The 67,143-nt window shown below is 45.7% G+C and overlaps 1 protein-coding gene across 1 annotated transcript; it reads left to right on the top strand.

Annotated features, from left to right (window-relative positions):
- The first annotated feature begins 19,985 nt into the window (after positions 1–19,985).
- On the top strand, positions 19,986–34,000 carry LOC140131782 (vomeronasal type-2 receptor 26-like). Its single transcript, XM_072150926.1, has 4 exons — positions 19,986–20,033; positions 20,225–20,348; positions 33,136–33,854; positions 33,995–34,000. The coding sequence occupies exons 1-4, from the start codon at positions 19,986–19,988 to the stop codon at positions 33,998–34,000; spliced, it is 897 nt and encodes a 298-aa protein (XP_072007027.1).
- Positions 34,001–67,143: the final 33,143 nt, after the last annotated feature.

Genomic DNA, 67,143 nt, shown 5'->3' with positions numbered 1-67,143 from the left:
GGCACTCCCAAAAATAGTTTAAAACAGAGGAGCGGGTAGGTGGCCCTCCAGAAAAATTAAATAGATATAGTAGTGTAGCTAGAGCCAGTTAGCCCTGGCAAAAAATAGCCAGTTGCCTCTGCTTCAGTGTACAAAGAGGAGGAGAAGGAGGAAAATGAGGAGGAGGAGTGCATACATTATTCAGGTTGAGCTTCCTTCACCTGGTGGAGAATGGAAATCTTGAGAAATCCAGGCTTTATTCATCTTGATAACTGTCAGCCTGTCAGCGCTGTCAGTCGACAGGCGTGTACGCTTATCGGTGATGATGCCACCAGCTGCACTGAAAACCTGCTCTGACAACATGCTAGCGGCAGGGCAGGCAAGAACATCCAAGGCGTACAGTGCCAGTTCGGGCCAGATGTCCAGCTTTGAAACCCAGTAGTTGTAGGGAGCTGTGTGATCATTTAGGACGATGGTATGGTCAGCTACGTACTCCCTCACCATCTTTCTGTAAAGATCAGCCCTACTCTGCCGAGACTGGGGACAGGTGACAGTGTCTTGCTGGGGTGACATAAAACTGGCAAAGGCCTTGTAAAGCGTACCCCTGCCAGTGCTGGACAAGCGGCCTGCTCGCCTACTCTCCCTCGCTACTTGTCCCGCAGAAGTACGCACTCTGCCGCTAGCGCTGTCAGAAGGGAAATACTGTTTCAGCTTGTGCACCAGGGCCTGCTGGTATTCATGCATTCTCACACTCCTTTCCTCTCCAGGGATGAGAGTGGAAAGATTTTGCTTGTACCATGGGCCCAGGAGAGTGAATGCCCAGTAATCGGTGCTGGAAAAAATTCTTTGAACGCGAGGGTCACGGGATAGGCAGCCTAGCATGAAATCTGCCATATGCGCCAAAGTCCCAACGCGCAAGAATTCACTCCCCTCACTGGCCTGACTCTCCATTTCCTCCTCCTCCAACTCATCTTCATCTGCCCATACACGCTGAACAGTTAATAAGGACCGAGCAATGGTCCACTCTTCTGTCTCGCCTACATTCTCCTCCTCTTCCTCCTCATCCTCCTCCACCTCCTCCGATATGCGCTGAGAAACAGACCTGAGGGTGCTTTGGCTTTCAACAAGGGAATCTTCTTCCCCCGTCTCTTGTGACGAGCGCAAAGCTTCTGACTTTATGCTGACCAGAGAGTTTTTCAACAGGCCAAGCAGCGGGATGGTGAGGCTGATGATGGCGGCATCGCCACTGACCATCTGTGTTGACTCCTCAAAGTTACTCAGCACCTGACAGATATCAGACATCCACGTCCACTCCTCATTGTAGACTTGAGGAAGCTGACTGACCTGACTAGCAGTTCTGGTGGAAGTTGACATCTGGCAGTCTACAATCGCTCTGCGCTGCTGGTAAACTCTGGGTAACATGGTTAATGTGGAATTCCACCTCGTGGGCACGTCGCACAACAGTCGGTGAGCGGGCAGTTGGAGGTGGCGCTGCGAGTGGCAGCATCTGTGCTGGACTTCCTGAAATGTGCACAGATGCGGCGCACCTTCGTGAGCAAATCAGACAGATTGGGGTATGTCTTGAGGAACTGCTGAACTATGAGATTTAACATGCATGGCCCATGTGTCAGTCTGCCGAGTTGCTGAGCCGCCACCAGGTTACGGCCATTGTCACACACAACCATGCCTGGCTTCAGGTTCAGCGGTGCCAGCCACAGATCAGTCTGCGCCGTGATGCCCTGTAATAGCTCTTGGACGGTGTGCCTTTTATCGCCTAGGCTCAGCAGTTTGAGCACCGTCTGCTGTCGCTTAGCGACACCACTGCTGCTGTACCTAGAGTTACAGACTGCTGGCGCCATGCCCACGGATGGTAATTCGGAGGAGGTGGTGGAGGAGGGGTGGGAGGAGGCATAGTAGGCCTGAGAGACCTGGACCGAGGTAGGCACCGCAATCCTTGGCGTCGGCAGTATATGAGCGGCCCCAGGGTCAGACTCGGTCCCAGCCTCCACCAAGTTAACCCAATGTGCCGTCAGCGATATATAGTGGCCCTGCCTGGCACTCGTCCACAGGTCCGTGGTCAGGTGGGCCTTGTCAGAAACGGCGTTGGTCAGGGCACAGATGATGTTGTCTGACACGTGCTGGTGCAGGGCTGGGACTGCACATCGGGAAAAGTAGTGGCGGCTGGAGACCGAATACCGTGGGGCGGCCACCGCCGTGAGGTTGCGAAATGCCTTGGTCTCTACCAGACTATAGGGCAGCATCTCCAGGCTCAGTAATTTGGAGATGTGGACGTTGAGGGCTTGGGCGTGTGGGTGGAACTGTATTTCCTCTTGCGCTCCAGCGTCTTGGGTATGGAGAGCTGAACGCTGCGCATGGAGACATTGGTGGATGCTGTGGAGGAACGTGGAGGCGAAGGTGTGATTTTCGAGCGGGAGGTGTTTGTGCCGGGGTCCTGGGCAGGGAACTGACTAGCAGAGGCAGCAAATGACACAGGGGAAGGAAGAGTGGTGGGAGGTGAACGGCCTTGGTTCCATTGAGTGGGGTGTTTAGCATTCATATGCCTGTGCATACTGGTGGTGGTTAAGCTAGTAGTGGTGGAACCCCTGCTGATCCTGGTGTGGCACAGGTTGCACACCACAGTCTGTCGATCATCCGTTGTTTCTTTAAAGAACCTCCAGACTTCAGAAAATCTAGCCTTCGCCACTGGAGCTTCACTACGTGAAAAATTTGGCACTGATGCACCAACTCTGGCCCTGCCTCTCCTTCTGGCCCCACCACTGCCTCTTCCAACCTGTTCTCGTATAGGACTCGCCTCCGTCTCAGAAGCACTGTCTTCACCCGGCCTATCAACCCAGCTTGGGTCTGTCACCTCTTCATCCTCCGATCCCTCAGTCTGCTCCCCCCTCGGACTTCCTGCCCTGACAACAACTTCACCACTGTCTGACAACCATGTCTCCTCATCGTCCGACACCTCTTTACACACTTCTTCCACTACGTCAACAATGTCATCATCACCCACATACTGCGACCGGTGGAAAACCTGGGCATCGGGAAAGAGCTCAGCAGCAACCGGACAAGTGGTTTGTGACTGTGGGAAGGGTCCAGAAAACAGTTCCTCAGAGTATGTCGGCTCAAATGCCAAATTGTCCTGGGAGGGGGCAGATTGGGGGGAAGGAGGTTGAGGTGGAGGAGCTGGAGGAGTGCTCACTTGGGTAACATGGTTGGACTGCATGGAAGACTGACTGGTGGACAAATTACTTGAAGCATTGTCCGCAATCCACGATATCACCTGTTCGCACTGTTCTGGCCTCAATAGTGCTCTACCACGTGTCCCAGTAACTTGAGACATGAAGCTAGGGAGTGTAGCTCTGCGGCGTTTCCCTGCTCCCTCATCAGCAGGTGGTGTCTCACCCCGCCCAGGACCTCGGCCTCTGACCCCTGCAGTAATTAGATGCCCATGCCCTCGGCCTCTACCCTTAGCCCTCGGGTTCAATGTTTTTAAAATTAAAGTCTATTTTATAGACAAAACAGAAATATAAACTTTACAATTCCAAAAATTTTAAAATGAACTAAACTCTTCCTTCTCATTACAACAGTGGGAAGAAGCTAATCATTGGTTACATAAAGCCTCTAAAATGTACCAACCTCTCCGAAAGGCATCCCCACTAAGTGGTATTACACCTCGTACACCTAGTACACATGCCTGTTCCAGGAAGCATCAGATAAATGCTGGAGAAAATGTTGACATATCACTACAATCCTGCACATTTTTTGGACCTGTCCAGTGACAAAACTATTATGGAAAGATCTATCAAAAATAACAAATAGTATCACGAAATCCGACATCCCATTACCCCCTACACAGGCTCTTCTAGGGATAGGAATTGACCAATTCAATTTAGAGCATTAATTGGCCATGGCCTCCAAACAACTAAATTATTATTAGCCAGATCTTGGAGATCCATCCTACCATCCTTCAATCTCTGACTTTTATGTTACTATGATTTGCCACTGTCTATTGGACAAAATGTTTGCACTAAGAGTCTAAGACTAAGTCTCTTAACGAATTTCAACAAATTTGGGACCTATGGATCAGGAAGTCAGCAAATGCGAATTTAACCCACATCATGAACCCATTAGTACTGGACTAATCCATCCTGTCCACTTCATTTGATACTGGAGCTTTCACCCCTCTAATTTTATCCGCTTCCTGGTAAATGGCATATTTGCCTTTCCACTTGTTTTTTACTCTTTGTTAGAGTTTATCAGTAATGTTCTTTACCAAAATTCTTTGCTTAGTGTACGCTAAATATTCATAAATGTCCCCAAATCTTTTCCCAACTCTTATTTTGTCTTGTAGATCAGCTATGGATCCACCGACCCCTCGTTATCTGATAGACTCCTATATCCACATGTTTTCCGAACAGTCCAAAGTAGCCACACCCACAATATGGTGATCATTGAGCTGTTGAAGTATTTTGGTTGGACCTGGGTCGGGATTTTAGTATCAGATGATGATGATGGAGAGAAGGAACTTCAAATACTTACAAAATACATGAGAGAGAACGGGATCTGTGCCGCCTTCACCATAAAACTTACAGAGGATGATCCTAAATATGATCCCAATAATGCGATAACCAATCCTCAAGTCAGAATCATTATAATGTGTGGGACGTCTACTATGAATGCAATGGTATTTCTATTTGTCTATACATCTGAAATATTAAACAAAACTCTAATTTTCCCCCCGTCCTGGGCTTCAGGTTCTATCATTGTAGGTAATCAGTATTCAATATTTAATGGAAGTCTAGGAGTGGATTTTTCATCACCTCCTTTTCCAGGAATAGATGATTTAATAAAAAACTACAAGAAACTCCCCAATATTTACCTGGATGACTTATTCTGGACATTTCCTGTTGAAAGAGAAGCAAATCAGGATTTAGTTTCAGTAAGGCATGGATCTCTATGGGCTAACAGCAGTTATATGGTTACTCAGCCCAGTATGAGATATTATATCAAATCCGGAGTCTCTCCACGATTGTATGACGCAGTAGAAATCCTGGCAAAGTCTCTACATGAAATGTTCTTACATATAAAAGACAAATATAAAGAAAACCCAATAACTGGACTTGTACAATACACACGAAAGTTACAGCGCTACATACAGAGGATGAAGAATTCCCGGGACCCAATGTCTCCTTCATATTACTTTACTGACCAGGGGGAAGCCGTACATCCATATAAGATCATCAACTGGATATTTATAGAGGAGCCCAGATATAGGGACATGAAAATCGCTGAAGTAGGAAATTTTACCCCATGGCCTGTCAGTGGTGAGAAGCTTTACATAAATCCCCAGGCTATAATGTGGGGTGGCACAAAGGAGGTAAGTAACTTCTATTATACATGGGATTATATAACACTAAAGCTGCCCTTATATATAACTATTATGTTAAATAAATACATTAAGATCACATGTAGTAAAAATGCATACATCATGTCTCCATATAGTATAAAATGCATACAGCATGCCGCCATGTAGTACAAAATGCATAGAAAATGCAAAGAAAACAAGCCCTCATACAGTTGTGTAAGAGAGAACCGCCATGTAGTATAAAATGCATACAGTATACCGCCATGTAATATAAAATGCATACAGCGTGCCGACATTTAGTATAAAATGCATACAGAGTACCACCATGTAGTATAAAATAACTATAACTATCACAAATACTGCATATACATACAGCATATATACACATGTACAAACTGTATACACAGTATCAAATACACACACACACATATATACACACACCATATACAGAATATACATAAACACTCAAAATAAAGCAAATGCATATATATATATAGTTTCAGGAAAGGCAGCAGCACTCCCACGTAGAATCAAAGCAGGGTGATCTTTATTTCAAAAAGTGCAACGTTTCGGTGAGCATTTTCACATTTTTCAAGCATAAAACATAGTGACCAGCATGTGATATAAATAGACCAAACCACATTCTGATTGGTCAAAGCAAATTGGTGCAATGCAAGTAAATATACAACATAACATGAAAAGACTGCTGTGATACATTTTCCAAAGATATATTTAGCCAGAGTTGCAAAAATAAGTGTAATATAAACAGTGCAATTGTGGATTGAAACAATAGTAGAGCCTCCAGGTGAAGGACCGCCCCATCGTCAATTGGCAGTCATTCATAAAAAAGGTTAACCCATTAGATCTGCTACAAAAAAAACATACCATGCTGACGTAGGCTTCCGGGAGAGAGTGGTGTCACACACTAAGTAACCCGGATAAACCGGAAGTGAAGCGTGTACCAGATAAGTGGGGCCGATTGCTGACAAGAGAGGCATCCAAGCGCATGTGCGCTGAGCCGCCCAGAGTTGCGGCGGCCATATGGGAGTTGGGAGCCGGGACATCAACGGAGTACGGAGGGATGGCAAACAAGGTAAGATAACTGAGTATATGTCCAGGCTGGACGTCAGTGTCACACTATATTCACCCAATTGGGTGCGTGTGAACAGAAGGGACTAGCGTGGCACTGAGGGGCCGCTAATTAGCAGTCCCTCGTGCATCCGCTAATCGTCCCAGACGTTCATCATTTAGGACATTAAAAAGGAGAAGAATATATGGAAGACCCCATGGAGGGGTATCTTCAATTGTAGCAGACACGATTGTTGGATGACGAATGGGGTAAGCAGTCCCACCACAGAGGAATCTGAAAAAATGGAAAAAATGATAAACATTAGAAATATAGCTGGGAGGGGGATCTCCCCGAGATGAAAATATGCTTATTACTTTGAAAGATCAGAGAAACGGCAGAACAGAGTAAACATTTAGAGCAACAACTTTGGCACATCATATTAATTCATTCAAGTTGAACCCAATATTGAGCCCATGGGGCTGTAGTGCTCGGAGGCGATGAATCCATTATAGTTCTCTCTTTCTCAGCATAAGTTCTCTGTTCCCTCCTCTCCTGGGTACAGGAATGTAGTCAATAAGCTGAAATTTAAGCTGAGATTCCTTATGTCCCGTTTCTGTAAAGTGTCTGCTGACAGGCAGATCTAGTCTACGTTTGCGTATGGTGTATCTATGTTGCGTGAACCTGGTCTTGAAATCAAGCGTAGTTTCGCCAACATAGAGTAAATCACAAGGACAGGATAATTTGTAAATTACAAAGTTGCTGGTGCAGTCAAGATAATGTTTAATACGGTATAACCATATTGGCGTAGCTGGGAGCCATATTAGCTCCTATAGCGCTCCCTTTCAGCTGTACAAAAATCTTTGCCAAAGAGAAAATAATTGTTGTACAACACTAATTCCAATAGCTTCATGATGAGGATGAGTTCCTGTTCTTTGAAATCAGACTGTCGCAAGGATTTCTCAACAACCTGCATGCCGAATTGATGTCTAATGGAAGTGTAGAGTAATGTAACATCAAAAGAGGCTAAGATAAGGGTAGACATGTCATTAATCTTAGTATTGTGAAGTTTAATGAAAAAATCAGAGGTGTCTTGTATATATGATTGACCTTGTGTGGCATATTGTCGGAGTACACAATCAAGAAAAATGGCAATATGTGAAAAGATGGAGTCATTACCGGAGACAATTGGTCGTCCGGGGGGCTGTTGGAGATTTTTATGGATTTTGGGTAGGATGTATATTACTGGAGTAACAGGATTGTTGACAAATAAATATTTATACATATCCTCAATAATAGTCCCAGATTGTAATGCCATGTCAAGAATAAATTTAATTCTGCGCCCCAACTCAAATTTGGGGTCTTGTGCAACATGTTTGTAAGTGGATTCGTCGCTTAATTGGCGACGGATCTCGGACACATAATATGACTTGTCCATGACGACGACAGCACCACCCTTATCCGCGGGTTTGATGACGATGTCGTCGTCATGGGCAAGTCGGTCAAGTGCCATCACCTCTGCAGGAGTCATGTTATGATGCGATAGAACATTGTTATGTTGTTCCCACAAATATTGGATGTCATGTCTAACAGCCATAGCAAATGCCTCAATAGCAGGTACGTCTGCAGGTGGAGTAAAGTTACTTTTGTTGTACAGATAAAATTGTTTGGGGTCTAGACTACTAACAGCAGAAGGACCAACCAGGACCCTGTTATGAAACCAATGCTTACGTTTCAAATTGGGTACAAGTCTACAGATATCGACATCTAACTGAAACCAATTGGTGTGAGTCCAAGGACTGAAGGATAAACCTTTCTGTAATACACTAATTTCATGATCGCTTAAAGTCTTAGAAGATATATTTACCACAACCAACTCTGTCATTTCTTCTTGTTGGACGTGGCTCTCTGTGGAAGGATCCGACCTTTCGTGGGTCTGTCTTTTTCGATATCTGAAATGGCGTTTACCGCCCCGTCTGGTTCTCTTTCGGTGCTTGGGGACATTCCTAAAAAAGAATTATCTTGTGATTTGGGTAAAGATTCCTGACTTCCTGTATTGGTAGACGGTTTCTTGTTTGGGGTGCGCTTCTTCTTTTACTGTTGTCCTTGTTAAAGGTGCTGGTTGACTGATTGTATGTTCCTTGCCAGGAGTACATTTTTCCTGTGCGGTAATCTTCTTGGTCACGAGCCCATTTAATCCGTTTTGTTTCTTCCTGTTCAGACTTAGTTTGGGAAATCTTCAGAGCGATAGAGTCCATGAATGTTTTATAGTCATCACTTGTGAGGTCTCCTTTAAGGGATAGGTCCATCTGTGCCAGGTTGTCCTGTAGTTTACAAATCTCCTGTTGTAGAAATTCTATATTCAACATTATCAGGTCCAATGAATATTTGTTTGAAATCTGCATGAATTTCATGCAAAATGCATGATTGGGACATATATTGGATCGCACTCCTCTGGGAATTCTTTAGATTTTTAAATATTCCCCAAGAGTGGCTAAGTGTAGTTGTAGAGAGATGATTCATTTAGACAATAGTTCATAATTGCGTTTGAGTTCGGAGATAGATGGTGTGCTTGTAGGCTGTAGGCTCTGTAGTATCCATTCATGATCTTCCTCCGGGTAAGCAAAGGAATGAAAAAGATCGCCCGTAGTGAAATCCATGATGTGAAGGCAGGAGAATAGGGATCAGCAGGTGTGCACAGTCCTGAAAGCCGAACTATAGACAAGGAAAACCAAGGCAGCACAACCTGTATTTCTTTTGGGTGCAAAATCTGTATAATCCGTGGCAAAGGATCCAAATGTAGTTTCAGGAAAGGCAGCAGCACTCCCATGTAGAATCAAAGCAGGGTGATCTTTATTTCAAAAAGTGCGACGTTTCAGCATTCTCACCTTTTTCAAGCATAAAACATAGTGACCAGCATGTGATATAAATAGACCAAACCACATTCTGATTGGTCAAAGCAAATTGGTGCAATGCAAGTAAATATACAACATAACATGAAAAGACTGCTGTGATACATTTTCCAAAGATATATTTAGCCAGAGTTGCAAAAATAAGTGTAATATAAACAGTGCGATTGTGGACTAAAACAATAGTAGAGCCTCCAGGTGAAGGACCGCCCCATCGTCAATTGGCAGTCATTCATTATCTTGACTGCACCAGCGACTTTGTCGACAAATTATCCTGTCCTTGTGATTTACTCTATGTTGGCGAAACTACGCTTGATTTCAAGACCAGGTTCACGCAACATAGATACACCATACGCAAACGTAGACTAGATCTGCCTGTCAGCAGACACTTTACAGAAACGGGACATAAGGAATCTCAGCTTAAATTTCAGCTTATTGACTACATTCCTGTACCCAGGAGAGGAGGGAACAGAGAACTTATGCTGAGAAAGAGAGAACTATAATGGATTCATCGCCTCCGAGCACTACAGCCCCATGGGCTCAATATTGGGTTCAACTTGAATGAATTAATATGATGTGCCAAAGTTGCTGCTCTAAATGTTTACTCTGTTCTGCCGTTTCTCTGATCTTTCAAAGTAATAAGCATATTTTCATCTCGGGGAGATCCCCCTCCCAGCTATATTTCTAATGTTTATCATTTTTTCCATTTTTTCAGATTCCTCTGTGGTGGGACTGCTTACCCCATTCGTCATCCAACAATCGTACCTGCTACAATTGAAGATACCCCTCCATGGTCCGATGGCCTTCCATATATTCTTCTCCTTTTTAATGTCCTAAATGCTGAACGTTTGGGACGATTAACGGATGCACGAGGGACTGCTAATTAGCGGCCCCTCAGTGCCACGCTAGTCCCTTCTGTTCACACGCACCCAATTGGGTGAATATAGTGTGACACTGACGTCCAGCCTGGACATATATTCAGTTATCTTACCTTGTTTGCCATCCCTCCATGTTCCGTTAATGTCCCGGCTCCCAACTCCCATATGGCCGCCGCAACTCTGGACGGCTCAGTGCGCATGCGCTTGGATGCCTCTCTTGTCAGCAATCGGCCCCACTTATCTGGTACACGCTTCACTTCCGGTTTATCCGGGTTACTTAGTGTGTGACACCACTCTCTCCCGGAAGCCTACGTCAGCATGGTATGTTATTTTGTAGCAGATCTAATGGGTTAACCTTTTTTTATGAATGACTGCCAATTGACGATGGGGCGGTCCTTCACCTGGAGGCTTTACTATTGTTTTAATCCACAATCGCACTGTTTATATTACACTTATTTTTGCAACTCTGGCTAAATATATCTTTGGAAAATGTATCACAGCAGTCTTTTCATGTTATGTTGTATATTTACTTGAATTGCACCAATTTGCTTTGACCAATCAGAATGTGGTTTGGTCTATTTATATCACATGCTGGTCACTATGTTTTATGCTTAAAAAAGGTTAAAATGCTCACCGAAATGTCAAATTTTTTGAAATAAAGATCACCCTGCTTTGATTCTACATGGGAGTGCTGCTGCCTTTCCTGAAACTACATTTGGATCCTTTGCCACAAATTATACAGATTTTGCACCCAAAAGAAATACAGGTTGTGCTGCCTTGGTTTACCTTGTCTATATATATATATATATATATATATATATATATATATACACATATATGGGGGGGAGCTTGATGCCGGTCAGCATAGTGCACAGTGGGGTGGGGGGGCAGGAGCATGATGCTGTCCGGCAAGCCAGGTGCTGAGGGGGGGAGACACCTCGATGCCGACCGGAGTGTGGGTACTTGATGCCAACCGGTGGCAGAAGCATGGTGCCTCCCCCTCGTCCAGCAGGAGGCATGCCGCCTGAGGCGAGATTCTCAACTCGCCTCATGGCAGGTGCACCCCTGGGTAGGATAGTATAATGTTACAGTGGAGGATAGTGAAAGATTACAGAGGAGAATAGTATCATAATTTAGGGGAGGATTGTAAGGGTAGGACACGGACAAGGACATTGAGCCCTAATTTTGAGCCTCCTGTCACAAGACAGACAAACAAATATCACAAAGGGGAGGTCAACAATCCAAGTCACAACAAGATAGCAAGTAAAGTACAAAATTGAAAAGATGTGAGAATATTAAAATCAATTAATCAATCAAGAATAGCAAGAAATACAGAAAGACAGTTAGTAGACAATGGGGCACATTTACTCACCCGGTCCTGTTGCGATCCCCGAGATGCATTGTCCGACGTTCATGGACTCCGCCACGATTCACTAAGATCGTGTGCCCGATTTCCTGCTTGTGTCGCTTCCCCGCTCAGGTCCCCGGAGTTCACTTTCTTCTTCCTGGTGCATGTAAGTGCATTGTCTGTATATAATAAGCTGTGCGGGGAGTCACTAAGATCGTGCGCCCGATATCCTCCATGTGTCACTTCCCCGCTCAGGTCCCCGGAGTTCACCTTCTTCTTCCTGGTGCATGTAAGTGCATTGTCCGTGTATAATGCGCTGTGCAGGGAGTCACTAAGATCCTGCCCTGATATCCTGCATGTGTCGCTTCCCCGCTCAGGTCCCTGGAGTTCACCTTCTTCTTCCTGGTACATGTAAGTGCATTGTCCGTGTATAATGCGCTGTGCAGGGAGTCACTAAGATCCTGCCCTGATATCCTCCATGTGTCACTTCCCCGCTCAGGTCCCCGGAGTTCACCTTCTTCTTCCTGGTACATGTAAGTGCATTGTCCGTGTATAATGCGCTGTGCGGGGAGTCACTAAGATCCTGCGCCCGATATCCTGCATGTGTCGCTTCCCCGCTCAGGTCCCTGGAGTTCACCTTCTTCTTCCTGGTGCATGTAAGTGCATTGTCTGTGTATAATGCGCTGTGCGGGGAGTCACTAAGATCGTGCGCCCGATATCCTCCATGTGTCACTTCCCCGCTCAGGTCCCCGGAGTTCACCTTCTTCTTCCTGGTGCATGTAAGTGCTTTGTCCGTGTATAATGTGCGGTGCGGGGAGTCACTAAGATCCTGTGTCCAATATCCTGCATGTGTCGCTTCCCCACTCAGGTCCCCGGAGTTCACTTTCTTCTTCCCGGTGCATGTAAGTGCATTGTCCATGTATAATGTGCTGTAGGGGGAGTCACTAAGATCGCGTGCCCGATTTCCTGCATGTGTCACTTCCCCGCTCAGGTCCCCGGAGGTCACCTTCTTCTTCCTGGTGCATGTAAGTGCATTGTCCGTGTATAATGCGCTGTGCGGGGAGTCAGTTAGATTGTTCCTCCGAAACCCTCATGTGTCGCTTCCCCGCTCAGGTCCCCGGAATTCACCTTCTTCTTCCCGGTGCATGTAAGTGCATTGTCCGTGTATAATGCGCTGTGCGGGGAGTCACTAAGATCCTGCACCCGATATCCTGCATGTGTCGCTTCCCTGCTCAGGTCCCCAGAATTCACCTTCTTCTTCCTGGTGCATGCAAGTGCATTGTCTTGCAACACAATTTAAATGTTTAATCCTGCGCTCAGTCCGACGCCCGCCCCCCAATTTGTGTCGCATGAAAGTCAGTGCAATTGTACCAAAATCTGATCGCGTGCGCCACAATACCCTTTTAAATGCAACGTAAAATGTTAATTGTCGGAATAGCCGGTGTTTGTGCGCTCCTCGGACCCTTAGTAAATGAGCGCCGATCTGTTTGACCAGAAAAGAATGATGGTGCACATGGAGATTAGATCAGAGAGCTCCAGATGTAATTAAGGTAGAATTCAGCCGGTGCAAGTCTTAACCATTGCTGGACAGAGGAGGATAGTATGATATCACAGAGGAGGATAGTATGATATCACAGAGGAGAATAGTATGATATTACAGAGGAGGATAGTATGATATCACAGAGGAGGATAGTATGATATCACAGAGGAGGATAGTATGATATCACAGAGGAGGATAGTATGATATCACAGAGGAGGATAGTATGATATTACAGAGGAGGATAGTATGATATCACAGAGGAGGATAGTATGATATCACAGAGGAGGATAGTATGATATCACAGAGGAGGATAGTATGATATCACAGAGGAGGATAGTATGATATTACAGAGGAGGATAGTATGATATCACAGAGGAGGATAGTATGATATCACAGAAAAGGATAGTATGATATCACAGAGGAGAATAGTATAATATCACAGAGGAGGATAGTATGATATCACAGAGGAGGATAGTATGATATCACAGAGGAGGATAGTATGATATCACAGAGGAGAATAGTATAATATCACAGAGGAGGATAGTATGATATCACAGAGGAGGATAGTATAATATCACAGAGGAGGATAGGATGATATCACAGAGGAGAATAGTATAATATCACAGAGGAGGATAGTATGATATTACAGAGGAGGATAGTATGATATCACAGAGGAGGATAGTACGATATCACAGAGGAGGATAGTATAATATCACAGAGGAGAATAGTATGATATCACAGAGGAGGATAGTATGATATCACAGAGGAGGATAGTATAATATCACGGAGGAGGATAGTATGATATCACAGAGGAGAATAGTATGATATCACAGAGGAGAAAAGTATGATATCACAGAGGAGGATAGTATTATATCACAGAGGAGGATAGTATGATATCACAGAGGAGGATAGTATGATATCACAGAGGAGAATAGTAGGATATCACAGAGGAGGATAGTATGATATCACAGAGGAGGATAGTATGATATCACAGAGGAGGATAGTATGATATCACAGAGGAGGATAGTATGATATCACAGAGGAGGATAGTATGATATCACAGAGGAGAATAGTATGATATCACAGAGGAGGATAGTATGATATCACAGAGGAGGATAGTATGATATCACAGAGGAGAATAGTATGATATCACAGAGGAGAATAGTATGATATCACAGAGTAGAATAGTATGATATCAGAGGAGAAAAGTATGATATCACAGAGGAGGATAGTACGATATCAGAGAGGAGAATATTATGATATCACAGAGGAGGATAGTATGATATCACAGAGGAGGATAGTACGATATCAGAGAGGAGAATAGTAGGATATCACAGAGGAGGATAGTATGATATCACAGAGGAGGATAGTATGATATCACAGAGGAGAATAGTATGATATCACAGAGGAGGATAGTATAGTATCACAGAGGAGGATAGTATGATATCACAGAGGAGGATAGTATGATATCACAAAGGAGAATAGTATGATATCACAGAGGAGGATAGTATAATATCACAGAGGAGGATAGTATGATATCACAGAGGAGGATAGTATAATATCACAGAGGAGAATAGTATAATATCACAGAGGAGAATAGTAAGATATCACAGAGGAGAAAAGTATGATATCACCGAGGAGGATAGTACGATATCAGAGAGGAGAAAAGTATGATATCACAGAGGAGGATAGTACGATATCAGAGAGGAGAATATTATGATTTCACAGAGGAGGATATTATGATATCACAGAGGAAGATAGTATGATATCACAGAGGAGGATAGTATGATATCACAGAGGAGAATAGTAGGATATCACAGAGGAGGATAGTATGATATCACAGAGGAGGATAGTATGATATCACAGAGGAGGATAGTATGATATCACAGAGGAGGATAGTATAGTATCACAGAGGAGGATAGTATGATATCACAGAGGAGGATAGTATGATATCACAGAGGAGAATAGTATGATATCACAGAGGAGGATAGTATAATATCACAGAGGAGGATAGTATAATATCACAGAGGAGAATAGTATGATATCACAGAGGAGGATAGTATGATATTACAGAGGAGGATAGTATGATATCACAGAGGAGGATAGTATGATATCACAGAGGAGGATAGTATGATATCACAGAGGAGGATAGTATGATATTACAGAGGAGGATAGTATGATATCACAGAGGAGGATAGTATGATATCACAGAGGAGGATAGTATGATATCACAGAGGAGGATAGTATGATATCACAGAGGAGAATAGTATGATATCAAAGATGAGATTATTATGATTTCACAGAGGAGGATAGTATGATATCACAGAGGAGGATAGTATGATATCACAGAGGAGAATAGTAGGATATCACAGAGGAGGATAGTATGATATCACAGAGGAGGATAGTATGATATCACAGAGGAGGATAGTATGATATCACAGAGGAGAATAGTATGATATCACAGATGAGAATATTATGATTTCACAGAGGAGGATAGTATGATATCACAGAGGAGGATAGTATGATATCACAGAGGAGAATAGTAGGATATCACAGAGGAGGATAGTATGATATCACAGAGGAGGATAGTATGATATCACAGAGGAGGATAGTATGATATCACAGAGGAGGATAGTATGATATCACAGAGGAGGATAGTATGATATCACAGAGGAGAATAGTATGATATCACAGAGGAGGATAGTATAATATCACAGAGGAGAATAGTATGATATCACAGAGGAGGATAGTATGATATCGCAAAGGAGGATAGGATGATATCACAGAGGAGGATAGGATGATATTACAGAGGAGGATAGTATGATATCACAGAGGAGGATATGATGATATCACAGAGGGGGATAGGATGATATCACAGAGGAGGATAGTATAATATCAGAGAGGAGGATATTATGATATTACAGAGGAGGATAGTATGATATCACAGAGGAGGATAGTATGATATCACAGAGGAGGATAGTATGATATCACAGAGGAGAATAGTATGATATCACAGATGAGAATATTATGATTTCACAGAGGAGGATAGTATGATATCACAGAGGAGGATAGTATGATATCACAGAGGAGAATAGTAGGATATCACAGAGGAGGATAGTATGATATCACAGAGGAGGATAGTATGATATCACAGAGGAGGATAGTATGATATCACAGAGGAGGATAGTATGATATCACAGAGGAGAATAGTATGATATCACAGAGGAGGATAGTATGATATCACAGATGAGGATAGTATGATATCACAGAGGAGGATAGTATGATATCACAGAAGAGGATAGGATGATATCACAGATGAGGATAGGATGATATTACAGAGGAGGATAGTATGATATCACAGAGGAGGATATGATGATATCACAGAGGGGGATAGGATGATATCACAGAGGAGGATAGTATAATATCAGAGAGGAGGATATTATGATATTACAGAGGAGGATAGTATGATATCACAGAGGAGGATAGGATGATATCACAGAGGAGGATAGTATGATATCACAGAGGAGGATAGTATAATATCACAGAGGAGGATAGTATAATATCACAGAGGAGGCTATTATGATATCACAGAGGAGGATAGTATAATATCACAGAGGAGGATAGTATGATATGACAGAGGAGGATAGTATGATATCACAGAGGAGGATAGTATAATATCACAGAGGAGGATAGTATGATATCACAGAGGAGGATAGGATGATATCACAGAGGCGGATAGGATGATAACACAGAGGAGGATAGGATGATATCACAGAGGAGGATAGTATGATATCACAGAGGAGGATAGTATAATATCACAGAGGAGGATAGGATGATATCACAGAGGAGGATAGTATGATATCAAAGAGGAGGATAGTATGATATCACAGAGGAGGATAGTATGATATCACAGAGGAGGATATTATGATATTACAGAGGAGGATAGGATGATATCACAGAGGAGGATAGGATGATAACACAGAGGAGAATAGTATGATATCACAGAGGAGGATAGTATGATATCACAGAGGAGGATAGTATAATATCACAGAGGAGGATAGTATGATATCACAGAGGAGGATAATATGATATCACAGAGGAGAATAGTATAATATCACAGAGGAGAATAGTATGATATCACAGAGGAGGATAGTATGATATCACAGAGGAGGATAGTATAATATCACAGAGGAGGATAGTATGATATCACAGAGGAGGATAGTATGATATCACAGAGGAGGATAGTATGATATCACAGAGGAGGATAGTATAATATCACAGAGGAGAATAGTATGATATCACAGAGGAGGATAGTATAATATCACAGAGGAGGATAGTATGATATCACAGAGGAGAATAGTATAATATCACAGAGGAGTATAGTATGATATCACAGAGGAGGATAGTATGATATCACAGAGGAGGATAGTATAATATCACAGAGGAGGATAGTATGATATCACAGAGTAGGATAGTATGATATCACAGAGGAGGATAGTATGATATCACAGAGGAGAATAGTATGATATCACAGAGGAAAATAGTATGATATCACAGAGGAGGATAGTATAATATCCCAGAGGAGGATAGTATAATATCACAGAGGAGAATAGTATGATATCACAGAGGAGAATAGTATGATATCACAGAGGAGAATAGTATGATATCACAGAGGAGGATAGTATGATATCACAGAGGAGGATAGTATGATATCACAGAGGAGGATAGTATGATATCACAGAGGAGAATAGTATAATATCACAGAGGAGGATAGTATGATATCACAGAGGAGGATAGTATGATATCACAGAGGAGAATAGTATGATATCACAGAGGAGGATAGTATGATATCACAGAGGAGAATAGTATGATATCACAGAGGAGGATAGTATGATATCACAGAGGAGGATAGTATGATATCACAGAGGAGGATAGAACAATGTTAAGAAGGAAAGTTTAATATAAAATAGCAGGATAGTATGAGATTACAGAGGAAGATAGTATTAAATATAGAGAATAATAGTAGAATTGATTGAATGAAACTTGCCAAACCCGGATTCTTTCTGAACATCATCTTTTTTTTTTTTTTTTAATTGAAGTTTTAGTAAAAATACATAAACAAAAGTATGTTAATATACTTTACAGTCCAGTTCTAAGTACATTGAAAAGAAAGAACTAAAGTTATTTCCTCTTATAGTATTATATCACAATGTAGAAATAATACAGTAATTTATCTTAGTTCCCAAAGGATATTGGTGACGGGACTGATATGTAGTAAGAACTGAGTAACCGTAAACAACAGTTAGTAACAATTCAACAGTTAAACAAGGTTAACCTTGACCTGTACAATTCTTCACCAATGAATTTTGTGATATTAACCAATTGAAAGCTAACAAAACTCAGGAAGCAATACATGACAAACAGAAAGCCAATCAGCAGCTTTCCTCACCCTATGATGTCACAGATAACCCTTTGCCTTCCTGGCTGCCTGATGTAAGGACAGACTGTGAGCAGGGAATGAGAAGGCTGGGGGGACTGCAGAGATAGACGCCTGCAGAGAGGGGAAGTGAACAATGAAATCCATAAAATCAAAACCCAAATGAAAATGGGGGAATTTGGATGCATTTTTCCAGCTTCCAGGAGATTGGACTGGATCCTACCTACTGGAACTAGGAAGTACTATTTGTTACAAAGAAAACAAGCCCTCATACAGCTGTGTGGATGGATTTTAATAGAAGGGGAGCAAAATAATGGAAATAGAAAAATGGAAAACGGGGTTCATTACCAGCCCCCCAAGTTTGGTAGGAAGTGCCCCCTCTAGAAAGACCTCTTTTATGTGAAATCCTTCCTTCATATTAAGAGAAGCAAGTCCTTAGTTTTTTCTGCAAAGAAAAGATCTCATGTAACATTTGAGAATAAATGGATGCAGGGGTGCATCACCCATGAGGTAACTCGAATAAAACACCCAGTCCTGGGCCACGGCCAATAAATTTACATGTTAAATTAAAAAAACATGATATCCTCACCTTTGGCTTCTTCTTCCAGTGGCTCCGTCTTCTTTCTTGCCTCGGCACACTAATTATGATGTCACACAGTGTCTTGACGTGGTGATGTCATAGTTGCGCATTTGCGGCCCAGGAAGAAGATGCAGTCGCAGCTACGGGATAAGCATTAGAGAACAGACAGGAATCGGAGACTGAGGGGTTACAAAACACTTTACTGAAATACAGCGATAAACAGACCACTATGTCCCACAAAATCAATCACTTCCGGGGGCGCCACCCGGTAATCCAACGCCAGTCCGAATTCAGATCGCTTAAGTAATCTATTGACAATGGGAGTCCTGGATAGAACCTTCTTTCTGTGTTAGTCCCAAATAATCCTTAGTGGTACCGGGATCTGGCCCAGCATCAGATCCCAGCCCCTTCCATGCTGCAAGTCCACACACAACAACCCCCGGCCTGCATGGACTTCACCTATTGTCCTCCTCTGCGGCCCATCCTGTGGGCAGGTGGGGGAGTGAATAATTACCTCCCCTCCTCCTGGGAAATGAGCTGAATATCCACCCCTCCTCCGGCCCCTCCACAGAGGAGCGGCTCCATGTCTGTAGTTTGTTTATTCTCCAGCCCCTTAACAGAGAACAAGTCCAACTTTATAATCTCCTTCCCTCCTCCAATGTGTGAACAGGATGCAAACCCTTTACAGAGACACATCACATATCCATTGTTACAGGACCCTGCTACAGACATTACATTAAAGGGGGCTCTGCATGGGACATTACATTAAAGGGGGGCTCTGCATGGGACATTACATTAAAGGGGGGCTCTGGTGATGGGGTGATGTCTTTCTATAATTTGCCTCAGGCAGCAGAGAGGCTGGATACACCCCTAAATGGATGCGCGACCTGTTTCTCCACCAATTATGGTGAATGAGACCTCAGTAATGATTGCACAACTTATGTCTACAGACTGATTATCTGTCCACCCATCAGGGTTCTGTTTCCTCCATCCAGCTACTTCTTGTGAGGTCGGGAGAAAACTTCTTATAAATGGACACTTCTGTAGTCCATCCTCCTAGGTCTCCGCATTACTTTTATCATACTGTATGTTATATTTTGTCTTCTCCTTCAGGACCCAGTCTCCCGCTGCTCAGATCCGTGTTTACCTGGAAGCAGGAAAAAGCCAAGAGAAACCATTCACACCTGCTGCTATGACTGTGTCCCGTGTTCAGAGGGAGAGATCTCCAATATCACAGGTACATGGTGGTATGCTAGTAGTGTCTGACCTGCGCTGAGGAGGACAATGATGTCCTAGAGCAGTGGTGGCGAACCTATGGCACGGGTGCCAGAGGTGGCACTCGGAGCCATTTCTGTGGGCACTCAGACCATCACCCCAGGACAGAGCTCACTAAATAGGACCAAATCCACCAAGTCCCAGGCAACTTAAGAGATGCTGCTCTCAGCACTATTTTAAAGCACTTCATTGGCTGTTAGGAACTGCGGGAAAAATGAGAAGTGGTGACAGAACTGCAATATATATTGGTGGTGCTCCTGCTGGACCAACCAGTTTTCCTCTACAGAGAGACCCTGGAGAGAATCTACAGCGAGAGTCTGAATTTGCTAACCTTCTTTCAACTGTATTGGTGGCTTCAGGGGGCCGATACAATTGAAAGATTGGAAGAACAGGTAGCAATAAGTTACTGCTTAAAATGCCATGTTGGCACTTCACAGGAAAATAAGTGGATTTTGGTTGTAGTTTGAGCACTCTGTCTCCAAAAGGTTCGCCATCACTGTCCTAGAGTAGCTGCCATTAGGAATGCCCCAAACAGGAAACTTTTGGACCTCCTTACATCCAAACAAGCACAGAACAGATCATCATCATGAACTATGTTACATACACATCAATGTCAAGAATACTAGAAGGTTTATCCGTGGCCACAGTACTGATCTGACACAGGTAGCAGTGGCATCAACCAACCTACAGGGGATGTTGTTCTCTTTGAGGTAAAAAATGCATAGTCAGGACAAGGCATCTTGGTGCCCTATGTAGACTAAAAAATATTTCCCCTCTGTAAAATTGTAGCAAAAAAATATGGCAGAATCAAGTCCTGACGGGAAACATGAAATCACACAGCACATGCCCCCAGTATATATGTATCTCATCTCAGCACATGCCCCCAGTATATATGTATCCCAGCACATGCCCCCAGTATATATGTATCCCAGCACATGCCCCCAGTATATATGTATCTCATCTCAGCACATGCCCCCAGTATATATGTATCCCAGCACATGCCCCCAGTATATATGTATCCCAGCACATGCCCCCAGTATATATGTATCCCAGCACATGCCCCCAGTATATATGTATCTCAGCACATGCCCCCAGTATATATGTATCTCAGCACATGCCCCCAGTATATATGTATCCCAGCACATGCCCCCAGTATACCGTATATGTATCCCAGCACATGTCCCCAGAATATATGTATCCCAGCACATGCCCCCAGTATACATGTATCCCAGCACATGCCCCCAGTATATATGTATCCCAGCACATGCCCCCAGTATATATGTATCTCAGCACATGCCCCCAGTATATATGTATCTCAGCACATGCCCCCAGAATATATGTATCCCAGCACATGCCCCCAGTATATATGTATCCCAGCACATGCCCCCAGTATATATGTATCCCAGCACATGTCCCCAGAATATATGTATCCCAGCACATGCCCCCAGTATACATGTATCCCAGCACATGCCCCCAGTATATATGTATCCCAGCACATGCCCCCAGTATATATGTATCCCAGCACATGCCCCCAGTATATATGTATCTCAGCACATGCCCCCAGAATATATGTATCCCAGCACATGCCCCCAGTATATATGTATCCCAGCACATGCCCCCAGTATACCGTATATGTATCCCAGCACATGTCCCCAGAATATATGTATCCCAGCACATGCCCCCAGTATATATGTATCCCAGCACATGTCCCCAGTATATATGTATCCCAGCACATGTCCCCAGTATACATGTATCCCAGCACATGCCCCCAGTATATATGTATCCCAGCACATGCCCCCAGTATATATGTATCCCAGCACATGCCCCCAGTATATATGTATCCCAGCACATGCCCCCAGTATATATGTATCTCAGCACATGCCCCCAGTATATATGTATCCCAGCACATGCCCCCAGTATATATGTATCCCAGCACATGCCCCCAGTATATATGTATCCCAGCATATGTCCCCAGTATATATGTATCCCAACACATGTCCCCAGTATATATGTAGCTCAGCACGTGCACAAAGAATATATGTAACTCAGTAAATGCCCCCAGTATATATGTAGCTCAGCACATTCCCCCAGTATATGGGTAGCTCAGCACATTCCTCCAGTATACATGTAGCTCAGCACACACCCCCAGTATATATGTAGCCTAGAAAGTCCCAGCACATGCCTATATGTAGCCCAGTAGCCAGCACATGCCCCCAGCATATATGTAGCCTAGCATATGCCCCTAGTATGTATGGAGTACAGCACATGCCTCCAGTATATCGGTAACCTTGCACATGCTTTCAGTATTTATGTATAGCAGCACATGTCCCCGGAATATAGGTAGAAAAAAAATGTATAGTCACCTACCTGTGTTCCTGAACTCCTTCAGCATGATAATACTTCAACCTGCATCCTCCCTAATGACACAGACCGTGCCGATAAGGTCATTACTTAGTCAATGGTGTCACATCGAGGATGCAGGCAGCAGTAACATCATGCTGCCTGCATCCAGTTTTCAGCTGAATGTTTGTCTTAAAAATGCACATAACATTGATTGCTTTCCCTACAATCCCCTACCGTCAACTACCCCTTGTCCCAACCCTGCACAAGGCTACCATTTCTTAGCACTGCTGTAGCTGTCCACACATGTCTTCAGCTCTGTGCATTAATCTCCAACCTGCACCCCAAAAATTCAACAGTCACTTAAAGTTTATAAGCTACCTCTGGACAATAATAGACGCAGTGTAGGAGAAATAGTCAGCTCCAAACTTCAATAAAATGTTGACTTGCTTTATTGGACAGGTGGCGGCAGAGATACAAGTCTGCAAAGGATCTCCCGACAATTCCCACACTATGCTCCCGAATTAATATATTTATTACACCTAAATTGACTACACTGTGCCCCCACATATATAAAAAATATACTCGAAACAACTGCCCACATTCTGCCTCGACATATATGATATATACCCCTTACACCACAACTGACCACACTGTGCTCCCACATACATCATATATACCCCTGACACAACAACTGATGACACTGTACCCCTAATACATATTATATATACCTCTTACACCACAACTGACCACACTGTGCCCTCACATATATCATATATACCCCTCACACCTCAACTGACCACACTGTGCCCCCACATATATCATATATACCCCTCATACCACAACTGACCACACTGTGCCCTCACATATATCATATATACCCCTTACACCACAACTGACCACACTGTACCCCCATATTATTCATATATACCCCTCACACCACAACTGACCACACTGTACCCCCACATATATCATATATACCCCTCACACCACAACTGACCACACTGTGCTCCCACATACATCATATATACCCCTGACACAACAACTGATGACACTGTACCCCTAATATATATTATATATACCTCTTACACCACAACTGACCACACTGTGCCCTCACATATATCATATATACCCCTCACACCTCAACTGACCACACTGTGCCCCCACATATATGATATATACCCTTCACACCTCAACTGACCACACTGTGCCCTCACATATATCATATATACCCCTCACACCACAACTGACCACACTGTACCCCCATATATATTATATATAGCCCTCACACTACAACTGACCACACTGTGCCACCACATATATCATATATACCCCTCATACCACAACTAACCATGCTGTACCCCCACATATATCATATATACCCCTCATACCACAACTAACCATGCTGTACCCCCACATATATCATATATACCCCTCACACCACAACTGACCACACTGTACCCCCACATATATCATATATACCCCTCACACCACAACTGACCACACTGTACCCCCACATATATCATATATACCCCTCACACCACAACTGACCACACTGTACCCCCATATATATCATATATAACCCTCACACCACAACTGACTACACTGTGTCCCCCCCACATATATCATATATACCCCTCATACCACAACTGACCATACTGTGCCCCCACATATATCATATATTCCCCTCACACTACAACTGACCACACTGTGACCTCACGTATATCATATATACCCCTCACACCACAGCTGACCACACTGTGCTCCCCACATATATCATATATACCCTCACACCACAACTGTCCACACAGTGCCCCCACATATATCATATATACCCCTCATACCACAACTGACCACACTGTGCCCCCACATATATCATATATTCCCCTTACACTACAACTGACCACACTGTGCCCTCACGTATATCATGTATACCCCTCACACCACAACTGACTACACTGTGTCCCCCCCACATATATCATATATACCCCTCACACTACAACTGACCACACTGTGCCCTCACATATATCATATATACCCCTCATACCACAACTGACCACACTGTGCCCCCACATATATCATATATACCCCTCACACCACAACTGACCACACTGTGCCCTCACATATATCATAAATACCCCTCACACCTCAACTGACCACACTGTGCCCCCACATATATCATATATACCCCTTACACTACAACTGACCACACTGTGCCCTCACATATATCATATATACCCCTCACACCTCAACTGACCACACTGTGCCCTCACATATATCATATATACCCCTCACACCACAACTGACTACACTGTGCCCCCACATATATCATATATACCCCTTACACCACAATTAAACATAGTGTGCTCCCTACATATATAATAATTTCCTCACATCAAAATTGACCAAACTTTGACCCGCATAGTAGCCCCACATATGGCATACATACCTCAAAGACTGTTTTAAGTGCCATGTTCCCCTCTTTCTCACATGATGAGCACCTTGGCGTCTCTTCTCAAATCCAGCACCCATGTCACCCTTCACCTTCCTAAACAGCTAGCACCCATATCTCCTTCTCTTCAAAAACCAGCACTCACATTCCCCTTCTTCTCCTCCTCACACTACCTGGTGGCCCATGTGATAATCTGTACATGTAAGATCTTCCTCTAACTGTGGGACCTGGCTGGATGGTGGAGAAGGTGTTAAAGAAGCATTTGTGTAACAATGCCCCAGGCTGGTGGGAAATGTGTGAGGGTAGAGCGACTGCTGCCGTCTGCCACCGGGTAATGCACTGTAGAGACCGGCATTTAAACCATTAGAGATGCCCAGTGGGCTGGAATGAGAGTGCAGTGTGTAAACTTCGCTCCTATGTGGATTCCTGTACATGTGTAGAGGGGCTGGGGAGAAGACGTGTCTCGGGTCACATGAGGGAGCAGCTGCAGGTATTGAGGTGCATGCATAGAAGGGTTCGGGAGCCGCCACATCCATAGTATATGGGGAGATGTGCACCGGCTAGATAGAGGTTGTGCTGGCGTAGGGTAAAGCAAAAGGATGGTAAGTGATCCTGATATGTGCCTATGGAAGTATTTATTACCATGTATAAAGCGAGGGAGAAGGGAGTAATGGAGTGGAGCATTCTGCATGAGGAAGAGAATAGGCAGACATTATAACGGGGAAGGGTAAAGTAATAGTCGTTATCTATATTCCTGCTTATTCATAAAAAATGGAGAAAAAGATATTTAAAAAAAAAGAGATGATGATAATAAGGGATACAATAAGCCTTTAGTATGAAGTCCATCAGGAAGAAAGATGTGTAATGGAAGGATCTCCTGTGGGATGAATACACAACATAGGAACTTATTTACTAAGTATCCCACGGTTGCATTTCTGTCGGGTTTTCCGACTTTTCGGGGATTGTGCCATCAGAAAAGGGATTTAAAAGGGCATTGTGTTGGTGCTTTCAAATCGGGGGGCGGGCTCTCGGACAATCCAATTGATTCAGACAAACCGCGGCAAGATCAAGCACTTACATGCACCGAGAAGAAGAAGGAGAACTCCGGCAAACCTGATCGGGGAAGCGACACATGCAGGATATCGGATGCATGATCTACGTGAATTCTCGTTGGACACTCCGGATCGTGGATCGCACAGGACCAGGTAAGTAAATGTGCCGCATAGAGTCAAATTACAAAAGACTCTCGTCAGATGACATTAGTACATAGGAATAGTCATCATGTGAAAGACGCCATTTTTACAATATTTTGCATACATTTAGCAAAACGCTTTAGTGACAAACTCTAACAAAGAGTAAAAAAAAGAGCAAGGGGGGGGGGTGGATATGGTATTTACCAGGAACATACACTCACCGGCCACTTTATTAGGTACACCTGTCCAACTGCTCGTTAACACTTCATTTCTAATCAGCCAATCACATGGCGGCAACTCAGTGCATTTAGGCATGTAGACATGGTCAAGACAATCTCCTGCAGTTCAACCCGAGCATCAGTATGGGGAAGAAAGGTGATTTGAGGCCTTTGTTGGTGCCAGAAGGGCTGGTCTGAGTATTTCAGAAACTGCTGATCTACTGGGATTTTCACGCACAACCATCTCTAGGGTTTACAGAGAATGGTCCGAAAAAGAAAAATCATCCAGTGAGCGGCAGTTCTGTGGGCGGAAATGCCTTGTTGATGCCAGAGGTCAGAGGAGAATGGGCAGACTGGTTCGAGCTGATAGAAAGGCAACAGTGACTCAAATCGCCACCCGTTACAACCAAGGTAGGCAGAAGAGCATCTCTGAACGCACAGTACGTCACACTTTGAGGCAGATGGGCTACAGCAGCAGAAGACCACACCGGGTGCCACTCCTTTCAGCTAAGAACAGGAAACTGAGGCTACAATTTGCACAAGCTCATCGAAATTGGACAGTAGAAGATTGGAAAAATGTTGCCTGGTCTGATGAGTCTCGATTTCTGCTGCGACATTCGGATGGTAGGGTCAGAATTTGGCGTCGACAGCATGAAAGCATGGATCCATCCTGCCTTGTATCAACGGTTCAGGCTGGTGGTGGTGGTGTCATGGTGTGGGGAATATTTTCTTGGCACTCTTTGGGCCCCTTGGTACAACGCCACAGCCTACCTGAGTATTGTTGCTGACCATGTCCATCCCTTTATGAGCACAATGTACCCTGTAACATCTGATGGCTACTTTCAGCAGGATAATGCGACATGTCATAAAGCTGGAAGCATCTCAGACTGGTTTCTTGAACATGACAATGAGGTCACTGGACTCAAATGGCCTCCATAGTCACCAGATCTCAATCCAATAGAGCATCTTTGGGATGTGGTGGAACGGGAGATTCGCATCATGGATGTGCAGCCGACAAATCTGCGGCAACTGTGTGATGCCATCATGTCAATATGGACCAAAATCTCTGAGGAATGCTTCCAGCACCTTGTTGAATCTATGCCACGAATAATTGAGGCAGTTCTTAAGGCAAAAGGGGGTCCAACCCGTTACTAGCATGGTGGCCGGTGAGTGTATAGTATTTTAGGGGTGAAGTTTCGAGTATGGAATGAGGTGGACAGGATGGGTTAATGATGTGGGTACAGTCACATTTGCTGACCCATGGGTCCCACATCTTATGAAATCGCTTGAGAGAGACTTTTGTCTCGGTGCAAACATTTTCGCCAATAGACAGTAGCGATTCATAGTAACAAAAACTTCATGGAGGAAGTGAAGTTGATCTCCAAGATCTGGCTAATTATTTAGTAAGTTAAGTTTGATTTAATTTAGTTTAGGAGGCCATGGACAGTTAATACTGAAATTCGAATTGGCCAATTCCTATCCCTAGAAGGGCAGGGGTTATGGGATGTCGGCTTTCGTGATTCTATTTGTATTCTTTATATTTCTCTCCATAATAGTTTTGATACTGGACAGGCCCAAAAATTGGTCCACATTGTCTCGAGCATCTATGTGATTCTTCTGGGAACATGCGTGAAAGATGGGTGATTTTCAGGGAGGTTGCCACATTTTAGAGGCTTTATGTGACCAATGATTAGGAAAAGAAAGAGTGCAGATCATTTTCCCATCATCTTGGATGATCTCCACTCAATAACATGTCGTACAGAGCTGTAGTCAAACGTAATTCACATTTTCTTAGATTAAATATGGGGTTGAATAGAGGAGTAGGGTGGCTGAAATGTAACACATTTGGGGAGGAAAGGAAATCTTGCCGGTGAGACTTGTGGGTCTAAAGAGTCAGGAAGGGGAAATGATTCTTCAATTCTGGAAGCTAGTAGTGTCACAGGTGCCCCTGCGACCCGTGTACCTCCGTGTGCCCCAGCTAGGAACTTACCTTTCCCGGCTCCAGCGACGGTCTCCATGATGCCTGCGCTCCGGCGCGCGCGTCTCTGTCTTCCCTGTTGTGTAGTAATGATTGGATATGACAGGTTCTACTGAAGATCTTGAGGAAAATCGGGATTAATAACATCCGGGATTTGAAGGGGTTTTTGTTTGATGGGTTTGCAATTAAGGCCATTAGAGGCAGAGAGTGGTGACTTCCAAGCCGAAATAGAAGCGCGGAGGGATGGATGGACAGGTGGTAAGAGGAGGTTTAGTCAGATAGAAGAATAGCCATAGAAGTAGGCTTTTAAACAATTATTAGGCATGAAATGTGTCTCTTGGAGAAGAAATTCTCGTAAAGGGTGAGACCTTTGGTATTGCGAGAAATAATATAACAGGCAGGTTGACTGGAGGTTTACTTTAGTCTTGTTCCAGGTGAGGTTAGGAGAAAAAACAAAATTACAAAGAAGGCAAAGCAGTAAGTGACACCGAGGGGTAACTGGTTGAAACCATGGGATATAGGCGAAGGGCTATAACTTGAACATATCCATATCCAGATTTTTTTCTCGTCACACATTGTGATGATATCCTTTGTGTTTAGTTATGAAAAAATTGGAATTTGGAAAAAATTTTCTAAGAATTATTCATTTTCAAAGTCCTAAACTTTCTGTTTTCAGGCAGATAGTGATAGCACCCAAGTAACTTCATTACTAACATTTCCCAAATCTCTGCTTTATATCAGCACAGGGTTTTATGCCTCCTCTCTCTTTTTTAAGTTGTTAGGAGGTTCCGAATTTTGGGTGTAAATTTTCTCATATTTATGAAAATCGACAAAACTCTTATTTAGAGGCACCTGCTTAGCTTTAAGTGACTTTGAGAGGCCTAAACAACAGTAAAACTACACCCCTCATATCTGAAAACTACAACTTTAAGAAGTGTATTAACTCTTTGTATGTTATACAGGGGTTAAAACAAAATGGAGGTGTAATTAACAAGCTGTAATTTTTTTTAGACAATACATTAATTTTTGCCAAAAATTAAACAGTCACAAAGTACTAAATGATGGGAGCTCACTTAAAGCTTGTTTTATGAAATTTTGCTTCTAAACCAAGTTGGAATTTCTGTAAAATACAAGCTTGTCTTGTAATACACCTGCAGAGCCGGCGACTTGTAATCTAAGGACTGTGTAAATTTATATATAACTAGCTGTAGCTATCCTTTCCTAATTGCCCTACCTACCCTAGCTGGTAAGTGACCAGTGGTCAACATTCAGTGACTGGCTGAAAGGAAGAGAGTGAACAGGGTGAAGTAGCAGATGGAAGGGAATAAATGGAGTTAGTGGATTGTGAAATTATTTCCTGGCGAATGCAGTCAATTTTACTGTATCTTTTAACCCCTTCCCGAAGTGTGCCGTACTATTACGGGTCCCGGTCCCGGTGCATGGACCCTCTCCATAGCCGGTAAGTCTTTGTTGCATATTTGGTGATAGCATCAGTAACAGGTGCTTGCACCGATCTTACAGTACTATGGCAGTATATGGTAGGATCAATCAGACAACCCAGGGTTAAGTACTCTAGGTGGTCTGAAAATAGAAGAACCAAACTGTTAAATCAACATGATAAAAATGTAGATAACATAGGGTAAACAATCAATTAATGAATTTAATCGGGGTAAGGGTATGACTGAGGTGGGAGAGGGGGTGGGGGAAAAAAGGAGAGGATTGGAGAGGGCAGGAGAGGACAGGAGCGAGTTACGAGTCGGTCAGGAATGCGATCCCAGATTATTGAGTGAGTCGCGGCTTTATTATGAGACATTGCTGAGGCTTCTTCAAGCCGGTGCAGAAATGAGATTTCTCCAAACCAATCTGTTAGTTGGGGTGTCCTTGTGGTTTTCCACAACCTGGGTATTAGGGTATGCGCTGCTATCAGCATAGAACCCTTAGAGATCTTTTTGCTTTCGATGCCGAGATAGGTAATAAGGACAGCAATCGTACTGCAGGCTCGTTTTCCAGATCGTGCCCTGTCAGAGCTAGTATCAGTTTGCGTACCTGTTGCCAGAACGGCTGTAGCTTCTGACATCCCCACCAAATATGACTCATGGTGCCCGGAGCACCTAGGCATCGCCAGCATCTATCTGAACAAGATGGAATATCATGTGGAGTCTAGTAGGGACCCAATACCACCTTGAAAGCGACATAAAATTGGTTTCTTGTGCCTTAGACTGAGAATTTATGACACAATTCGAAGGCTTTAAGCCAATCGTCTGTGGTGAAGGTCTTATTCCATTCGCTCTCCCAGATTGCTTTGTATGGGGGGGGGTCTGAAAAGCCCCACTTATTTAGCAAGAGACTGTATATTGCTGATATGGCATGAGGAGTTGCCGTGTCAGAGAGGCATAGGGATTCAAATTGAGTCATACTACGGTGTAAATCTGCCCTGGCTTTGATCGTATGATAAAAATGTGCTAGTAAATTATACTCCCAGTGTAGTCTAGGTGTGCGGTCGGGCACTGGAAGGTTGTCTTCGAGAGATATGAGGGTTTTGGGTTCGAGTAGGGTCTGAAAGCGGAGTGAAGCTAGCCTTCTAAGGGGGAGCAGGAAGTCATTGGAGATTCCTGGAGGGAAATCGGGATTCCCTGTTTTAGGGACGAGTGGACCGTCAGGGGAGAAGAGTTGTGTATGGCTGGAGAATAGCCGCATTGTTTTAATTAAAACATACTTTATAAAAATATTTTAATGAGCCGGAGGGGCTCCGGTCTATGTAACCGAAACGCCTCCCTTCCTTCACTTCCTGCTAATATATGCCACCACCTTAACCCCTTAAGGACCAGGCCCTTTTTCGTTTTTGCATTTTTATTTTTCACTCCCCACCTTCAAAAATCTATAACTTTTTTAATTTTCCATGTACAGAGCTGTGTGATGTCTTATTTTCTGCGTAACAAATTGTACTTCGTAGTGATGGTATTAAATATTCCATGCCGTGTACTGGGAAGTGGGAAAAAAATTCTAAATGCAGTGAAAATTATGAAAAAACACATTTGCGCCATTTCTTGTGGGCTTGGTTTTTACAGCTTTCAATGTGTGCCCCAAATGACAGATCTACTTCATTCATTGGGTCAATGCGATCACAGGGATACCAAATTTGTATAGGTTTTATAATCTTTTCATACATTTACAAAAATTAAAACCTCCTGTACAGAAAAAAAATTCTTCATTTTACAGTGTTCTTGCGCTAATAACTTTTTCATACTTTAGTGTGCAGAGCTGTGGGTGGTGTCATTTTTTGTGACTTCTGATGACGTTTTCAAAACTTATATATTTAGTGACCTTTTGATCACTTTTTATAGAATTTTTTCTATTTTTCAAAATGGCTAAAAAATGCAATTTGCGACTTCGGGCGCTATTTTCCGCTACGGGGTAAAACGCAGTGAAAAACGCTTATTATATTTTAATAGATCGGGCATTTTCAGACACGGCGATACCTAATGTGTTTAGGATTTTTACTGTTTATTTATATTTATATCAGTTCTAGGGAAAGGGGGGTGATTTGAATTTTTATGTTTTTTTAATATAATTTTTTTTTTTTACTTTTTTTTTTTTTTTTACTATTTTTCAGACACCCTAGGGTACTTTAACCCTAGGTTGTCTTATTGATCCTACCATACACTGCCATACTACAGTATGGCAGTATATGGGGATTTTGCATACCATCTATTACAATGTGCAGATCGCACATTGTAATAGATAGCCTCGATCATGACAGCCTCGGATCTTTGTGTGTTCCGAGGCTGTCATGACAACGGATCGCCCTCATGGGGAGTGACGATCGGAGCCAAGATGGCACTAATCACGGGTGTTAGCGGCGGGCGTTTGCTTCATTATAAAGCAAATGCCCGGTGAGTATGAAGAGGGCTCAGCCCGTTAGCCCTCTTCGTACTCCCCCATGCGCAGCAAGATGTAAGGGTACGTCTTATTGCGCTATGGGGTTAATATTCATGGCAGTCTGGTCCCATCTATGAAGTCAGAGAATCCAATCATATGAATATACCAGCTAAGCTGAGATGGACAGATGACTCGCAGCGTTCAAGCAGTAGAAAATGGCTCCTTTTCTGGCTCTATCTTATTAATCGACCTAAAGGTAAAGATCACAACATAGAATAGCATGGGATAATATGAACATCTAGGGACCCTACGCCTCAGCTCCATGATCTGTAGATAGGAGCAGAGTCTACATAAATCCATGGCGTATCCTGATCTGATATACAACTAGACCAGATGTTATTTATAAGTAATGCTACATCAGAAATTTAATAAAGCAAGTGCTGTATCCAAAACCATAGCTCAAAAATTCACGATATTGGTGAATATACTGCCAGTAAAAGGGGAAGCATCACAATTTCACTGAATAGTTGATAACTATTCATAATTCTATATAGAACATGCAGAGGCAATAAGAGCCATAAGGAAGCCTAGAGGGATAATGTACTGCAAAACCTGGCCTGACCCGGCCTATCAGTGCATATCGCAAGGAAATAAAGTAACATGTAATATATTATTTCATATTTCTGCAGATGCTGACAACTGTATACAATGTGAAAGTGATGAATGGCCGAATGAGGGGAGAGACCGATGTCTACCCAAAGCGATAGAATTCATCTCTTACCAGAATGACCCATTGGCTTCTGTCTTCTCCGGTCTCTCGCTCTTCGGATGTCTTGTGACCGGCTCCATATTCACAATATTTATTTTCTACCAGGACACTCCTATTGTTAAAGCTAATAACCGGAACCTGAGTTACCTCCTCCTGGTCTCCATCTTCCTCAGCTTCCTCTCTGTCTTCTTGTTTCTTGGTCGTCCCAGTGATGTCACTTGTAGATTACGTGAAACCAGTTTTGGAGTTTTCTTCTCAGTTGCCGTCTCTTCACTTCTCGCCAAGACTGTGATGGTTTGTGTTGCTTTTAAGTCCACCAAGCCTGGAAGCCCCTGGAGAAGATGGCTGAGTGTGAAGGTGCCCTACACCATAGTGTTGTTGTGTTCTTCCATACAAGTTGTCATCTGTGTCATCTGGTTGTCTATTTCTCCCCCATTCCAGGACCTGGACACTCAGTCTTCTCCTGGGAAGATCATCATTCAGTGTAATGAGGGGTCAGATATCTGCTTCTACTCCATGTTGGGTTATATGGGGCTCCTGGCAGCGGGCAGCTTTCTTCTGGCTTTTATGGTGAGGACATTACCGGACAGTTTTAATGAGGCCAAGTACATCACCTTCAGCATGCTGCTGTTCTGCAGTGTCTGGATCTCCATGATCCCGGCTTATCTGAGCACCAGAGGGAAATACATGGTGGCTGTGGAGATATTTGCAGTAATGGCTTCCAGTGCTGGACTCTTAGGTTGTGTGTTTTTCCCAAAATGTTTTGTAATTTTATTTAGACCTGAAATGAATAGAAAAACGGATCTTCTCGGAAGAAGAAAGGAATAAATAGAAACCATTATAACCTCCATGAATGCTAAAAAAAACAACTATTGAACTATAGATGATGGGTGGCTCTCACATACAACTCAGGCCACTGGCCCATAAGTCCCATCAACGAAAATGTCTCTGTGCACAGGAGGGATTTCCCAGACAGAGCCTTGTGTCACCGGATTGAATTGATGTGTTGAGTTCAGTCTAGTGATACAATGGACCATCTGAGGAATCCCTCCAGCGTCATCAGAGGGTTCTTTATAATCCTTTATCAGTTTATAGACCCTGCACAATCGTATAACCAAGCTCTAAATGAACTGATAATCACTGATCAATATATAATCCAGGTATCTGTGGACCGTGACAAATAGCATGGTGGTGCAGGTATAGTAAGGATTCCCAGAGGTGTAAATCCATTTATTGAAGAAAACTAAATATACAGAACAGACACCACGTTCACAAAGAGGAAACTGTGTTTCTATTCATCCCTTTTCCCACTGTGCCCTTTTTTCTTCCTACCAATGATCCATGAAGATAACAAAAACCCATCTGGTAGACCCATCACCTCAGGGATTGGTTTACCTACTTTTCATATCTCTTTCAAGATTTGTATTTGCAAAGCTATGTAACCAACCTACTAAGCTATGTCACCAACCTACTAAGCTATGTCACCAACCTACTAAGCTACGTCACCAACCTACTAAGCTACGTCACCAACCTACTAAGCTATTTCACCAACCTACTAAGCTTTGTCTCCAACCTACTTGGCTATGTCACCAACCTACTAAGCTATGTCACCAACCTACTAAGCTATGTCACCAGCCTACTAACCTATATCACCAACCTACTAAGCCATGTCACCAACCTACTAAGACATGTCACCAACCTACTAAGCTATGTCACCAACCTACTAGGCTATGTCACCAACCTAATAAGCCATGTCACCAACCTACTAAGCCATGTCACCAACCTACTAAGCTATGTCACCAACCTACTAAGCCATGTCACCAACCTACTAGGCTATGTCACCAACCTACGAGGCTATGTCACCAACCTACTAAGCCATTACACCAACCTACTAAGCCATGTCACCAACCTACTAGGCTATGCCACCAACCTACTAAGCCATGTCACCAACCTACTAGGCTATGTCAGCAACCTACTAAGCCATGTCACCAACCTACTAGGCTATGTCAGCAACCTACTAAGCCATGTCACCAACCTACTAAGCCATGTCACCAACCTACTAGGCTATGTCACCAACCTACTAAGCTATGTCACCAATCTACTCAGCTATGTCACCAACCTACTAAGCCATGTCACCATCTTACTATACTACGTATTTCGAGCATTAGCGTACTCGAAACTGCTCGTTGCTCGGACGAGTATTTCGCCAGCTCGAGAAAATTGCATCTCCCGCCGTTTTGCTTTTTGGCGGCCAGAAACAGAGCCAATCACAAGCCAGGAGACTCTGCACTCCACCCAGCATGACGTGGTACCCTTACACGTCGATAGCAGTGGTTGGCTGGCCTGATCAGGTGACCCTGGAATAGACTAGCCCATGCCCGCGCTGCTCGCGTCATTCTCTGTCTGGATGCCGCAAGGGAGAGAGCTGCTGCTGGTCAGGGAAAGCGTTAGGGTGTTCTATTAGAATAGTGTTAGGCAGAAGTGAGTCTACAAGAACCCAACAGCCCTTGTTAGGGCTAGAATAGCGTTATATATTTTATTTTTTTTTTGATTGCTTGTGGCTGGGCTTGCTGGCGCTAGTACTGCAGCTAGTACCATATTGTGAGTAATTTGCAGGGAGACTTGCGACCGTTCTGTTTAGCTCTTAGTGACACACATATCCACCTCAAACACCAAAGTGGGACAATTGATTAGGGGTTTGATTTGAATTAGGCAGAGTCTGCTGATTTATTTTTTTTACGTTTATTTTTTTATAACTCAACGTCAGCTGGCATAGCAGTGTGCTTTCAGTGTAGGCTAGAAAAGAGCCATAGCAATAGGATAGCATCGTTTTGTTTTAAAAGCAAAAAAAAAAACAAAAAAAACACAAAAAAAAAAACAAAAGAAATTTACAGTTTACACTTTAATTTTGAAAATGTTTAACCCAAGGGCTAGGGGTAGAGGACAAGGGCGTGGACGTGGGCGTCCAACTACTGCAGGGGTCAGAGGCCGTGGTCCTGGGCGGGGTGAGACACCACCTGCTGATGAGGGAGCAGGGGAACGCCGCAGAGCTACACTCCCTAGGTTCATGTCTCAAGTTACTGGGACTCGTGGTAGAGCAGTGTTGAGGCCAGAACAGTGCGAACAGGTGATGTCGTGGATTGCAGACAATGCTTCTAGCCATTTGTCCACCAGTCAGTCTTCCACGCAGTCCACCCATGTCACCGAAATCGGCACTCCTCCAGCTCCTCCACCTCAGCCTCCTCCCCCCCAGTCTGCCCCCTCCCAGGAAAATTTGGCATTTGAACCGGCATACTCTGAAGAACTTTTTTATGGACCCTTCCCAGAGTCACAAACCACTTGTCCGGCTGCTGCTGAGCTCTTTTCCGATGCCCAGGTTTTCCACCGGTCGCAGTCTGTGGGTGATGATGACATTGTTGACGTAGTGGAAGAAGTGTGTAAAGAGGTGTCGGGCGATGAGCAGACACGGTTGTCAGACAGTGGTGAAGTTGTTGTCAGGGCAGGAAGTCCGAGGGGGGAGCAGACTGAGGGATCGGAGGATGATGAGGTGACAGACCCAAGCTGGGTTGATAGGCCGGATGAACACAGTGCTTCTGAGACAGAGGCGAGTCCTATACCAGAACAGGTTGGAAGAGGCAGTGGTGGGGCCAGACGGAGAGGCAGGGCCAGAGCTGGTGCATCAGCGCCAAATGTTTCCCGTAGTCAAGCTCCTGTGGCGAGGGCTAGATTTTCAGAAGTCTGGAGGTTCTTTAAAGAAACACCGGATGACCGACGGACTGTGGTGTGCAACCTGTGCCAAACCAGGATCAGCAGGGGTTCCACCAGTACTAGCTTAACTACCACCAGTATGCGCAGGTATATGAGTGCTAAACACCCCACTCAATGGCACCAAGCCCCTTCACCTCTGGCCGGGCACACCACTGCTCCTTCCCCTGTGTCATCTGCTAGTCAGCCCCCTGCCCAGGACCCCGGCCCAAACACCTCCCGTGCGAAAACCCCATCTTCGCCTCCACGATCCTCCACAGCATCCACCAGCGTTCAGCTCTCCATACGCTGGAGCGCAAAAGGAAGTATAGTGCAACCCACCCACACGCCCAAGCCCTCAACGTCCACATCTCCAAACTTCTTATCCTGGAGATGCTGCCCTATAGGCTGGTAGAGACCAAGGCCTTTCGAAACCTCATGGCGGCGGCCGCCCCTTGGTATTCGGTCCCCAGCCGCCACTACTTTTCCCGATGTGCCGTCCCAGCCCTGCACCAGCACGTGTAAGACAACATCATCCGTGCCCTGACCAACGCCGTTTCTGACAAGGTCCACCTGACCACGGACACGTGGACGAGTGCTGCCGGGCAGGGCCACTATATATCGCTGACGGCACATTGGGTTAACTTGGTGGAGGCTGGGACTGAGTCTGACCCATGGGATGGTCATATACTGCCGACGCTGAGGATTGCGGGGCCTACCTCGGTCCAGGTTTCTCAGGCCTACTATGCCTCCTCCTCCGAATTACCATTCGTGGGCATGGCGCCATCAGTCGGTAGCTCTACGCACAGCAGCAGTACCGTCGCTAAGCGACAGCAGGCGGTGCTCAAACTGCTGAGCCTAGGCGATAAAAGGCACACCGCCCAAGAGCTATTACAGGGCATCATGCCGCAGACTGATCTGTGGCTGGCACCGATGAACCTGAAGCCAGGCATGGTTGTGTGTGACAACGGCCGTAACCTGGTGGCGGCTCTGCAACTCGGCAGACTGACACATGTGCCATGCCTGGCCCATGTGTTAAATCTGATAGTTCAGCGGTTCCTCAAGACATACCCCAATCTGTCTGATTTGCTCACGAAGGTGCGCCGCATCTGTGCGCATTTCAGAAAGTCCAGCACAGATGCTGCCACTTTCAGGGCAGCGCAGCACCGCCTCCAACTGCCCGCTCACCGACTGTTGTGCGACGTGCCCACGAGGTGGAATTCAACATTAACCATTGTGGGAGATTTGGCCCAGTAGAGACCGTGGTAGCGGGGTGCTGTGATGCAGTTCAAGACAGTGACACCAAAGTACAGTCCAAAACAGGTCTAGCCTGTGTTTATTTCAGCAGGAACTAAATAAAACAGCCTTCACATTCAGGCATCAAAACAAAATAATATCCTACCCGTCAGGGTGCTAACTAAACAATGGTTCTCTGACTCACCACTAACAAAAACACTTTTGCTGCTCCAGGCACAGAGGTCAGGGCTGCGTGCTCTCCAGCCTCCTTTCAGAGAGAGACAACACTCTGAGCTCTGCTGAGCGGCTTTATTAGGCTGATTGGGGCTGTTCCCACCACCTGTGTCCAAGGTGCTGGACAACACAACCTCAGCACTAAGGCCTTGCATAATAGCAAAACCTAGGGGAAACATACCGCCCATCGACAGTTAACCCCTTCAGTGTCTCACATAATGTTATCCAGAGTTTACCAGCAGCGCAGAGCGATTTTAGACTGCCAGATGTCAACTTCCACCAGAACTGGTAGTCAGGTCAGTCAGCTTCCTCAAGTCTACAATGAGGAGTGGACGTGGATGTCTGATATCTGTCAGGTGCTGAGTAACTTTGAGGAGTCAACACAGATGGTCAGTGGTCAGCCTCACCATCCCGCTGCTTGGCCTGTTGAAAAACTCTCTGGTCAGCATGAAGTCGGAAGCTTTGCGCTCGTCACAAGAGACGGGGGAAGAAGATTCCCTTGTTGAAAGCCAAAGCACCCTCAGGTCTGTTTCTCAGCGCATATCGTAGGAGGTGGAGGAGGAAGAGGAGGAGAATGTTGGCGAGACCATTGTTCAGTCCTTCACTGTTCAGCGTGTATGGGCAGAAGAAGAGGAGTTGGAGGAATTGGAGGAGGAGGAAATGGAGAGTCAGGCCAGTGAGGGGAGTGAATTCTTGCGCGTTGGTACTCTGGCGCATATGGCAGATTTCATGCTAGGCTGCCTATCCCGTGACCCTCGCATTCAAAGAATTTATTCCAGCACCGATTACTGGGTATTCACTCTCCTGGACCCGCGGTGCAAGCAAAATCTTTCCACTCTCATCCCTGGAGAGGAAAGGAATGTGAGAATGCATAAATACCAGCAGGCCCTGGTGCACAAGCTGAAACAGTATTTCCCTTCTGACAGCGCTAGAGGCAGAGGGCGTACTTCTGCGGGACAAGTAGCGAGGGAGAGTAGGCGAGCAGGCAGCTTTTCCAGCACTGGCAGGGGTGCGCTTTACAAGGCCTTTGCCAGTTTTATGTCACCCCAGCAAGACACTGTCACCTGTCCCCAGTCTCGGCAGAGTAGGGCTGATCTTTAAAGAAAGATGGTGAGGGAGTACGTAGCTGACCATACCATCGTCCTAAATGATCACACAGCTCCCTACAACTACTGGGTTTCAAAGCTGGACATGTGGCACGAACTGGTGCTGTACGCCTTGGAGGTTCTTGCCTGCCCTGCCGCTAGCGTGTTGTCCGAGCGGGTTTTTAGTGCAGCTGGTGGCATCATCACCGATAAGCGTACACGCCTGTCGACTGACAGCGCTGACAGGCTGACGCTTATTAAGATGAATAAAGCCTGGATTTCTCATAATTTCCAAGCTCAACCTGAATAATTTATGCACTCCTCCTCCTCATTTTCCTCCTTCTCCTCCTCTTTGTACACTAAAGCAGAGGAAACTGGCTATTTTTTGCCAGGGCTAACTGGCTCTAGCTATAGTACTCTATGTATTTAATTTTTCTGGAGGGCCACCTACCCGGTCCTCTGTTTTAAACAATTTTTGGGAGTGCCACATACAGGCACTCAATCTATTTAATTTTTCTGGAGGACCACCTACCTGCTCCTCTGGTTTGAAAACTTTTTTGCACTGCCACATACAGGCACTCAATCTATTTAATTTTTCTGGCGGACCACCTACCTGCTCCTCTGGTTTGAAAACTTTTTTGGACTGCCACATACAGGCACTCAATCTATTGAATTTTTCTGGAGGACCACCTACCTGCTCCTCTGATTTGAAAACTTTTTTGGACTGCCACATACAGGCACTATCCAAATTAAATTGTCTTCATAGCAGCCTCCACCCTGTCGCCACCCTGCTGTGTTATCCACAAAATATACTGGCAAACTTTTATCATTTACCGATATTATTTCAGCGCTTCTTGCGCATCTGTTTACATTTCCCTCACCCGCCATAACCCAAACTTATAAGAACACTACTACACTTGATCTTATAGAAAAGGTTCTTAGAAGTGCTGTTTGGGGAGTAGCCGAGAGACAGGGGCTTGGACAGGCGAAAGCTCGCCTGGCAGCGGACCGCCAGCTCCATCCCAAGATTAGGCAGCCTCAGAGGTATCCATGCATGCTGCCCCTGCTGTTTCCTGTCCATTTTGCCTCCACGATCCTCCACAGCGTCCACCAATGTCTCCATGCGCAACTTTCAACTCTCTATACCCCAGACGCTGGAGCACGAGAGGATATGCAGCACATCATCCCCTTATCAAACGAGCTGTGTCAGGCAGAATTTTCAGGTGTTCCACCAGATACATAGTGGAACTCGGCCCATCTGTCACCATGCTGGAGACCTGAAGTTGCAATCATAGCAGCGCAATATGGATGCCCCATACTGTCGCTCTTAATCATGGAAGTCGTCTCCATGGCTGACTCCACATGTCGTCCCCTTATCAAACGAGCTGTGTCATGCTCATTTTTCGGGTGTTTCACCAGATACGTTATGGAACTTGGTCACTATGTCGCCACCATACTGTGTTATTGACTAAATATACCGTCAACCTTTTGTTGACATAGGAAATCATTTCAGCGCTTCTTGCTCACCTCCTTTGGTTCCTTTCTGCCGCCTTAACCAGGCAAAATACTGATACATACAGTGCTACACGTTATCCTCGCCAAAAGGAATTTTTTTAATTGGTTTGAAGCCTGAGTCCATTTAGGGTATGTCGCCATGCCACTCTCTAGCCTGCCGCTGCTGTCGCTGCCTCTGCATGCCATCCCCTATAGTGTCAGGGTCAATTATTGGATGTCCCCCCCCCCAACCTACTCCTCCTACCTCACCCTCCCCTCTCTTACCTGGATATCTCTCCTCCCCCCCTATTCCCAGGTTTTATGTTTGACCCCTTCTTAATTTCTTGTATTTCACGGGACAAGCCCATATACCGGGCATTCATACAAGCTTCGGTTGGACACCATAAGCATGTATAAAGAGCGATCTGAAGAGAAGGTGGTGGACTCAGGTTGCTTATGATGTAATATGGCTCCTTCCACCATAAGAGCCTAGGTGGATAAGTGGCTCCAATTGGAGAGGTCCTCCCACAGAACACTGAGCTTCCGGTTCACTACCAAATTGTTACCTTTTATGTACAAAAGCATATGTCCTGTAATCTACTGTTTGTATTATTTGGAAAAGAAAAAAGTTTAATAAAAAAGTTTTAAAACAATTATTGGATGTTTTAGATGCTATCTAGCTATCTAGCCTCATTCGGTCACTCTGTCATGGCCGTGCTGTTGCCCATAATTTTGGCATAATGGCAGCCTCAGAGGCATCCATGCATGCTGCCCCTGCTGTTTCCTGTCCATTTCCATGGTGTTTCCATCTTTTTCTGAGGTTCCCAGGTGTTTGGCCAAGCTTCCCTGTGCAGAGCCTTGGTCCCCCTGAAAAATGCTCGAGTCTCCCATTGACTATAATGGGGCTCATTATTCGAGATGAGCACTCGAGCATTGGGAAAAGTTTGTCTCGAATAACGAGCACCAGAGCATTTTAGTGCTTGCTCATCTCTATATGTCACCAACCTACTAGGCTTTGTCACCAACCTACTAAGCCATGTCACCAACCTACTAAGCTATGTCACCAATCTACTAGGCTACGTCAACAACCTACTGGGCTATGTCACCAACCTACTAAGCCATGTCACTAACCTACTAAGCCATGTCACCAATCTACTAGGCCATGTCACCAACCTACTAGGCTATGTCACCAACCTACTAAGCCATGTCACCAACCTACTAAGCTATGTCACCAACCTACTAAGCCATGTCACCAATCTACTAGGCCATGTCACCAACCTACTAGGCTATGTCACCAACCTACTAAGCCATGTCACCAACCTATTAGGCTATGTCACCAACCTACTAAGCCATGTCACCAACCTACTAAGCCATGTCACCAACCTACTAGGCCATGTCACCAACCTACTAGGCTATGTCACCAACCTAATAAGCCATGTCACCAACCTACTAAGCTATGTCACCAACCTACTAAGCTATGTCACCAACCTACTAAGCCATGTCACCAATCTACTAGGCCATGTCACCAACCTACTAGGCTATGTCACCAACCTGCTAAGCCATGTCACCAACCTACTAGGCTATATCACCAACCTACTAAGCCATGTCACCAACCTACTAAGCCATGTCACCAACCTACTAAGCTATGTCACCAATCTACTAAACTATGTCACCAACCTACTAAGCCATGTCACCAACCTACTAGGCTATGTCACCAACCTACTAGGCTATGTCACCAACCTAATAGGCAATGTCACCAATCTACTAAACTATGTCACCAACCTACTAAGCCATGTCACCAACCTACTAGGCCATGTCACCAACCTACTAAGCTATGTCACCAACCTACTAAGCCATGTCACCAACCTACTAGGCTACGTCACCAACCTACTAAGCCATTTCACCAACCTACTAAGCTATGTCACAAACCTTCTAAGCTATGTCACCAACCTACTAAGCTATGTCACCAACCTACTAGGCCATGTCACCAACCTACTAAGACATGTCACCAACCTACTAAGCCATGTCACCAACCTACTAAGCCATTTCACCAACCTACTAGGCTTTGTCACCAACCTACTAAGCTATGTCACCAACCTTCTAAGCTATGTCACCAACCTACTAAGCTATGAAAACACGACGTGAGTGGCCGCCAGGCACTTCTTTATTTACTGTTCTCCCCTCATATCTGCTGTGGAGCAGGTCAACGAGGCAGAGGTCTGCAAATACATGTGTCACATGTAGGGGGACACAACTCTGGCAGCTACAAACCTCTCTTCTGCTGCCATGATCTGATGCCAAACTCCCTCCTCCCTGCAGCTCAACTACTAGGGAGAAACCAGTCTCCCCTATACCAGCTGCTCTCCTGGTTCTGTGCCCCGTAGTGATGTGTTGTTCGTAAATGATGGGAGCTCACTTAACCCACCCCTAACCGTCTCTCCATGCACCCTTTATCCCGATACAATCGGATAAAAAGTGGAGTGGTGTGGGGTGATTGACTGGCCTGCGGCTCCCTTTTATAAATTTATTAGGGAGCCATTCAGGAGCCAAAAGAGACAGCTCTTCTAAGTGAGCTGAGCCTAATGAGCCAGTTCACTAAGAAGACCCGGAATTCCCATCTCTAGTTCCCCGTGGTGATCTTCTCCTCTTCTGCCTGGGAAACACCACAGCATGTGAGCTGAGCCTAATGAGCCAGTTCACTAAGAAGACCTGGAATTCCCATCTCTAGTGACCCGTGGTGATCTTCTCCTCTTCTGCCTGGGAAACACCACAGCATGTGCTGGGGGCGTGGACAGTCACACACTGGGGGGCGGGCCCAGGAACACATTGGGTGGCAGGGCAAGGCTCGGGGAGGTGGGTCCTCTGCTAACTGCTGCCCTGTATGAGGAGACTGCAGCAGCCTTCTGTTCTCGACTCCTGGTTTCATAAAGGCCGGTCAGTGAGTGTGTCCCGGGAACAGGAGGCAGGAGAATACGTGCCAGAGCGAGACAATCTCCCAACCGCCTGGGACAGCGGGACAGAGGTAAAAAAACGGGACTGTCCCGCAGAATCCGGGAAGGTGGGTGCACTATTGCTCATTCCTGAAAAATTTCCACATTTTGGGGCATAATTATCATACGCTGGTGACTTTTCACATATGAAAAGTTGCTGACAGCAGCGAGTGCACCGGTGTGGGGACAGTAATGCCAGCCCACTCCCGGCCAGCCGTGCCCTCCACTCGACCAGCCTTAACCAAACCCATCACACCCTTTCTTGCCCCACTGGCGTGAAGGTGGCGGAGAGGGCAAAATAATCGCAAATGCTAGCAATAAGCTAGCACTTGCGATTATTTCAGTACCTCTGCATCACTGACGTGGTGCAGAGGTCCTCATAAATATGCCCCTGTGGCTCTATGTAGGATTCAGAAACCAGGCCACAAGCCGTTCAAAGTTTATTCCAATATACTCTGCTGATACATTGTGCGTCCATAGTGTACACTGATGCTTAGACTTGCCATACTGTGCACTATTCTGAGACCCCCCTGAGGTGACACAGCCTCAACTGACAACAGAACTAAGTGAATAGAACACAGCTCCATTTACCCGACTCTCAGTGTCTGTACAGAGACTAAGGGGCATATTTATCAGGACCTCTGCGCACCGCCAGTGGCGCAGAGGCCCTGAAATAATCGCAAATGCTAGCTTATTGCTAGCTTTTGCGATTATTTTCCCCAATCCGCCACCTTCACGCCAGTGGGGCGTGAAGGGGCGTGAAGGGGGGGCGCGGCCGGCCGAGCGGGGGGCGCGGCCGGACGGGAGTGGGCCGGCGCGGGGCGTTACTGTCCCCGCGCCTGCGCACTCGCTGCTGCCGGCGACTTTTCATACGTGAAAAGTCGCCGGTTGCGTTTTTTTCTACGCCAGGCCCTGCCTGGCGTAGGAAAAACGCTGCGCAGCTGGCAGCCCGATACATGAAGAGGCAGAAGCCTCATCATGAATTGGGCTGCGAATTTGCAGCGGCGGGGCTATCATACGCTGGCGCACGACCGCCAGCGTATGATAAATATCCCCCTAAGTGACTATTCACACCTTGTTGTTTACAAATGGACTATTTGAAGACACAAGAAGGTGCGGATTGTAATGGCTGAGAACAAATAATAGAGTTTAGAGATTACTCAGTTTTTCAAGGGTTATTCTCATCTTGGCATTCACTTCAATTTCATGAATCTTCCATATATACACATTTCTTCATTTAGCTGTTATTAAAAATTTTTCACCTGTGATAGGGTTATTGATAGGGTTAGGGCCAGTACAGGTTTGGGCTGAATATAGTCCTTAGACATAGATAAGGTTAGGACTAGAGATGAGCGAACACTAAAATGCTCGGGTACTCGTTATTCGAGACGAACTTTTCCCGATGCTCGAGTGCTCGTCTCGAATAACGAACCCCATTGAAGTCAATGGGAGACTCGAGCATTTTTCAAGGGGACCAAGGCTCTGCACAGGGAAGCTTGGCCAAACACCTGGGAACCTCAGAAAAGGATGGAAACACCACGGAAATGGACAGGAAACAGCAGGGGCAGCATGCATGGATGCCTCTGAGGCTGCCTAATCGCACCATTATGCCAAAATTATGGGCAACAGCATGGCCATGACAGAGTGACAGAATGAAGCTAGATAGCATCTAAAACATCCAATAATTGACCCTGACACTATAGGGGACGGCATGCAGAGGCAGCAGCAGCAGGCTAGAGAGTGGCATGGCGACATACCCTAATTGGACTCAGGCTTCAAACCAATGGGTGTCAGAGAGGAACCAAAGGAGGTGAGCAAGAAGCGCTCAAATAATATCGGTACATGATAAAAGTTTGCCAGTATATTTTGTGGATTACACAGCAGGGTGGCGACAAAGTTAACATGGAAGCCATGAAAACAACCCAAAATTCTGCCTGACACAGCTCGTTTGATAAGGGGACCATGTATGCTTACAGTTCATGCCAGTCGCTGCACTGGCTGCCAGTCTCCTTTCGAATACAGTTTAAAATAATAATAACCCTCATCCATAAAGCTCTGTATAATGCTGCACCCCCCTACCTCTCCTCTCTTATCTCAGTCTATCGCCCAACCCGTGCTCTTAGATCCGCCAGTGATCTTAGATTAACCTCTACCCTAGTGCGGACCTCCCACTCGCGTCTCCAAGACTTCTCTAGAGCTGCACCAATTCTATGGAATGCTCTGCCCCGGACTATCAGACTAATACCTAACCTCCAAAGTTTCAAACGTGCTCTTAAAACCCATTTCTTTAGGCAAGCCTATAACACTCATTAACTGCATGAAGTTTTAACTCTTCTACTAACCCGTCCTGTGTCGTCCTCCCATCTGTTATCCAGCAACCAACAGGCACCAGACTTCTCTGCAGTCCCATTCACCCTGGACCTGGTATATAAGATGACGGCTGAGTGGTTCAAGCGACAGCAATTCCATTTATTATATTTTTTTCTATTCCCTAAGAAGAATGGCTTGACCATTAAATATTCTTTTACCTCGTGTTACCCCATCATCTTCATAAACCGTAAGCTCTGGCGAGCAGGGACCTCACTCCTGTTGTTCCATACAAATGTTGTGCTCTGTTACATTACATTTGTATTTGTTTCCTATGATTTGTAAAGCGCTACAGAATATGATGACGCTATATAAATAAAGATTATTATTATTATTATTATGGAGGCAGTGAACTAGTAGTAGATTAAAGGTGCTGCAACTATGTTAGTTGGATCTTGGGATGGAGCTGGCGCTCTGCAGCCAGGCGAGCTTTCGCCAATCCAAGCCCCTGTCTCTAGGCTACTCCCCAAACAGCACTTCTAAGAACCTTTTGTATAAGATCAAGTGTAGTAGCGTTCTTATAAGTTTAGGATATGGCGGGTGAGGGGAATGTAAACAGATGCGCAAGAAGCGCTGAAATAATATCCCTAAATGGTAAAAGTTTGCAAGTATATTTTGTGGATTACACAGCAGGGTGGCGACAAAGTTAACAACTTTGATGTGGAATGCCCTGTAATAGCTCTTTTATGTGCCTTTTATCGCCTAGGCTCAGCAGTTTCAGCACCGCCTGCTGTCGCTTAGCGACGGCACTGCTGCTGTGCCTAGAGCTACCGACTGATGGCGCCATGCCCACGGATGGTAATTCGGAGGAGGAGGAGGTGGAGGAGGGGTGGGAGGAGGTATAGTAGGCCTTTGAGACCTGGACCGAGGTAGGCCCCGCAATTCTCTGCGTCGGCAGTATATGACCAGCCCCAGGGTCAGACTCGGTCCCAGCCTGCACCAAGTTAAGTGTAGTAGCGTTCTTATAAGTTTGGGATATGGCGGGTGAGGGGAATGTAAACAGATGCGCAAGAAGCGCATGATGCGCATGGAGCTGGCGCTCCGCTGCCAGGCGAGCTTTCGCCAATCCAAGCCCCTGTCTCTAGGCTACTCCCCAAAAAGCACTTCTAAGAACCTTTTGTATAAGATCAAGTGTAGTAGCGTTCTTATAAGTTTAGGATATGCCGGGTGAGGGGAATGTAAACAGATGCGCAAGAAGCGCTGAAATAATATCCCTAAATGGTAAAAGTTTGCCAGTATATTTTGTGGATAACACAGCAGGGTGGCGACAAAGTTAACAACTTTGATGTGGAATCCATGAAAACAACCCAAATTTCTGCCTGACACACCTCGTTTGATAAAGGGACGATGTATGGAGGCAGCTATATGGACGACTTTTGGAGGTAGCAATGGAGACAACGTGTGGAGGCTGCTATGGAGACAATTTAATTTGGATAGTGCCTGTATGTGGCAGTCCCAAACATTTTTCAAACCAGAGGAGCAGGTAGGTGGCCCTCCAGTAAAATGGAATAGATTGAGTGCCTGTATGTGGCAGTCCCAAAAATTTTTCAAACCAGAGGAGCAGGTAGGTGGCCCTCCAGTAAAATGGAATAGATTGAGTGCCTGTATGTGGCAGTCCCAAAAATTTTTTAAAACAGAGGACCGGGTAGGTGGCCCTCCAGAAAAATGGAATAGATTGAGTGCCTGTATGTGGCAGTCCCAAAAATTTTTCAAACCAGAGGAGCAGGTAGGTGGCCCTCCAGTAAAATGGAATAGATTGAGTGCCTGTATGTGGCAGTCCCAAAAATGTTTCAAACCAGAGGAGCAGGTAGGTGGCCCTGCAGTAAAATGGAATAGATTGAGTGCCTGTATGTGGCAGTCCCAAAAATTTTTCAAACCAGAGGAGCAGGTAGGTGGCCCTCCAGTAAAATGGAATAGATTGAGTGCCTGTATGTGGCAGTCCCAAAAATGTTTCAAACCAGAGGAGCAGGTAGGTGGCCCTGCAGTAAAATGGAATAGATTGAGTGCCTGTATGTGGCACTCACAAAAATTGTTTCAAACAGAGGACCGGGTAGGTGGCCCTCCAGAAAAATTAAATGCATGAAGTACTATAGCAAGAGCCAGTGGGCCCTGTCAAAAAATAGCCATTTTCCTCTGCTTTACTGTACAAAGAGGAGGAGAAGGAGGAAAATGAGGAGGAGGAGGAGTGGATCAATTATTCAGGTTGAGCTTCCTTCACCTGGTGGAGATTGGAAATTCTGAGAAATCCAGCCTTTATTCATTTTAATAAGCGTCAGCCTGTCAGCGCTGTCAGTCGACAGGCGTGTACGCTTATCGGTGATGATGCCACCAGCTGCACTGAAAACCCGCTCGGACAAGACGCTAGCGGCAGGGCAGGCAAGAACCTCCAAGGCGTACAGCGCCAGTTCGTGCCACATGTCCAGCTTTGAAACCCAGTAGTTGTAGGGAGCTGTGTGATCATTTAGGACGATGGTATGGTCAGCTACGTACTCCCTCACCATCTTTCTGTAAAGATCAGCCCTACTCTGCCGAGACTGGGGACAGGTGACAGTGTCTTGCTGGGGTGACATAAAGCTGGCAAAAGCCTTGTAAAGCGTACCCTTGCCAGTGCTGGACAAGCTGCCTGCTCGCCTACTCTCCCTCGCTACTTGTCCCGCAGAACTACGCACTCTGCCGCTAGCGCTGTCAGAAGGGAAATACTGTTTCAGCTTGTGCACCAGGGCCTGCTGGTATTCATGCATTCTCACACTCCTTTCCTCTGCAGGGATGAGAGTGGGAAGATTTTGCTTGTACCGTGGGTCCAGGAGAGTGAACACCCAGTAATCGGTGCTGGAATAAATTCTTTGAACGCGAGGGTCACGGGATAGGCAGCCTAGCATGAAATCTGCCATATGCGCCAGAGTACCAACGCGCAAGAATTCACTCCCCTCACTGGCCTGACTGTCCATTTCCTCCTCCTCCAACTCCTCCAACTCCTCTTCTTCTGCCCATACACGCTGAACAGTGAAGGACTCAACAATGGTCCCCTCTTGTGTCTCGCCAACATTCTCCTCCTCTTCCTCCTCATCCTCCTCCACCTCCACCTCCTCCGATATGCGCTGAGAAACAGACCTGAGGGTGCTTTGGCTATCAACAAGGGAATCTTCTTCCCCTGTCTCTTGTGACGAGCGCAAAGCTTCCGACTTCATGCTGACCAGAGAGTTTTTCAACAGGCCAAGCAGCGGGATGGTGAGGCTGATGATGGCGGCATCGCCACTGACCATCTGTGTTGACTACTCAAAGTTACTCAGCACCTGACAGATATCAGACATCCACGTCCACTCCTCATTGTAGACTTGAGGAAGCTGACTGACCTGACTACCAGTTCTGGTGGAAGTTGACATCTGGCAGTCTACAATCGCTCTGCGCTGCTGGTAAACTCTGGATAACATGGTCAGTGTTGAATTCCACCTCGTGGGCACGTCGCACAACAGTCGGTGAGCGGGCAGTTGGAGGCGGCGCTGCGCTGCCCTGAGAGTGGCAGCATCTGGGCTGGACTTCCTGAAATGCGCACAGATGCGGCGCACCTTCGTGAGCAAATCAGACAGATTGGGGTATGTCTTGAGGAAACGCTGAACTATCAGATTTAACACATGGGCCAGGCATGGCACATGTGTCAGTCTGCCGAGTTGCAGAGCCGCCACCAGGTTACGGCCGTTGTCACACACAACCATTCCCGGCTTGAGGTTCAGCGGTGCCAGCCACAGATCAGTCTGCGCCGTGATGCCCTGTAATAGCTCTTGGGCGGTGTGCCTTTTGTCGCCTAGGCTCAGCAGTTTGAGCACCGCCTGCTGTCGCTTAGCGACGGCACTGCTGCTGTGCCTAGGGCTACCGACTGATGGCGCCGTGCCCACGGATGGTAGTTCGGAGGAAGAGGTGGAGGAGGGGTGGGAGGAGGAGGAGGCATAGTAGGCCTGAAACACCTGGACCGAGGTAGGCCCCGCAATCCTCGGCGTCGGCAGTATATGAGCAGCCCCAGGGTCAGACTCGGTCCCAGCCTCCACCAAGTTAACCCAATGTGCCGTCAGCGATATATAGTGGCCCTGCCCGGCAGCACTCGTCCACGTGTCCGTGGTCAGGTGGACCTTGTCAGAAACGGCGTTGGTCAGGGCACGGATGATGCTGTCTGACACGTGCTGGTGCAGGGCTGGGACGGCACATCGGGAAAAGTAGTGGCGGCTGGGGACCGAATACCGAGGGGCGGCCGCCGCCATGAGGTTGCGAAAGGCCTCGGTCTCTACTAGCCTATAGGGCAGCATCTCCAGGCTAAGCAATCTGGAGATGTGCACATTAAGGGCTTGGGCGTGCGGGTGGGTTGCACTATATTTGCGTTTCCGCTCCAGCGTCTGGGGTATGGAGAGCTGAACGCTGGTGGATGCTGTGGAGGATCGTGGAGGCGACGATGGGGTTTTTGTGGCAGGGTCCTGGGCAGGGGGCTGACTATCAGCTGACACAGGGGAAGGAGCAGTGGTGTGCACGGCCAGAGGTGAACGGGCTTGTTGCCACTGAGTGGGGTGTTTAGCATTCATATGCCTGCGCATACTGGTGGTAGTTAAGCTAGTAGTGGTGGAACCCCTGCTGAGCCTGGTTTGGCAAATGTTGCACACCACAGTCCGTCGGTCATCCGGTGTTTCCTTAAAGAACCTCCAGACTTCTGAAGATCTAGCCCTCGCCGCAAGAGCCCTCGCCACGGGAGCTTCACTAGTTGACACATTTGGCGCTGATGCACCAGCTCTGGCCCTGCCTCTCCGTCTGGCCCCACCACTGCCTCTTCCAACCTGTTCTGGTCGAGGACTCTCCTCCGTCTCAGAAGCACTGTGTTCACCCGGCCTCTCAACCCAGCTTGGGTCTGTCACCTCATCATCCTCCGATCCCTCAGTCTGCTCCCCCCTCGGACTTCCTGCCCTGACAACAACTTCCCCACTGTCTGACAACCATGTCTCCTCATCGTCGGACACCTCTTTACACACTTCCACTACGTCAAGAAGGTCATCATCACCCACAGACTGTGACTGGTGGAAAACCTGGGCATCGGAAAATTGCTCAGCAGCAACCGGACAAGTGGTTTGTGACTGTGGGAAGGGTCCAGAAAACAGTTCCTCAGAGTATGCCGGTTCAAATGCCAAATTTTCCTGGGAGGGGGCAGACTGGGGGGGAGGAGGCTGAGGTGCAGGAGCTGGAGGAGTGGCGATTTCGGTGACATGGGTGGACTGCGTGGAAGACTGACTGGTGGTGGACAAATTGCTCGAAGCATTGTCAGCAATCCACGACATCACCTGTTCGCACTGTTCTGGCCTCAACAGTGCTCTACCACGAGTCCCAGTAACTTCAGACATGAACCTAGGGAGTGTAGCTCTGCGGCGTTCCCCTGCTCCCTCATCAGCAGGTGGTGTCTCACCCCGCCCAGGACCACGGCCTCTGACCCCTGCAGTAGTTGGACGCCCACGTCCCCGCCCTCGTCCTCTACCCCTAGCCCTCGGGTTAAACATTTTTAAAATGAGAGTTATAACTTTATTTTTTTTTTAACTTTTTTTTGTTTTTTTTTGTGTTTTTTGTTTTTTTTTGAGTTTTTAAAACCAAACAATGCTATCCTATTGCTATGGCTATTTTCTAGCCAAGTATCAAAGCACACTACTATGCTAGATGAGATGACACTGAGTTAGTGCCTAATTGAAATCCAACCCCTACTAAATTTTCCCACTTCGGTCTTTGCTATGGATATGTGCGTCACTAAGCGCAGAACACAGCGGTCGCAAGTCTCACTACAAATTGCTCAGAATTGGCTAGTACATGCACTGCAGAAAGTACAGCCACCAGCAGATCAACCAGAAATCAAATATATAGAACGCTACTGTAGGCGTAAGTAAGCTCTTTGTATTCTCCTATGGCTATTTTCTAGCCAAGTATCAAAGCACACTACTATGCCAGATGAGATGACACTGAGTTAGTGCCTAATTGAAATCCAACCCCTACTAAATTTTCCCACTTCGGTCTTTGCGATGGATATGTGCGTCACTAAGCGCAGAACACAGCGGTCGCAAGTCTCACTACAAATTGCTCAGAATTGGCTAGTACATGCACTGCAGAAAGTACAGCCACCAGCAGATCAACCAGAAATCAAATATATAGAACGCTACTGTAGGCGTAAGTAAGCTCTTTGTATTCTCCTATGGCTATTTTCTAGCCAAGTATCAAAGCACACTACTATGCCAGATGAGATGACACTGAGTTAGTGCCTAATTGAAATCCAACCCCTACTAAATTTTCCCACTTCGGTCTTTGCTATGGATATGTGTGTCACTAAGAGCTAAACACAACGGTAGCAAGTCCCCCTGCTAATTCCTCACAAAATGGTACTAGATGCAAATTAAAATAAAAAAAGTAGAACGTTATTGTAGCCCTAAGAAGGGCTGTTGGGTTCTTTGAGAATCACTCCTGCCTAACAGTAAGCTAATAGAACACCCTAACGCTTTCCCTGACCAGCAGCAGCTCTCTCCCTAGCGGCATCCAGACACAGAATGATCCGAGCAGCGCGGGCAGCGGCTAGTCTATCCCAGGGTCACCTGATCTGGCCAGCCAACCACTGCTATCGACGTGTAAGGGTACCACGTCATGCTGGGTGGAGTGCAGAGTCTCCTGGCTTGTGATTGGCTCTGTTTCTGGCCGCCAAAAAGCAAAACGGCGGGAGCTGCCATTTTCTCGAGCGGGCGAAGTATTCGTCCGAGCAACGAGCAGTTTCGAGTACCCTAATGCTCGACCGAGCATCAAGCTCGGACGAGCATGTTCGCTCATCTCTAGTTAGGACCTGTACAGGTTTGGGCTGAATATAGTCCTTAGTTTAGCTCAGTAACAGAGGGGATCAATATATGAAAGCCAACCAATGGGATGAGTAAAATATAGTTATTTTTTAGGACCCTTAGTAAATGAGTCTTAGACACAGGTCATAAAATGGTAGATATGAAAAATTGAGAAGTGTCTATACCCAGAACAGATAAATTATTAACTGGACTGATTGTCATGCCCTGCGGACAAAGGCACTCTGCTTAAATCCGTAATGGAGATGACATTCTGCAGGAGAAGTGTCACAGGTGCCCCTGCAGCCCACCGCCTCCAAGGGCACACATGCCCCACTCTGTGGAATTTAACCCCTTAAGGACGCAGCCATTTTACAGCTTAAGGCTCAGTCCCATTTTTTAGATTCTGACCTGCGTCTCTTTATATGGTTATAACTTTTGAACACTGTTACTTATTAAAGCGATTCTGAGATTGTTTTTTCCCCACATGTCGTACTTCATTTTAGTGGTAAATTTTGGCTGATAAGTTTTGTGTTTATTTACAAAAAAAAGAAAAAAATGATGAATTTTTAGAAAAATTTGCCATTTTCGCAATTCAAAATCACCGCGTTTTCAGGCCGATAGATTTACCACCTAAATAACTTGCAGAATAACATTTCCCATTTGTCTACTTTACATTTTCATAATTTTTGAAATGTTTGGATAATTTATTTTGACGTCACGCGGCCTATAAATCGAATAGCGATTTTCCGTATTTTCGGAATTGACTATTTTGGGGATAAATACTGTTTGAAATCAAATTTTACATATTTAGCAACAAAACCCCCTATATAACCAACCCATTTTGAAATCTGCACCCCTCAAGCTATCAGAAACAGCATTTACAAAGATTGTTAACCCCTTCATAGTAATTGAATCAAAATGGCGGTGAAATTTAGAATGGTCAAATTTTGTCGGGTATATGTTCATTTAGCCCTAAAATGTACACATTTCCAAAAGATAAAAAGAGAAAACTCACCATAAAATTTGTTCTACAATTTCTCCAGAGTGCAGCGACCCACCACATGTGGCCGTTACTTGTGTTATGGGGGCACAGCGAGGCACAGAAGGGAAGGAGCGCCCTGCAGCTGCCAGGATTTTAGTTTTCTCGTTGCCCCCTTTTGAAGGCTTTTCCGTTATTTGGGTCATGTGATGGCATTTTTTTTGCGGGACGAGATGCTTTTTCCAGTGTTACCATTTTGGGGTTGGTATCACCTATTGTTGAAAATTTAGGAACTTTTTTTGAGGTCATGAGTAGAAAAGCATCAATTCTGTACTGGATTTTTTACTTTTTTTTTTTTTTGTGTTCACCGTATAGACTAATAATCCTGTTATCTTTATTCTATGGGTCGATACGATTACGGGGATACCAGACATGAATATTTTTTCTTATGTTTTACTAAATTTGCCAAATAAAACCCTAATGTGGGGAAAAATCTATCATTTTTGCATCGCCGTCTTCCAAGTGGCATAACATTGTTACGTTTTTGGCTACAGAGCTGGTTGATGGCTTGTTTTTTGCGGGACATGTTGTACTTTGCAACAGTATAATTCTGGAGTACATATGTTTTGTTGATCACGTTTTATTGCATTTTTAGTGGGATATAATAGGTAAAAATCATAATTTTTGGCGGTTTTTTTTTTACGGCGTTCATCATATGGGTTCAATAGTTATTTAGTTTTATTCTACGGGTTGTTACGGACGCGGTGATACTATATATGTGGGGTTTGTGTTATGATTTAGCCTTTTTTGAGTGTTATATTTCTCTTTATATGTTTTGGGGCTTGTGGGCATTTTTAGTGATTTATAAAGTAATTTTTTATTGAAAAACATTATTTTTTACATTTTTTTTACATGATCCACCATGGGATATGAACAAGCAATCATCTGATTGCTTGTTCTTGATAATACTCTGTAATACTAATGTATTGCAGGGTATTAGCAGTGCCAGCCTATGCAGATGCATAGGCTGACACTTTGCCTTTAAGATGACGTCACAGACGCCATCTTAAAGGCAATGCCTTCAGGCTTCTCTGGGGTCCCGATCGGACCCCGGAGGAGCCAAAACAGTGATCGGCCCCCCCGAAAACGGTGCGGGGGGGGCCAATCGTTGGGTAAAGAACCCCAGAAGGCATGTTAAATGCCGCGGTCGCGTTGACCGCGGCATTTAACGGGTTAAACACCCGCGATCGGAGCCCACTCCGACCGCGGGTGTTCGCCGGGGATGTCAGCGGTAGATTACCGCTGAAATCCCGCGGCTAACGATGCCGGTTCGGCTGCTGTACAGCGCTGAACCGGCATCGTCTCTGCGCAGTAGCTGTACTGCGCTGAGCGCTATTCGCGGGACTCAGCGCAGTACAGCTACGGCGCAGAGCGGCAAGGGGTTAAAGGGCCAGCACACCGCTAATTGGCGATCGGAAGCTTCTGGCCATAAAACTTGCCTTAGAAGAGCGTACCTATCTTCTGGAAGGAGCTTGTCATCCGGTCTTTATCTATAATGATCTCTTGTATCTCCAGACCGTTCAACGCCTCAATCCACGACAGGCTCATTGGTCCCTTTTCTTCTCCCGCTTCAACTCGCAGATCCATTTCCATCCTGCAGAGAAGAATGTCAAATGTCTCTCATGCCTCCCATGTTATAAGGGACGAACTAGCTCCTTCACATATCATTCCTCCTGAAAGGTTTATTGTTAATGCTCCTGTGGATCTACGGCAAATTTCTCCTGGTAGGACCTATGTCTGACCTATGTCTGCCCGTGGACTCACGTGGCCATGGCCTTTATTACTGATCTTCCACTTTCTTTCTGTAATACTGTCATCTGGATGGTCATAGACTGTTTCTCTAAAATGTCCCACTTTGTTCCTCTGCATGGTTCCTCTATATTCAGCTCCTTGCCAGTATGTTCTTTCTCCATATGTTCTGACTTCATGGACTTCCTCTTCACATTGTTGTGGACTGAGGGATCTAGTGCAATCAACTTTAAGTAAAGATGGACTTTTCCTCTGTCTATCATCTGCAGTCTAACAGGCAAGTGGAGAGAGTCAATCAGACTCTGGGCTGTTATCTACGGCACTTTGTTTCCACTCGACAGGACAACTGGTCCACCCTATTACTGTCCTGTAACCACTAGAGGAAACATAACTCCATGATCAGGAGTGATAGGGCAGAGGATTACTGTCTGGTGACCACTAGAGGCGCCATATCACCATGATCAGGAGTAATAGTGCAGAGTATTACTGTCCTGTAACCACTAGAGGCACCATAACACCATGATCAGGAGTGATAGGGCAGAGTATTACTGTCCTGTAATTACTAGAGGTGCCATAACACCATGATCAGGAGTGATAGGGCAGAGTATTATTGTCCTGTGACCACTAGAGGCACCATAACACCATGATCAGGAGTGATAGGGCAGAGTATTACTGTCCTGTAACCACTAGAAGCGCCATAACACCATGATCAGGAGTAATAGTGCAGAGTATTACTGTCCTGTAACCACTAGAGGCGCCATAACACCATGATCAGGAGTAATAGTGCAGAGTATTACAGTCATGTAAACACTAGAGGCGCCATAACACCAAGATCAGGAGTGAAAGGGCAGAGTATTACTGTCCTGTAACCACTAGAGACGCCATAACACCATGATCAGGAGTGATAGGGCAGAGTATTACTGTCCTGTAACCACTAGAGGCGCCATAACACCAAGATCAGGAGTGATAGGGCAGAGTACAACAGTCTGGTGACCACTAGAGGTGCCATAACACCATGATCAGCAGTGACAGGGCAGAGTATTACAGTCCTGTAACCACTAGAGGCGCCATAACACCATGATCAGGAGTGATAGGGCAGAGTATTACTGTCTGGTGACCACTAGAGGCGCAATAACACCATGATCAGGAGTGATAGGGCAGAGTATTACTGTCCTGTAACCACCAGAGGCGCCATAACACCATGATCAGGAGTGATAATGCAGAGTATTACTGTCCTGTAACCACTAGAGGCGCCATAACACCATGATCAGGAGGGATAAGGCAGAGTATTACTGTCCTGTAACCACTAGAGGCGCCAAAAAACCAAGATCAGGAGGTATAGAGCAGAGTATTAGTGTCCTTTAACCACTAGAGGCGCCATAACACCATGATCAGGAGTGATAGGGCAGAGTATTACAGTCTGATGACCACTAGAGGTGCCATAACACCATGATCACGAGTGATAGGGCAGAGTATTACTGTCCTGTTACCACTAGAGGCACCATAACACCATGATCAGGAGTGATAGGGCAGAGTATTACTGTCTTGTAACCACTAGAGGCGCCATAACACCATGATCAGGAGTGATAGGGCAGAGTATTACTGTCTTGTAACCACTAGAGGCACCATAACACCATGATCAGGAGTGATAGGGCAGAGTATTACTGTCCTGGAACCACTAGAGGCGCCATAACACCATGATCAGGAGTGATAGGGCAGAGTATTACTGTCCTGTAACCACTAGAGGCGCCATAACACCATGATCAGGAGGGATAAGGCAGAGTATTACTGTCCTGTAACCACTAGAGGCGCCAAAAAACCAAGATCAGGAGGTATAGGGCAGAGTATTACTGTCCTTTAACCACTAGAGGCGCCATAACACCATGATCAGGAGTGATAGGGCAGAGTATTACTGTCTTGTAACCACTAGAGGCGCCATAACACCATGATCAGGAGTGATAGGGCAGAGTATTACTGTCCTGTTACCACTAGAGGCACCATAACACCATGATCAGGAGTGATAGGGGAGAGTATTACTGTCTTGTAACCACTAGAGGCGCCATAACACCATGATCAGGAGTGATAGGGCAGAGTATTACTGTCTTGTAACCACTAGAGGCGCCATAACACCATGATCAGGAGTGATAGGGCAGAGTATTACTGTCTGGTGACCACTAGAGGCGCCATAACACCATGATCAGGAGGGATAAGGCAGAGTATTACTGTCCTGTAACCACTAGAGGCGCCAAAAAACCAAGATCAGGAGGTATAGGGCAGAGTATTACTGTCCTTTAACCACTAGAGGCGCCATAACACCATGATCAGGAGTGATAGGGCAGAGTATTACTGTCTTGTAACCACTAGAGGCGCCATAACACCATGATCAGGAGTGATAGGGCAGAGTATTACTGTCCTGTTACCACTAGAGGCACCATAACACCATGATCAGGAGTGATAGGGCAGAGTATTACTGTCCTGTAACCACTAGAGGAGCCATAACACCATGATCAGGAGTGAAAGGGCAGAGTATTACTGTTTGGTGACCACTAGAGGCGCCATAACACCATGATCAGGAGAGAAAGAGCAGAGTATTACTGTCTGGTGACCACTAGAGGCGCCATAACACCATGATCAGGAGTGATAGGGCAGAGTATTACTGTCTGGTGACCACTAGAGGCGCCATAACACCATGATCAGGAGTGATAGGGCAGAGTATTACTGTCCTGTAACCACTAGAGGCGCCATAACACCATGATCAGGAGTGATAGGGCAGAGTATTACTGTCCTGTAACCAATAGAGGCGCCATAACACCATGATCAGGAGAGATAGGGCAGAGTATTACTGTCTGATGACCACTAGAGGCACCATACCACCATCATCAGGAGCAATAGGCCAGAGTATCACTCTCCTTTAACCAAGAGAGGCGCCATAACACCATGATAAGGAGTGATAGGGCAGAGGATTGCTGTCTGGTAACCACTAAAGGCGCCATAACACCATGATCAGGAGTGATAGGGCAGAGTATTACTGTCTGGTGACCACTAGAGGCGCAATAACACCATGATCAGGAGTGATAGGGCAGAGTATTACTGTCCTGTAACCACCAGAGGCGCCATAACACCATGATCAGGAGTGATAATGCAGAGTATTACTGTCCTGTAACCACTAGAGGCGCCATAACACCATGATCAGGAGGGATAAGGCAGAGTATTACTGTCCTGTAACCACTAGAGGCGCCAAAAAACCAAGATCAGGAGGTATAGAGCAGAGTATTAGTGTCCTTTAACCACTAGAGGCGCCATAACACCATGATCAGGAGTGATAGGGCAGAGTATTACAGTCTGATGACCACTAGAGGTGCCATAACACCATGATCACGAGTGATAGGGCAGAGTATTACTGTCCTGTTACCACTAGAGGCACCATAACACCATGATCAGGAGTGATAGGGCAGAGTATTACTGTCTTGTAACCACTAGAGGCGCCATAACACCATGATCAGGAGTGATAGGGCAGAGTATTACTGTCTTGTAACCACTAGAGGCACCATAACACCATGATCAGGAGTGATAGGGCAGAGTATTACTGTCCTGGAACCACTAGAGGCCCCATAACACCATGATCAGGAGTGATAGGGCAGAGTATTACTGTCCTGTAACCACTAGAGGCGCCATAACACCATGATCAGGAGGGATAAGGCAGAGTATTACTGTCCTGTAACCACTAGAGGCGCCAAAAAACCAAGATCAGGAGGTATAGGGCAGAGTATTACTGTCCTTTAACCACTAGAGGCGCCATAACACCATGATCAGGAGTGATAGGGCAGAGTATTACTGTCTTGTAACCACTAGAGGCGCCATAACACCATGATCAGGAGTGATAGGGCAGAGTATTACTGTCCTGTTACCACTAGAGGCACCATAACACCATGATCAGGAGTGATAGGGGAGAGTATTACTGTCTTGTAACCACTAGAGGCGCCATAACACCATGATCAGGAGTGATAGGGCAGAGTATTACTGTCTTGTAACCACTAGAGGCACCATAACACCATGATCAGGAGTGATAGGGCAGAGTATTACTGTCTGGTGACCACTAGAGGCGCCATAACACCATGATCAGGAGGGATAAGGCAGAGTATTACTGTCCTGTAACCACTAGAGGCGCCAAAAAACCAAGATCAGGAGGTATAGGGCAGAGTATTACTGTCCTTTAACCACTAGAGGCGCCATAACACCATGATCAGGAGTGATAGGGCAGAGTATTACTGTCTTGTAACCACTAGAGGCGCCATAACACCATGATCAGGAGTGATAGGGCAGAGTATTACTGTCCTGTTACCACTAGTGGCACCATAACACCATGATCAGGAGTGATAGGGCAGAGTATTACTGTCCTGTAACCACTAGAGGAGCCATAACACCATGATCAGGAGTGAAAGGGCAGAGTTTTACTGTTTGGTGACCACTAGAGGCGCCATAACACCATGATCAGGAGAGAAAGAGCAGAGTATTACTGTCTGGTGACCACTAGAGGCGCCATAACACCATGATCAGGAGTGATAGGGCAGAGTATTACTGTCTGGTGACCACTAGAGGCGCCATAACACCATGATCAGGAGTGATAGGGCAGAGTATTACTGTCCTGTAACCACTAGAGGCGCCATAACACCATGATCAGGAGTGATAGGGCAGAGTATTACTGTCTGGTGACCACTAGAGGCGCAATAACACCATGATCAGGAGTGATAGGGCAGAGTATTACTGTCCTGTAACCACCAGAGGCGCCATAACACCATGATCAGGAGTGATAATGCAGAGTATTACTGTCCTGTAACCACTAGAGGCGCCATAACACCATGATCAGGAGGGATAAGGCAGAGTATTACTGTCCTGTAACCACTAGAGGCGCCAAAAAACCAAGATCAGGAGGTATAGAGCAGAGTATTAGTGTCCTTTAACCACTAGAGGCGCCATAACACCATGATCAGGAGTGATAGGGCAGAGTATTACAGTCTGATGACCACTAGAGGTGCCATAACACCATGATCACGAGTGATAGGGCAGAGTATTACTGTCCTGTTACCACTAGAGGCACCATAACACCATGATCAGGAGTGATAGGGCAGAGTATTACTGTCTTGTAACCACTAGAGGCGCCATAACACCATGATCAGGAGTGATAGGGCAGAGTATTTCTGTCTTGTAACCACTAGAGGCACCATAACACCATGATCAGGAGTGATAGGGCAGAGTATTACTGTCCTGGAACCACTAGAGGCCCCATAACACCATGATCAGGAGTGATAGGGCAGAGTATTACTGTCCTGTAACCACTAGAGGCGCCAAAAAACCAAGATCAGGAGGTATAGGGCAGAGTATTACTGTCCTTTAACCACTAGAGGCGCCATAACACCATGATCAGGAGTGATAGGGCAGAGTATTACTGTCTTGTAACCACTAGAGGCGCCATAACACCATGATCAGGAGTGATAGGGCAGAGTATTACTGTCCTGTTACCACTAGAGGCACCATAACACCATGATCAGGAGTGATAGGGGAGAGTATTACTGTCTTGTAACCACTAGAGGCGCCATAACACCATGATCAGGAGTGATAGGGCAGAGTATTACTGTCTTGTAACCACTAGAGGCACCATAACACCATGATCAGGAGTGATAGGGCAGAGTATTACTGTCTGGTGACCACTAGAGGCGCCATAACACCATGATCAGGAGGGATAAGGCAGAGTATTACTGTCCTGTAACCACTAGAGGCGCCAAAAAACCAAGATCAGGAGGTATAGGGCAGAGTATTACTGTCCTTTAACCACTAGAGGCGCCATAACACCATGATCAGGAGTGATAGGGCAGAGTATTACTGTCTTGTAACCACTAGAGGCGCCATAACACCATGATCAGGAGTGATAGGGCAGAGTATTACTGTCCTGTTACCACTAGAGGCACCATAACACCATGATCAGGAGTGATAGGGCAGAGTATTACTGTCCTGTAACCACTAGAGGCGCCATAACACCATGATCAGGAGTGAAAGGGCAGAGTATTACTGTTTGGTGACCACTAGAGGCGCCATAACACCATGATCAGGAGAGAAAGAGCAGAGTATTACTGTCTGGTGACCACTAGAGGCGCCATAACACCATGATCAGGAGTGATAGGGCAGAGTATTACTGTCTGGTGACCACTAGAGGCGCCATAACACCATGATCAGGAGTGATAGGGCAGAGTATTACTGTCTGGTGACCACTAGAGGCGCCATAACACCATGATCAGGAGTGATAGGGCAGAGTATTACTGTCCTGTAACCACTAGAGGCGCCATAACACCATGATCAGGAGAGATAGGGCAGAGTATTACTGTCCTGTAACCAATAGAGGCGCCATAACACCATGATCAGGAGAGATAGGGCAGAGTATTACTGTCTGATGACCACTAGAGGCACCATACCACCATCATCAGGAGCAATAGGCCAGAGTATCACTCTCCTTTAACCAAGAGAGGCGCCATAACACCATGATAAGGAGTGATAGGGCAGAGGATTGCTGTCTGGTAACCACTAGAGGCGCCATAACACCATGATCAGGAGTGATAGGGCAGAGTATTACTGTCCTGTAACCACTGGAGGCACCATAACACCATGATCAGGAATGATAGGGCAGAGTATTAAAGTCTGGTGACCACTTGAGGCAGCATAACACCATGATCAGGAGTGATTGGACAGAGAATTACTGTCCTGTAACCACTAGAGGCGCCATAACACTATGATCAGGAGTGATAGGGCGGAATATTAATGTCCTATAACCACTAGAGGCGCCATAAAACCATTATCAGGAGTGAAAGGGCAGAGTATTACTGTCCTGTATTCACTTGAGGCACCATAACACCATGATCAGGAGTGATAGGGCGGAGTATTCCTGTCTGTAACCACCAGAGGCACCATAACACCATCATCAGGAGTGATAGAGCAGAGTATTACTGTCCTGTAACCACTAGAGGTGCCATAACACCATGATCAGGAGTGATAGGGCAGAGTATTACTGTCCTGTAACCACTAGAGGCACCATAACACCATGATCAGGAGTGATAGGGCAGAGTATTACTGTCCTGTAACCACTAGAGGCACCATAACACCATGATCAGGAGTGATAGGGCAGAGTATTACTGTCCTGTAACCACTAGAGGTGCCATAACACCATGATCACGAGTGATAGGGCAGAGTATTACTGTCCTGTATCTACTAGAGGCGCCATAACACCATGATCAGGAGTGTTAGGGCAGAGTATCACTGTCCTGTAACCACTAGAGGCGCCATAACACCAAGATTTGGAGTGAAAGGGCAGAGTATTACTGTCCTGTATCCATTAAAGGCACCATAACACCATGATCAGGAGTGATAGGTCAGAGTATTATTGTCCTGTTACCTCTAGAGGCACCAAAACAACATGATCAGAAGTGATAGGGCAGAGTATTTCTGTCCTGTAACCACCAGAGGCGCCATAACATCAAGATCAGGAGTGATAGGGCAGAGTATTACTGTCCTGTAACCACTAGAGGCGCCATAACACCAAGTTTAGGAGTGATAGGGCTGAGTATTACTGTCCTGTAACCAATAGTGGCGCCATAACACCATGATCAGGAGTGATAGGGCTAATTATTACTGTCCTGTAACCAATAGTGGCGCCATAACACCAAGATCAGGAGTGATAATGCAGAGTATTTCTATCAGGAGTGAAAGGGCAGAGTATTACTGTCCTGTTACCACTAGAGGTGCCATAACACCATGATCAGGAGTGATAGGGCAGAGTATTACTGTCCTGTATCCACTTGAGGTGCCATAACACCATGATCAGAAGTGATAGGGCAGAGTATTACTGTCCTGTAACCACTAGAGGCGCCATAACACCATGATCAAGATTGATAGGGCAGAGTATTACTGTCCTGTGACCACTAGAGGCGCCATAACACCATGATCAGGAGTGATAGGGCAGAGTATTACTGTCTGGTGACCATTTGAGGTACCATAACACCATGATCAGGAGTGATAGGACAGAGTATTACTGTCCTGTAACCACTAGAGGTGCCATAACACCATGATCAGGAGTGATAGGGCAGAGTGTTACTGTCTGGTGACCACTAGAGGCGCCGTAAAACCATGATCAGGAGTGATAGGGCAGAGTATTACTGTCCTGTTACCACTAGAGGCACCAAAACACCATGATCAGAAGTGATAGGGCAGAGTATTACTGTCCTGTATCCACTTGAGGCGCCATAGCATCATGATCAGGAGTGATAGGGCAGAGTATTACTGTCTATTGACCACTAGAGGCGCCATAACACCATGATCAGGAGTGATAGGACAGAGTATTTCTGTTTGGTGACCACTAGATGCTCCATAACACCATGATCAGGAGTGATAGGGCAAATTCTTACTGTCCTGTAACCATTAGAGGCACCATAACACCATGATCAGGAGTGATAAAGCAGAGTATTACTGTCCTTTAACCACTAGAGGCACCTTAAAACCATTATCAGAAGTGATAGGGCAGAGTATTACTGTCCTGTAACCACTAGAGGCACCATAACACCATGATCAGGAGTGATAGGGCAGAGTATTACTGTCCTGTAACCACTAGAGGTGCCATAACACCATGATCAGGAGTGATAAGGCAGAATATTAATGTCTGCTGACCACTAGAGGCGCCATAAAACCATTATCAGGAGTGATAGGGCAGAATATTACTGTCTGGTGACCATTAGAGGCACCATAACACCATGATCAGGAGTGATAGGGCAGAGTTATACTATCTGGTGACCATTAGAGGCGCCATAACACCATGATCAGAAGTGATAGGGCAGAGTATTACTCCCCTGTAACCACTAGAGGCGCCATAACACCATGATCAGGAGTGATAGGGCAGAGTATTACTGCCTGGTGACCACTAGAGGCGCCATAACACCATGAACAGGAGTGATAGGGCAGAGTATTACTGTCCTGTAACCACTAGAGGCACCATAACACCATGATCAGGAGTAATAGAGCAGAGTATTACTGTCCTGTAACCACTAGAGGCGCCATAACACCATGATCAGGAGTGATAGAGCAGAGTATTACTGTCTATTGACCACTAGAGGCGCCATAACACCATGATCAGGAGTGATAGGGCAGAGTATTTCTGTCTGGTGACCACTAGAGGCGCCATAACACCATGATCAGGAGTGATAGGGCAAATTCTTACTGTCCTGTAACCATTAGAGGCACCATAACACCATGATCAGGAGTGATAGGGCAGAGTATTACTGTCCTGTTACCACTAGAGGCACCTTAACACCATGATCAGAAGTGATAGGGCAGATTATTAAAGTCTGGTGACTAGAGATGAGCGAACATACTCGTCCGAGCTTGATGCTCGTTCGAGCATTAGCGTACTCGAAACTGCTCGTTGCTCGGACGAATACTTCGCCCGCTCGAGAAAATGGCATCTCCCGCCGTTTTGCTTTTTGGCGGCCAGAAACAGAGCCAATCACAAGCCAGGAGACTCTGCACTCCACCCAGCATGACGTGGTACCCTTACTCGTCGATAGCAGTGGTTGGCTGGCCAGATCAGGTGACCCTGGAATAGACTAGCCCCTGCCTGCGCTGCTCGGATCATTCTGTGTCTGGATGCCGCTAGGGAGAGAGCTGCTGCTGGTCAGGGAAAGCGTTAGGCTGTTCTATTAGCTTACTGTTAGGCAGGAGTGAGTCTCCAAGAACCCAACAGCCCTTCTTAGGGCTACAATAACGTTATACTTTTTTTTTTTTTTATTTGCAGCTAGTACCATATTGTGAGGAATTTGCAGGGGGACTTGCTACCGTTGTGTTTAGCTCTTAGTGACACACATATCCACCTCAAACACCAAAGTGGGACAATTTATTAGGGGTTTGATTGAAATTAGGCACAGTCTGCCATTTACTTTTTATTTTACGTTTATTTTTTCATAACTCAGCGTCATCTCATCTGGCATAGCAGTGTGCTTTCATACTTGGCTAGAAAATAGCCATAGGAGAATCCAAACGGCTTACTTACGCCTACAATAGCGTTATATATTTTATTTCTGGTTGATCTGCTGGTGGCTGTCCTTGCTGTAGTGCATCTACTACCATATTGTGAGGAATTTGCAGTGAGACTTGCGACCGCTGTGTTTAGCGCTTAGTGACGCACATATCCATCGCAAAGACCGAAGTGGGACAATTTATTAGGGGTTTGATTGAAATTAGGCACAGTCTGCCATTTACTTTTTATTTTACGTTTATTTTTTCATAACTCAGCCTCATCTCATCTGGCATAGCAGTGTGCTTTCATAGTTGGCTAGAAAATAGCCATAGCCAAAAACACAAAAAAAAAAAAAAAAAAAAACACAAAAAAAAAGTTATAAAAAAGTTATAACTTTTATTTTCAAAATGTTTAACCCGAGGGCTAGGGGTAGAGGACGAGGGCGGGGACGTGGGCGTCCAACTACTGCAGGGGTCAGAGGCCGTGGTCCTGGGCGGGGTGAGACACCACCTGCTGATGAGGGAGCAGGGGAACGCCGCAGAGCTACACTCCCTAGGTTCATGTCTGAAGTTACTGGGACACGTGGTAGAGCACTGTTGAGGCCAGAACAGTGCGAACAGGTGATGTCGTGGATTGCCGACAATGCTTCGAGCAATTTGTCCACCAGTCAGTCTTCCACGCAGTCCTCCCATGTCACCGAAATCGGCACTCCTCCAGCTAGTGCACCTCAGCCTCCTCCCCCCCAGTCTGCCCCCTCCCAGAAAAATTTGGCATTTGAACCGCCATACTCTGAGGAACTGTTTTCTGGACCCTTCCCACAGTCACAAACCACTTGTCCGGTTGCTGCTGAGCAATTTTCCGATGCCCAGGTTTTCCACCAGTCGCAGTCTGTGGGTGATGATGACCTTCTTGACGTAGTGGAAGAAGTGTGTAAAGAGGTGTCGGATGATGAGGAGACACGGTTGTCAGACAGTGGTGAAGTTGTTGTCAGGGCAGGAAGTCCGAGGGGGGAGCAGACTGAGGGATCGGAGGATGATGAGGTGACAGACCCAAGCTGGGTTGAGAGGCCGGGTGAACACAGTGCTTCTGAGACGGAGGAGAGT

Source organism: Engystomops pustulosus, chromosome 1 (genome assembly GCF_040894005.1).
Source record: "Engystomops pustulosus chromosome 1, aEngPut4.maternal, whole genome shotgun sequence".
Classification (NCBI taxonomy): domain Eukaryota; kingdom Metazoa; phylum Chordata; class Amphibia; order Anura; family Leptodactylidae; genus Engystomops; species Engystomops pustulosus.
The sequence above is the reverse complement of the archived record's forward strand: the minus strand, read 5'-3'. Positions and strand labels throughout refer to the sequence as shown.

Bases quoted from the DNA above. Each gene is read 5' to 3' on its own strand.
- LOC140131782 (XM_072150926.1), top strand. From the start codon at position 19,986: ATGGATGCGCGACCTGTTTCTCCACCAATTATGGTGAATGAGACCTCA. The intron at 20,034-20,224 runs GTAATGATTGCA...CTTCTCCTTCAG, and splicing joins TTATGGTGAATGAGACCTCA to GACCCAGTCTCCCGCTGCTC. The intron at 20,349-33,135 runs GTACATGGTGGT...ATATTTCTGCAG, and splicing joins AGAGATCTCCAATATCACAG to ATGCTGACAACTGTATACAA.